General features: G+C 33.7%; 5 protein-coding genes and 1 long non-coding RNA gene across 6 annotated transcripts; 3 read left to right on the top strand and 3 right to left on the bottom strand.

Annotated features, from left to right (window-relative positions):
• Positions 1–22,025: 22,025 nt before the first annotated feature.
• LOC114418680 (abscisic acid 8'-hydroxylase CYP707A2-like) lies at positions 22,026–24,908 on the top strand. Its single transcript, XM_028384151.1, has 7 exons — positions 22,026–22,333; positions 22,422–22,737; positions 22,920–23,309; positions 23,616–23,790; positions 23,902–24,008; positions 24,118–24,236; positions 24,397–24,908. Exons 1-7 carry the CDS (start codon positions 22,134–22,136, stop codon positions 24,491–24,493), a joined length of 1,404 nt encoding a protein of 467 aa, XP_028239952.1. The 5' UTR covers positions 22,026–22,133; the 3' UTR covers positions 24,494–24,908.
• An 8,866-nt stretch (positions 24,909–33,774) lies between these two features.
• LOC114391953 (AP-4 complex subunit epsilon-like) lies at positions 33,775–42,317 on the bottom strand (the record flags this gene model as incomplete). The annotated part of the gene is made up of 10 exons (XM_028353009.1): positions 33,775–35,410; positions 36,729–36,872; positions 37,807–37,884; positions 38,965–39,081; positions 39,195–39,251; positions 39,354–39,485; positions 39,582–39,779; positions 40,683–40,793; positions 40,900–41,115; positions 41,418–42,317. Coding segments are annotated over 10 exons (3,054 nt in total), but the record flags the coding sequence as incomplete, so codon positions are not given.
• A 4,889-nt stretch (positions 42,318–47,206) lies between these two features.
• LOC114418672 (decapping 5-like protein) lies at positions 47,207–53,866 on the top strand. The gene is made up of 7 exons (XM_028384139.1): positions 47,207–47,660; positions 49,370–49,470; positions 50,505–50,579; positions 50,686–51,612; positions 52,929–53,111; positions 53,264–53,374; positions 53,457–53,866. Exons 1-7 carry the CDS (start codon positions 47,507–47,509, stop codon positions 53,598–53,600), a joined length of 1,695 nt encoding a protein of 564 aa, XP_028239940.1. The 5' UTR covers positions 47,207–47,506; the 3' UTR covers positions 53,601–53,866.
• A 1,467-nt stretch (positions 53,867–55,333) lies between these two features.
• Positions 55,334–57,340, bottom strand: LOC114418657. Its single transcript, XM_028384121.1, has 3 exons — positions 56,885–57,340; positions 56,573–56,775; positions 55,334–55,952 (listed from the first exon to the last, which is right to left on the bottom strand). Exons 1-3 carry the CDS (start codon positions 57,005–57,007, stop codon positions 55,703–55,705), a joined length of 576 nt encoding a protein of 191 aa, XP_028239922.1. The 5' UTR covers positions 57,008–57,340; the 3' UTR covers positions 55,334–55,702.
• Positions 57,341–57,682: 342 nt separating this feature from the next.
• LOC114418667 lies at positions 57,683–58,744 on the top strand. The gene is made up of 2 exons (XR_003668078.1): positions 57,683–57,841; positions 58,132–58,744. It is a non-coding gene; the product is annotated as an uncharacterized LOC114418667 (long non-coding RNA).
• A 990-nt stretch (positions 58,745–59,734) lies between these two features.
• LOC114418651 (long-chain-alcohol oxidase FAO4A-like) lies at positions 59,735–67,488 on the bottom strand. Its single transcript, XM_028384108.1, has 3 exons — positions 67,097–67,488; positions 65,935–66,204; positions 59,735–61,719 (listed from the first exon to the last, which is right to left on the bottom strand). Exons 1-3 carry the CDS (start codon positions 67,415–67,417, stop codon positions 59,881–59,883), a joined length of 2,430 nt encoding a protein of 809 aa, XP_028239909.1. The 5' UTR covers positions 67,418–67,488; the 3' UTR covers positions 59,735–59,880.
• Between the last annotated feature and the right edge of the window lie 4,601 nt (positions 67,489–72,089).

The following is a 72,089-nucleotide window of genomic DNA, read 5'->3' as shown; positions in this document are numbered from 1 at the left end:
TAGATCTCCCTAGTTTGTTCTCTTCTGCTTTATCTCACTTCATGTACTCCCCTATAGTATTAGCAATGCACACCGCCACCGTCTTCGTTCTTTGGCTGATTAGGAGATCATAAATCCTAACCCAAAAGGGGCACTTAGAAAGGTCCACCATATTTGGATTCTTATAATTCTTTATCTTCTCAATGATCACCAAATTACGGTTAAAATTCCATAGGGCCATTTTAAGGATGAGTTCCATATCTTTCTTTTGAAAAAAACCTAAAAGAGTATAGGTTTTTGTCGATGTCTCTAACCTCAATACCCCCATTTGCCGTGAAAGCCTGCACTATTGTGTTTTTGAAAGCTTTCATGTTTTCACCGATCCTTGCAAAATGACCTTTCCAACTAACCAATAATCCTCCACCGTCTCAATTCCACCTCGTTTCTCCTCCTCTACTTTTGGTAACACGACAATCTCCTCTTCTCCTCCATCAACCTCCTCTCGCCTTCCTTCCATATTCCTCTACTCTATTTGCAACCCATAGCTCCTTACTCCTCTCCAATAACACACCAAGCAAGGGTACAAAACCCCAAAAAAAGATCACTAACTAGTAGTGCAAGATCAAAGAGAAAACTTTGGGAAGCCCTGACGACTCTTTTTAGGGTTTTAATAGAAACCCTAGCAGATCATGCAGGGAGATATGTGAGTGGTGCTTTGTATCTTGTGAAGTTCAATAAGAATTCTTAATTTAATGGTTTGATTGTTAAAATATAATAAATAAATAGAAAGAATTATTATTGAGTAGAGTAATTCTTATTGGAGTAAATTAATATCACCGTAAAAATAAATAGATATGAAACATATTTGGTAAGGAAATTAAACTATTTTTATGTAAGAGTGAGAAAAATAATTCTAAACTACGCAATTATATTATACTTGAATGGTGATTCATTTTTTAGAATCACATAATGGCTTTATTAAAAACTTACATAATGCTCAATGAATATAGTTTAGTCGGCAACACACTTTGAGTTTGTGGTAGAGGATTTGAGTTTGATTATCATATAATACATCATTGGAGATAGGTAAAAAACTTTAAGTGTGAGTAAGTTCCGGATCAAGGATTGGTCCTATAGTCGACTCAAACGACCGAAACTTATAGAAATACCTTAGAATCTCACTAAGAAGGCAAAGGCCTTAATTATGCCGGTTAAAAAAACTTGGAGGGACAATAATAGACTTTTCGCTAGAGAATTAAACTATTTTATAGTTGTTATGCACTGTTCTCATACATAGGTTGTGTTCATAAAATATTTAATTATATATTATGATTATAAATAAACAAAAGAAGAGTGAGGATGGTACTGTGGTGTCATCTAGTGTTAATTTATGGCTATTCCTCTTCATTTTCCAACCTTTTTCATGTCATGTAATTGTAAAGTATAAACTTGTGTGCATGCAGATGTGCCTACCAAAGCTGAACGATAGAGAAGAGACCAAATGGCCACGCCATGTTTAAATTTGATAAAATTAAAATAAGCAAACATCTCACTAGTATCATGTAACACCCTATTTTTCATAAATAAATTAAAAAAATATATTTAAAAATAAATAAAATTTTAAAAAAATGGTGAGATTTTTATATTTAAATAAATAAAGAGAAATAACTTTATTAAAATAATGGTTTTAAGGAAAATAAAAAGGACAATTGATTTATTAATAGAGTAAATAATAGGTTGAGAGTACTATAGCTATAAATAGAGACATGTTAGGTCAGTTTTCAGACTGACGATTCTCTACACTTTCTCTTCCTCTCAATTTCGTTTTCCCTTCTTCCTCCCCCAAAACCCTTTCTCTTCCCGCATACACTCAAACTTATTTCAGTAAAATAATGATCTTGGACTTGTCAATCGTTGGATCATTGTGAAATTTGAGCATCATGTTTGAAAATCATTTTCGAACATTCGCACCGTTGGAATTTGTGAAAATATGTCTGTGTTGAGAGAAATGTCCTTCGCATCGTAGCTTTTTCTTTTCCCGTAGATACCCAAAATCTATCCGAGTAAAACTACAATCCTGGACTCTTCAACCGTTGGATCTTTATGAAATTTGGACACCAGATTCGTATCCCACTTTCGAACATTCTCATCGTTGGGATTGGCAACATAATGTTTTTGCAAAGAGAAATTAGTTTCACACTTTGACAGTAAAATGAAGGCTTTAATCTTTTCTCCTTCTCTATAGCGCTTGGAAATCCTAACAGAGCAAACAGAGGAAAAGGTTAAGGAATCTTAGGAAACTGCTAGAGACGCCGCTATCACTACTGGACTACACACGTGAGTCTGCTTAGAGGTAAGGGATGAGTTAGTCATAATTGGGGAGTAGTGAGAACATGTGTAGGGATTCTTAGAGTATCATTTGGAATGAGTTTTTTGGATGTTTCTGCAAATTTTGATTCTATCTTTACAGTTATAACTGTGAATTATACATGTCTGACAGACCAATTGATGTCCCAATGAGAAATTATTGTAAAATTAATGTGTTCTCGTGTTGAGTGTGAACCCTAAAAATTGAGTGTTTTTTTTATTAACATGAATTGTACTCTAAATAATATTCTCTTTAATTGTTTATTTTATACAAATTATTGTCTTTGTTTTGTATTTTCCCACGATGATGATCAACACACACACACACACACACACACACACACACACACACACACACACATATATATATATATATATATATATATATATATATATATATATATATATTGTAATAATAAAATAATAAATTAAAGAAAATTGTAAAGTTAATACCTAGTAGTAGTTTCTTTTGATGTAAGAGAAGAGGACCGGAACTATAAGTACTATCGGCGGATTCAGAAACAGGAAGTAAAGGAAGCGTTGAAAAGAATGAGTAACGGTAAGGCGGTGGGGCCAGACAACATACCTATTGAAGTGTGGAAAACTCTTGGAGATAGAGGTCTTGAGTGGCTCACCAAACTCTTTAATGAAATTATGAGGTCAAAACGCATGCCGGAGGAATGGAGGAGAAGCACGTTAGTGCCAATCTATAAGAACAAGGGGGATATACAAAATTGTGCAAATTATAGGGGAATCAAGCTCATGAGTCATACCATGAAATTATGGGAAAGAGTGATCGAACGAAGATTAAGAAAGGAGACTCAAGTTACTGAGAATCAATTTGGTTTCATGCCGGGAAGGTCGACCATGGAAGCGATTTATTTATTACGACGGGTGATGGAGCAATATCGCATGAACCAACAAGACTTGCACTTGATTTTTATTGACTTGGAGAAAGCGTATGATAGAGTGCCTAGAGAGATTTTGTGGAAAGCTCTAGAGAAGAAAGGGGTTAGGGTTGCATATATTCGAGCTATCCAAGATATGTATGATAGGGTATCGACTAGTGTTAGGACACAGGGTGGAGAGTCAGACGATTTTCCCATCACAATTGGTTTGCATCAAGGGTCAACCCTTAGCCCCTACCTTTTTACCTTAATTCTGGATGTCCTCACGGAACAAATCTAAGAGATAGCGCCGAGATGCATGCTTTTTGCAGATGACATAGTCCTCCTTGGAGAGTCGAGGGAGGAGTTGAATGAGAGGTTGGAAACTTGGAGACGAGCTCTAGAAACACATGGCTTTCGCCTAAGCAGAAGCAAATCGGAGTATATGGAATGTAAGTTCAACAAAAGAAGGAGGGTTTCTAACTCAGAGGTGAAAATAGGAGACCATATTATCCCTCAAGTCACACGGTTTAAATATCTTGGGTCTGTAATACAGGATGATGGAGAAATTGAAGGGGATGTGAATCATCGCATTCAAGCAGGATGGATGAAATGGAGAAAAGCATCGGGGGTGTTATGTGATGCAAAGGTACCGATCAAGCTAAAGGGGAAGTTTTATCGGACTGCGGTAAGACCGGCGATATTGTACGGAACAGAATGTTGGGCAGTCAAGAGCCAACATGAGAATAAAGTAGGTGTAGCGGAGATGAGGATGTTGCGGTGGATGTGTGGTAAGACTCGACAGGATAAAATTAGAAACGAAGCTATTAGAGAGAGGGTTGGAGTAGCGCCTATTGTAGAGAAGAAGGTGGAAAATAGACTTAGGTGGTTTGGGCATGTAGAGAGAAGACCGGTAGACTCTGTAGTGAGGAGAGTAGACCAGATGGAGAGAAGGCAAACAATTCGAGGCAGAGGAAGACCCAAAAAGACTATAAGAGAGGTTATCAAAAAGGATCTCGAACTTAATGATTTGGATAGAAGTATGGTACTTGATAGAACATTATGGCGGAAGTTGATCCATGTAGCCGACCCCACCTAGTGGGATAAGGCGTTGTTGTTGTTGTTGTTATTGTTGTTGTTGTTGTAGAAATTCTTTTTGATTGAAAATAATGTAGTTTGATTTAGTATGTGTGTATATATATATGTTTTGTGTGATGCAAATATCATTATTGTGTGATGTGCATATGAGTTATGAGACGTGATAAATTATTATAATGAGATTATAATATTGTTGTTGAGATTGAACATAAGTGCAAAGTTGCACATATGTTAATTTTTGAGATACACGTAAATATGTGATGGTGGACTGTGACATCATGAGATGTCAAATTGTGTACATGAAATTTGGTTGTGAATAAGTGTGTGGTTAACACTTGATGTGACAATACTTGTGTTGTGAGTTGTGAATTGTATAATAACCCGACTCGTGTTTACCTTGGGAAAAGTGTTTATGCCCAGTGTTAAAGGAAAAATGTAGGATTCCTAGTGAGGAACCTCAAGTGTTAAATTGTAGCGCAATGTATTAAAAGTGTTTGAAACACGAGTGTAAGGTTGTGAGTATTGTATAATTCATGAGCATTATTTGCGTGCAAAAAATTATTTTAGGGATTAGACCTGAATCAGGAAGGTGAGACCCTAACGGATTCTTTAGAGTCTAGGCCTTGGGAGTAAAGACACTCAGTTTGTGTGCTCTTTTAAGCCTATGTTGATCGAAATTGACTTCTCTGCTATCCCTTTTCAAGTTGTCCCCATGCTTTCCCTTCAAAACGACATCGTTTTGAAGGGAAAGCACAGGGACAGCTTGAAAAGGGACAGCAGAGAAGCCAAATCCATGTTGATCCCATATGATTGGAGCATTCTCGTAAAACAGAGTGACACTAACTAGTCACCTTATGATTTTACTTAGTAAGAATGACTTGACATATCCATTGTGTGGTGTGTCTTGTTATGTACTCCTAAGCGCACTAGGGTGATTTTTCATTGACATGATACCTCATTGCATATAGGCTCGAGTCTTAGTATAATTGTTGCATAACGTTTGCTAATTGTTTATTATGAAATTGATGACTATTATTACGTCTTGAACCGAGTGTGTGATTCATGTGTAATATGATTAGTGATTGGAAAATGAATTTTAAATGATAAAGTGATGAAGTGACGTGAGTTGTATTAAGTTGATCTATGTTATAAAATACTTCTATAATTTATTTGGATTACGTCTTTGTTTATTTGTATTTTTTTAGAAATGTGATAACTCACTCCCTGTGTGCTATTTGTGTTTGGATCCTATGATGATCTTGAACCTTGAGTTCGTGGGAGAAGATGACTAGATGGATGACTTTAAAGAACTCATACTAGAGGATGTTGGGACACAATGTTCTGATAAGATGTGACATTGAGGATGAGTTTTTATTTTAATTGCATGATGTTATTTTATTTTACTTTACTTCACTTATTTAACAAAATTTTTTTTGTAAACTTTGACGGTCTTGCTCCGAGCCGAATATGTATTTTTATAAGTTTTATTTGACAATATTAAAGCAAATGTGAGTCTTTTACTCTTTTGAAATACATTTTTATTTCTTTTATTATTAGTACATATTTGTGTAGGGTAAAGGATGTCATATATCATACGATAAACTTTTAACACGAAATATTGTGAGTGGTTAAAACAAATTATTTTAGGTTTGGTTTGGCTGGCATATTTTATGTTATTGAGAACTTTTTAACCGTTTCAATCTCAGCTATAAAATTAATTTTGAATTTCTTCATCATCATCATAATATATTATTGTTATTATTATTATTATCATCATCCATGTTTTTTGAATTTATTGGTAAAACATTAATTTTTTTAATTTCTAATTTATCTATGAATATATTTTTATGATTTATTTTTTATTATTTAAACATGATTTTACCATAACATAATATTTTTGTATTTAATACGGGGACGAGAAGATGGATATATGTTCCAGATGTGTGTGAATACTCTAACACGTATTCTTGTTGATTTTTTTAGGGAAATTTCTTTTTTCCTTTCTGGTTCCCACTAAGATAATCAAGAAATGAAGTATACTAATTGTATATATATTCAAAATCACATTGGAAAAATTTAGAAAGTTTAATTAAACGATGTACCCTTACAAAAGCAGGTTATATTTAAACACTAGCGCGCCTGTACGTGTACCTGCATCTTTAATTGAAATTGATCATATGAGATGGAGAATTAGATATACTTCTAGAAGTTTTTGTTTCCGATGCGATAAGTTATGCATTGTATATTGTCCAAATCTACATGACAAATTGACAAGTTGAATCTTTTTCTAGAGAAATGGGGTAGGTATAGCTACAATTGTACAGAGATCTTTAGGTAGCTTCTTCGATCACCAATACTCCAACTAACAGTAGAAAATGGAGTTGCAGATTTATCGTTCAGTGAAGAAAATGCATCTCTTTTTCGACGATTTGGGGGGCAGGGGGGACGTAGCTAACATGTATTTGCATCTAAAATTATGTGACGATATATAATTATTTATTTATTATTTTCAACTTCTTTCTACTCTGTTATTTAAACTTACACGATATTTTTTTAAAGAAGAAATAGAATAAATTTGAATAAGTAAATATATGATCCTGAACTAACAGTTCTATAGTTCTTAAATATGCCAGATGTAGTAGTAGAATATTCGATGCCACTACTAGTTTTTCATGTAACAAACTTAATTTTCACTTTACAAAAAAAAAAAAAAAACTTAATTTTGAGAAACATGATCTCATAGACACTAGGACAATATTTTTTTTTATTTTGTTTACTTTCGATCTTCTAAACTGGTTAAAAAAATGTGAAATAAGTTGACGTAAGGAGTTTTTTTTTTAATTTTTAAATAATAATGTGAAATAAGTCGACGTAAAGAGTTTTTTTTTTTAATTTTTAAATAATAGTTTCAGAATTGGTGTGATCAATAAGGATTTCTTTATCAATTATAATCACAACTTAAAGTAGAAAATATTCTGCATCATTATTCTCAAACACCATTTACAAGAGACAGAGATTTTGAAAAATTATAAAAGAGAGAAAGAATATTATCTCGTGAAGGAGTGATGGAGGTGCATCTCATGAGGCTAGTGTTTAAATGAAAGGCAAGCACACTAATAAAAAACACATATTCAAATAAACGAAAAGGAGAGATATAATGAAGAAACATAGACAGAAGCCATACTTATAAATATGAAGATCGAGGGTATATTAGTCTAATTATCCTTCCCAAGACATCTTTTTCTTATTTAATATTAGGATATTTATCATTAATAATGAAATATTTTTTATTCTAAGTAAGTTTTAATTTATACATCTTAGCTTGTTCAAATTTGAAAAAAACTATGCTATGCCTGTTTAATTTTTTATATGAAAAATGTTTAAATTTTAAAATATTAATCTTCACATGTGAATACTAGCAGATGATGTTCAAATTTAGGAATTAGTTGATTTTGAAGAATTAAAATATTATATATATTATAATTATGCCATTGATGTTGTATCTTTTGTTTGGATTATTAATTAATTTTATACTTAAATGAAGTATAGATAGTAAGTATGGATATGAATATATAGCTATCGAATAGGTGCAAAAGATAGGGATTAAAGTTATCACTCTCATACAAATATTTTTATTTTTTTTTCAAATGTGGATACAAAGACATATATTGTATATATGGTAAATTATCCATACTCTATCCCTTTTCTTCTCTAAAGTAGAAAGTGGCATTTGAAAGATTGGTTCCAACTTGTGTAGCCCAAATCAATGCTAAAGTGATATCCATCATTGATGCCATGGACAACATTAAATTTTCGATTCTATTCTAACTTTTTCTTGTTGTGTGAATGAATTTTTCATGTTATATAACGATAAAAAAAATCTTTAAAACTTAATTATCAAATTTTAATTAAAATTTTACAGTTGATAAAAATAAAATAAAAATTAATTAATTGTATTAAATTAAATTTTAAATATAAATAAAAATTTCACCAAAAATCTCAAAATTCCTCTCAATCAAATTAATTTGTCCTTGTCTGCTGCAAAAAAAGATGTGAATGAATTTCAGATGTAAAAATTGAGAGAGGTTGAGAGACAGAGAAAAACTAGAGCATGTCGCATGTCAGCAGGGATGGGTTTACATTAAGTAGTGCCGGACAAGTGGGGAAAGAAGGATATCCTAGGAGGGTTGACTATTTATGATACTAATTAATACCCCCAAAATATGAGAAAAGTCAAATGCATTTTAAATTGACTGATGAATTATTCAATGTGGTCTCTTAACTTGAGAATCACTTGTGTCAACCTTTTAATAAACAATTTTATTAACCATTTAGGATAATATTTAATAAATTAATACATAAAGCTTATTACGGTAAAATTAATATACCGATAATATTAAATTTTTTAAATTAAAATTTCCTATGTTTCAATAACCAGAAAGTCTTAGATTACTTGAGAGATGATGGTAAGGACAATTCATAAGAATACTTCTTTCTTAATCTGTCAATGTGTCTTTTAACAAGATCAAAATCGTGATGAGCTTCTTAAATATATTTGTGGATTTGAGGTTAAAATATCAACGCTAGAAAAAGAACTTAGGTCACTCTTGTTTATTTCGACAACTTAATATTATTAAGGAGTTGAGGAGGATAGTTTATAAGCATATTTCTCCTTCAACCCAATGAGGCACCTTTGGATGGTGACCCTAATGATGCATGTAGACTTAATGTCAGAAATGTTAACAAAATTAATTAAAAAGAAATTCGTCTTTTGTTAAAGAAAAATATAAATATTGGACTCCTTTGTCATATTTTTTTAATCAAATAATACTTTCTTTTTATAAAATAATTACTTTTTTTAGTTTTTCATATGTTTGTTTTATCTTTTCAAAATAATTAGAGACCGATAATATAAAATTAAAATAAAAAGTCACTGTAAATAACATTCATATTATTGATTTGAATTAAACTAAACTTATATTTATTAAACAAATTCTTAGGTTCAAGAACATTCATATCATTGGTTTGAATGAAACTAGATTCACATCTATTAAACAAACTCTCGGGTTCAAACCTTGAATTTGAACTTTGTAAATAAAAAATAACATAATTGAAAATATTTTTTTTTATTAAAGATAACCAATTAAATTTTTAGAAATGAGTTATTAATTAAGCTTTACATATCAATGCCATGACAAAAAAAAAACTTATAAATTGCTTCATTTAAAAAAAGTAATTTTGATGATGGTAAGAAAATGAAGTAAAAAAAATTATGGTAAGCAAACATTAATAGCTTCTTCTACCGTTTTAAAAGGCAAAAATAATCACTCTAAAAAATTTAAAATTTAATTTTAGTCATTCTTAAATTTTTTTTGCCCACTTTTTATCTCTCTAGTTTTAAAATGTCAATTTTTTTGTCTAAAATGCATCTATATATCACTTCTTCAAACAAAAAATGGCGAATTTAAAATTTAGAAAGAAGAAAAACGAACATTTCAAGAATTAGAAAGACAGGAAACACAAAAATAAAATAAAAACTTATGGACAAAAAAACTTGTACGTACGTACCTGCACGCTGAGATATTTATGGTTGCTAACTTATCGATCTTCCCATGTCACCTCCCGTTATTTCTGAATTGTATGCATGCTTACGTGAGCGATAAGACCACGCCCATCAATTTATATATATATATATATATATATATATATATATATATATATATATATATATATATATATATATATATATATATATATATATATATATATATATAAAATTCGATTCACTCTTTTAAACCTATTATATTTTAAAAGACAAAACAGAACATTATTATAAAAGTTATGTGCTGTAATTACAATGATGAATATTCTGCTCAATTTAGTTTTGATGATTTATGTTAAAACTAAAATTTATCCTACTATCATCCCGATATACCTTATTTAATTATATGTTAGATGATATAACAATAAAAACTACTTATTTAATCATACATAAAAATATACTACCTCCGTCTTGTCTTGTTCTTTTTATAAGAAATAAGTGATAACATATTTTACATTATAAAGTATTTTTTATAAAAGGATGGAGGTAGTGTGACTAAAACTATATATGAAAAAACATTAAAAAAACATATATCCAGATAATATGGTCCTTCAAGCCTGTGTTCTGATTAAACGTGCATATGCTAATCGTGAATATGAATTTGTGGTGTACGTTCTCTTTTGCTCCAAAACTAAAGGAAAGATGCATTGTCTGTTTTCTGAATTCTGAAATTCGTTTTCCAATGCTCTTTTTCTCAATATGTGAGGAAATGTGCATTTGTATATCCATGCACTCTGCACAATTACATACGAGAAATAAAGTAAAGTTGGCATCATCCTTATCCCTTCTACTCCTTAATTTCTCCACTTACGTGGCTTTCATTGTCACACATATAAACATGTATTTAACGAGTCTTGTATATGCCAGCAAGAGTTCAGAGTATAGCTAACCTCGTGTTTCCCACTTGCGAGTGTTCTATGCGTGTGGGAAGGGAAGAGAATGAATTTTTTTTATAAGAAAAATAGTAAAAACAATGAGAAGATGAACTCTAAATTCGTGAATAATTATGAATTATTAGTTAAATTAATTTAATGAATTATATATTAAAATAGGACATCGATATATATTTTTTATCCGTATGATAATTATTATAAGATAATTTCATAAGAGACGAATCCCGATAACATTCAAAATATATTAAAATAGAATTATATTACTTCATTGTCACCCTTACTAGAGTTCACCTGCAATCAACAGATTTTATTGATGGACGTATATATATAGAAGAGATTCTAGGATATATACTAATTTATTCAAAGTCAAACAATCAATGATAAGATCAATCGAAGATGTTCATTCCCATGCTCTTGTGTTTGTTAATATACAGCATCATGTGACGTTCAAGTTATATATATCACCATGCCCGATTAAAAATTCTCCAGTTCACGCATTGAATTCAAATTATTTTGCTTGAACTTTCCAAGTTTTTCAAAAAAGTTAAAGAGTTGACATATTGCGTTAATTTGTAATATTATTGTTGATGTTATCATGCGTGTGATCAGACGCAAAACTACAATTTTGGAATGCCTAATTACTCTTGGTTTGTCATTCTATATATTAATTTGACATTGACACGTAGCGGGTGATCAATTCCACCACATGCATGTATCATGTGCTGCATGCAAACGTGTCAAAAATCCATCTGTAATACATAGGTTTTCAAAATCTATGTGAGGATATGTTATACCTGCTTGACATGATGATTATGTTATAAGTTTTTTATTATAATTTTTAATTGATCAAAATAATAGTCAACGAATCAACAAATAAAAGGTTTTAAGTAGAAAATTTAGAGCTTAATATATTTTTTGGTGTTGAGATCTTAATTTATTAGGAAAAAAACAAACATTCGTAATTTCAAATAATTTTTTAACAATAACTCAGCAAAATGGCATATAATAAAAATGTTACATCTTAGTTTAATCTAAAAAGGGAGGTGTTGAAATAGGAAAGTTTAATTAGTTTTTGTAATCAATAGTTTTGAAAAATCTGTCATTGATTTATAACTACGACAGCTTCACATCACTCCTCGTATTTATTTAACACAACTAAGTCAAAATTGTTTAATGGAACACATGAGCATGGTTTAGTGGATTAAATAAAATTTTATTTTCTTTAAATGTTGCAGAGCCAAAGTTCTAAATTGCTTTTGATATTAAATTAATAACCCAATAAGGCCTTGATAGTTTGACTTTGAAAATTGCTATTCTACACTGCCCTCTTTCAACAACCTGAGTACGAATGTGTGTATATGTAGTTATTATATATTTTGTAATTACCAAAATTTGGAACTGACACATGTCAGGATGGATGTGGTCGAAGTGGATTCCTGAACTTTACATGTTGACTTTGAAAAAAGCCTTTATCAAGAGGACATGAAGGGAAACTTGCAAAATAAAAGACTCCGACGTTTAAGTAAGTATATAAGTTAGGAGAATAAGAGAGAGTATGAAAACACGAGCATGCAAGCAGGTGTGCATGTGTGTTCGGGATGTGTTGAGAGTTCGATGGAACCTGATATTTATAGGAGTGGGATGGAACTGTGAGTCCTTATTTATAAGAAGGTGGAAAATCTCAAGGTCCAGTTGAAGGAGTTAGAGTCCATGATGGAGGAGTCTGAGCAGTGGGCCTCTAGGAAAAGGAAGGCCAACAAGGAGCTTGAGGAGGAGTTGCTCGTTTACAAGCAGGAAGCCATGGAGCACCATGAAAAGTGTTTCAACAAGGCCATTAGGCAGGTTGGGTTCTTCGTCAAAGAACTTGAATGGGGTTTTTTGACCCATTCAAGGATGTGAAGGACGATGTTCTACTTGACGAGCAAGAAATTACTGCGGAGGAAGAGGCTGCTAGTGAAGAGGAGTTGGGCTTTGAGGAGAAAGGCGATAATGCCACTGTTTAGGTTGCCTTTTGTTTATTTTCCTCTTTTCTTTATTGTTTGAATTTGGTTGTGTGGGCCTTGTAATTATGACAATTTTTCTTCAATGCATAAGCTTTCCTTCGATGAGGAATTTTGTACTGTGTATCTATGTCTTGTTTCTATGCCTTTGTCTATGCAACGCTCCACACTTGTGGTAGTATAAATAGGTTGTCGTGATGATAAGTGTGTAATCTTTGACGGCTTAGGAAGCAAGACCTTGTTGATGTAAAGGTAGGTAGGACCGTGGTGGTCTTGTAAAAAGTAGATGATATGAAGTCATCCCAAGTTTAATTTCAACCTGGTTAAAGGTCTTGTCACCCCTCTGGTGGCGTTTCTTTCTACTTTGCGGAACTTCTCCCCTGATGCTTGTGAGGAGTATGTTTGACTTGCCCCTCGTTGAAGGTCTTGCCAACCAATTTGGGGGTAGGTCGCTTGATCTATGGATTTTCTCCTCTAATGGTTATGAGGAGTAAGTATGACTTCTACCTGATTGAAGGTCTTGCCAAATAGTCTGGTCATAGTTCATTTTGTTGAACTTGGACCTTTGACGGTGGTCGTCATAGTTGCTGTGAGTGAGCAGACCAAGGGGATGCCTTGGGTTTTCTAGGAGTGCGTACCAAGGGCAGACCTTGGGTTTTTGTTGTTCATGCAAACTTGTATTCCTACATAGGTAAAAATTAGGAATAAAAAAGATCATCAAGGGCGATCCTTGCGTACCTTGAGTTCCTATGGAGATGAAACTTAGCAACAGAAAGGGCTCACTAAGGGTGAACCTTTGGTTTATCGAGCCTTGAGGGGGACGTGTTTGCCCTGGATTTTGACAAGCCTGTATAGCTATGTCAAGGTTTACCAAGGATAGGCCTTGGATTTTGTGAACTGTGAGGCCCACCAAATGCAGAGCTTGGGTTTGACGAGCCTTGTGTGTGGAGCGTGTGTGTCGTGATCTTGCATACATGTTGTTCGGGGAGTCGTACTGGAGTCATAGTGTCGTGCTCTTGCATACGTGTCACTCATGGAGTGACACATACTAGAGACATGGTGGTGTGCTCTTGCATACGTGTCACTCGCTGTAGGTGGCACGTACTAGAGACTTAATGATGTGTTTTTGCATACATGTTACTCGTTGTAGGTGACACGTACTGGAGATGTAATGACGTGTTGTTGCATACATGTGTTATAGGTGACACGTACTAGAGATGTAATGGTGTGTTCTTGCATACATGTCACTCGTTATGGGTGACACATACTGGAGACATGATGAAGTGCTCTTGCATACATGTCATTTGCTGTGGGTGACACATACTAGAGATGTCATGCTAGAACGAGGGCTCACCAAGGGGGTTCCTTGGGTTTTAAGAGCCTTGGAGCTATGACTATGGATGTTCTTGTCTTGAAAAGGAAGGGGTGTAGAATTTATACTCAATTTATTTGATTGAGTACAAATTCCCTTTGTTATCCTAAATGTGCCTTGTTAAAACCTCTAAAGCCAAAACACAAATTCTTCTATTTTTGGGAAAAAATACTTGAGTAGGAAAAATAGTACAACATTTGGGTTTGCATTAGGTCAACTAAAGTAGAACTTTAGGTGGGTGGCATTCCATGTTCTTGGAATTACTTTGTCATCCAGTTCTTATAGTTTGTATGCTTCGTTGTCTAGGCTTGTTGTGACCATGAATAGGCTTTCCCAATTGAGACCAAGCTTTCCCACTTGGGGATCTTTTCTGGCTTCACCTCAGACTCGCCATACGAGGTCACCAGGTTGAAAGGCTTATGGTTGAACCTTTGTATTGTATCTTCTTGCTGCTCAGAGATTGGTGGCTTTTTCCCTTACCCTTGCGATGTCTTGGACTTCGTCTGTTGTTTCGAGTTTTGCCCTCATATTTTCTTCATTCTATTATTGCTCAAATAGTAGTCTCCTTGTCGATGGTTCCCTGACTTCAACGGGGATCATGGCATTTGTGCCATATGTAAGTCAGTAAGAAATCTTGTTGGTTGCTATATGGGGTGAACAGTGGTAAGCCTAGAGTATACTGGGGATTTCCTCTTTCCATAGACCCTTATACTTTTCGAGTCAAGTACGCAAGGCCCTAAGGATGACTCTGTTAGCTGCCTCTGCCTGACCGTTGGTCTGAGGATGTTCGATAGAGGTGACTAGGTACTTGATGCCTAGCCTTGTCAGGAAGTCTTCGTAAGTCTGAGCTTTGAATTGAGTATCATTGTCAATGACAATGGTGTATGAGAGTTCATACTTGCATATGAGGTGTTTCCATGTGAGTTTCTCCACTTCACTAGTCGTAATTTCCCATAGTGGTCTTGCTTATATCCATATGGTGAAGTAGTCGATGGCGACTAGTGAGTATTTGACTGCTCCTAAGGCCTTTGGCAGTGGTCCCAATATGTTCATTCCCCACATGGCGAAAGGCCAAGGGTAGCTTAGACTGTGGAGATTGTTAGGAGGGATGCATGGAATGTCTGCAAACTCTTGACATCGTTTGCATCTCTTTGTGAAGTCAAGGGCGTCTGCCCTGAGTGCTGGCCAGTAGTAGCTAGCACGCACCACCTTTGTTACAAGGAAGCGTCCTCTTGTATGGAGACCGCAAATTCCTTCACGGAGTTTTCTCATGACATAATCTGTCTGTTGGTTGTTTAAGCATTTGAGTAGGGGTGTTGTCAACCTTCTTTTGAATAGTTCGCGATCAAGGATGACGTCGTAGTTGGCCTTCTGTTTCAGGCATCAGGCTTCATTCTCATTTGACGGCAATACCTCCTGGATTAGGCAATTCCTGTAGGGGGGTCATCCAATCCGGTTCCTCTTTTTCTCCATCCATAACTTCTTTAGTGTCTATGGTGGGAGTTTGGAGTGTTTCCTGGATGATAGTCTTGAGGTGTCCAGCTTTTTAGTGCTAGCTAACTTGGATAGCAGGTCTGCTCTGGTGTTTCTCTCCCTCGATATGTAGTACATTTCGAAATTGTCAATGAGAGCTTTGGCAATGCGATAATGCTTGAGCAACATTGTCTCCTTGGTCTTTTATCTATTGGCAATCTGTCCCTAGACAAGCTACAAGTCTGTGTAGCATCGTAGCTTCTTGGCCTCGACTCTTGTTGCTAGTTTCAGATCTGAAATGAGTGACTCGTACTCTGCCTGGTTTTCTAAGGCTTTGAAGTTAAGTTTAAGGGTTTTATCTAAAGTGACCTTGTCAGGGCCTTCGAGGATGATTCCTACCCTGCTTCCCTTTATGTTGGACGCATCGTCCACATAGAGGTTCCACCAGTTTGGGTTGGTTTTATCATTTTCGACAAATTCTGCCAGAAAGTCAGCCATGAATTATGTCTCCATGGGGTCGCGTGGTTCGTAGTGAAGGTCGATTTTTGAAAGTTTGATGGACCATGTTATCATTCGTCTTGACTACCACTTGATGACTCTGGAAGTATGGCCTAAGGCGTCGAGCCGAGGTAATGAGTGCTAGCGTCACCTTTTCTATCATTTGATAGTGCTTCTCAGCGTCATGAAGTATCCGACTAGTGAAATAGATAGGTAGTTGATGCTTCCCTTTCTCTTGTATGAGGGCTGAGCTAACGACTTCATCAGCTACTGAAAGATATAGGAGTAGGGGTACTCCTGGCCTAGGCCGACTCAGGATCCGTAGTGTAGCAATGGTCTTCTTGAAGGCTAAGAAGTCTTGTTCACATGTTTCGTCCAGAAGAAAGGCTAATTTTTCTTGAGGAGTTTGTAGAATGGTTTCACATTTTCAACGAGCTTGGGGAGGAACCTGGACATGGATGCTAGTCTTCCATTCAGTTTTTGTACTTCTTAGAAAATAGTCAAATTGCAGATCGCCAAAATAGCAGTGCATTTATTAGGATCGGCTTCTATGCCCCGATGCGTGATCATAAAGCCCAAGAACTTACCTCCGTCGACCCTGAAAGTACATTTTCCTAGTTGAGGCACATGTCGTATTTGCAGAGCTCTTCGAAGACCTCTTCTAAGTCTGCCATGTGTTAGGCTATGCTCTGAGACTTGAGGACCATGTCGTCAACATAGACCTCGATGTTGCATTCGATCTGTAGTTTGAAGATCCGATCCATCAATCTCTAGTATGTAGTGCCTGCATTTTTTAGGCCAAAGGGCATGATCCTGGAACAAAAGTTGGCATCTTCGATGATAAATGTTGTTTTCTCCTTGTCTGGGGTGTGTATTCTGATCTGGTTGTATCGGGAGTAAGCATCCAAAAAGCTTAGCACCAGGAACTCGAACGCTCCATCGACTAGCCTGTCAATGTTGGATAGAGGGTATTCATCATTGGGGCACGCACTGCTCATATCAGTATAGTTTGTGCACTTCTTCTCTGATAAATTTGCGTCGTTCTTCTCCCATCTTCCTTTTCTTCTGTGATACCGGTTTGGCCTGAGACAGATGGCGAGCTTATGACAAATGATGCTAGGATGGATTCCCGGTATGTCAGATGGCTGCTAGGCGAACAAGTTTGTGTTTCTATGTAGGACATCAACGATGCGCCTATGCTTATGGCTAGTGAGCTCCCTACTGAGCTGCGTACACATCCCGGGTTTGGGTTCGAGCTGTAGCTTGACGAGCTCTTTGATGGGCTTTGGGCCTCTATTAGAAGTGTCATCGCACGGATCTATATCGAATTCATTGTCCAGGCTTGGTTGGTAGATGGTTATGGCTCGGATTGGAGACCCTTCGTCCATGCTCATAACCTGAGTACCTTCAGCCGTTGTGGGGTGAGGCTTGGCAGACTCCCTAGTGGGAGGATATGGTGTTACCTTCAAGCTCTATGCATAGCACTATCGTGTTTGCTTTTGATTTGCCTTGACAGTGACGATCTCTCCTGTCACGGTGGGAAACTTGATCTTAAGATGAGGAGTCAAGACGATGGCTCTAAGCTCTTTGAGTGTTTTCCTGCTAATCAAAGCTAAATATGATGTATCTCTATTAACAAGTAAATACCTAACTGTTAAGCTCTTAGAGAGATGTCCTTGACCGAAAGTGGTCTTGAGGTGGACGTAGCCTCTAGTCTCAACTCATTCTTCTGTGAAGCCAATGAGTGAATCAGTATGAGGCTGGATGGTGTTTGAGGAGACTTCGAGTCTCTGGAATGTTTTCCAATATAGGATGTCAGGGGATCTACCCTAGTCGATGAGGACCTTGGACACCATGAAGTTTGCGATGATGATGGAGACAACCATGGGGTCGTCTTGGTTGATGAGGTTGATACCCTTGAAGTCCCTATTTGTGAAAGTGATAGGAGGGAGATTTTGTTGTGATAGTGCGTTGACAAAATTGATGTCGATGTCCCGAATGGCGTGAAGATGGTGTTTTTGGGATTAACTGGACTGTCCTCCATAGGAAAATCCACCCACAATGGTGTTGATCACACCTCTGATTTGTTGGGCGAGTTCCTATTCTTGTGGAGGTTGTCGATCGCATCGCTACTACTGGTATCTCTATCTACCTTGATCTTTCCCTTTATCTCTTCTTCTATCTCTTTCGTGGTTCCTATACTGCTCCTCTTGGTGTCCTATGAGTCTTGCTCCTGCTTGGTGGTTATCCGGTCTTTTGATAAATTGGGCTAAGTACCCAGCCTATATAAGCTCTTATATCTTGTCCTTTAGGGCCCAACAGTCTTTCGTTATTATGACCAACACCGTGATGATACCTGCAGTATTTGGTCGTCTAACCCCAGCCTGAGAAGTTTCGTCGCGGGTAACCTAATAGGTACCTCCAAATTAAAAGCTTCCTCCATAATTGTAGTGCGATTGGTGTGTAACGCTCATACCTGGGCCCTTTTGGGAGAGGCTAACACTTGTCTGACTTATGCCTTTTTTCCGACTTTGTAAGTTGATCTTGGTGCTTCCTTCTCGCTTATCGCTTTTTTATCTGGCTTGTTTGACTTCGTTCCTGAATCTGGACATTTCTTCCATCTAGATGTAGCCATTGGCTTGTTTGTGCAACTCATCCATGTTACCAAGGGTTTTTTTGCACAGACTGTTCGCGAACTTGTCGGGCCATAGGGCGAGGAGCATGGAATGCAATGCTACCTCTGGGTTAAGATTTCGGATTTGGATAATGGTGTGCCCAATTTGTCCATGAATTTTTTGAGAGTCTCGTCGTCTACTTGTTGTAGACTGGCCAAGGTGGCCGAGGTCATGCGGTGAGATCTGCTAGTTGTGTATTGCACACTAAAGTGTTCGATGAGGGTGTCGAAGTTGTCTATGGATTTTGGTGGGAGTCCACCACACCAAGTCAATGTCGCCCCTTTGAGGGATGTTGGGAAGACACGACATAGAATCACATCGTCATTGGTATATAGATTCGCCTGGGTCAAGAAGGCATCTAGATGCTCATCTGGATCGGTGGTCCCATCATACCGCTCCAAGTTGAGTGGTTTCCAACCTAAGGGTATGTCAACTTCCATGATCTGGTTGACGAAGGGATGTCGACGAGTAGTCCGCCCTGTTGGACAGTGCATGTGAGAGAAATTTAAGCTATCTAGAGTGTCGACTATGCATTGGGGGTGTGATTCCCCTTGGGTTCGCTCAAGCAATGTGTGAGCGGAGTGCCCGCCACCCTGAGGATGTCTAACATGAGCCTCTAGCTGATCATAGTCATCCTTTAGCTTTCTCAACTCCTCCCCATGGTGTCGCTCCATCTCTGCAATGTGGTTTTGGAGTTGATGAAGAGTATCTATGTTTGTCATGATTGCTGGAGGAGGGGGATTTGAGCCTTTAAAAGGGGTTTCGCGTCTAAGGCCAGACCACATGATGACCATGGGTGAAAAAAGAAAGAAAGGCCTTAGGGTATGTTTTACCGCGGCCCCAAGGTGGGCGCCAAATGTACTTACCAAAATCCAGAGCTAGCACACATCAGGGTGGACATGGCCGAAGTGGGCTCCTAGACTTCGCACGTCGGCTTTGAGAAGGGCCTTTGTCAAAAGGACAAGAGGGGGGACCTACAAAATAAAGGACTCAAGCGCTCAAGTAAGTGTATGAGTTAGAAGAATAAGAGAGAGTATGAAAACACGAGTATGCAAGTAAGTGTGCATGTGTGTTCGAGATGTGTTGAGGGTTCGATGGAACCTGATATTTATAGGAATAGAATGGAGTTACGGGTCCTTATTTGTAAGGGATGTTATAGCATTTGCAGATAATTATCGGCTTGTAGATAATAGCCGGTAGCTTATAAATAATGTTAGAAATAATACATAGCTTAACGATAAAAACTAGTAGATAATTGTACCTTATAAATAATGTGTGATCTTGTAGATAATTGAATACCTGCTAAAAGATAAAGAGATAACAATATATTCAAATATTAAAAGGTTAGAGATAACATGTCAATTAGAGATGGATAGGTTTTATGATTTGTTTGTTTTAATAAATTTTTTAGAAGTTATGTTCTTTCTAACTTTTAAAGCGTTAAATAAAATTATATGAATTAATGCATATATCAATAGAAAAAAAAATAGTTGTTGGGTTTGTCTCTATTAATCAATTAATGCAGATGTTGTCTAACAGAAATTGAAATATTAATAATATGTTATACTAATAGATAATTTTGTAGGAATTTTTTTTGAAGGAATAATTTTTTGGGAATAAGAAAATTAGAAATTGGCATTTATTATCAGCATATTATATTATTAGTAGAATATATTATTATTTTCATTCCTTGTTTGCAACGAGACATTAGTTTCTTGCATTGTAATTGACTTGAAGGAAGTGATTAATTAATGGACATTGCTAAAATAAATTTATTTACTGTTTAACAATGCCACGCTAATATATATTCAACTTTAGAAATGCAACCCCACAAGAAGAACCCCCCCCCCCCCCCCCTAGAAATGCAATACAAAACTTTATAAAATATCTCACGTAACAATTTAATCATTTATGATAATTATATTATGAGAATAAATGATCAAGTGATCGTCTAATAATCCTTATTAATCTCGTTCCTCGTATGAAAAAAAGTTAAAGTTTTAAACAATGTGAGAGAGTCTATGTATTGTCTTCAAAATCAACAATGACAGAAACAGTAAAAATAAAAGGAACAAATGATTTACAAAAAGAAAAATAGAAATTTATGATTTGGGGACCATTAGAGTTGAAGACTTTTTTTTCTCTATTTCCTCCATTTTGAATGCATGGATGAGTTAGTTTAAGGTGGGGGGGCAGCCTCATTAATGTAAAGGCTCAACTTACACCATCAAACCTACTCAACACATAGTTGAAATGTCCAAACAATACATTTCCAATAGCCAGAAAATTCTATATCTTTTGTCTGAATTCGTCACCAACTGTTCATCTTGACCCAAACCTCAGACTAATTATAACACCGAATTGGATCTTGCTGTTTGTGTCCGAAAATGAGTAGCTACTTCTACTTTCGTGTCAACTAGAGAGGTTAGGCATAAAGTGGAGTGATGGAAGGTTAAAAGAAAACAAGTAAAATGAAAAATGAAACAACAAAGTATTATATTTTGATAGAAAATCACACTCCTTAAACATGTTATCAGAAATTTGATCAACTTTATGTATGAAAAACAGTAGTTAAAAAAATTACCTCCTTAAATGAATCTTTATATTTCAGGAAATTAATCTTTAACTATTACACCTTGAACAATCAAAAAAAGAAAATTGGGCAGGATCAAGAGTTGTCCAACATAATTGCATTAAAAACATAAAGAAATTAACAGAATCCACTTGAACGGAAATGGGAGTAACACAAGAAAAAAGGTTCTTTACTTCACTTTTGGCTTTTGTCATGCCTTAGGGTCGCTTGTGTGGTTATATCTATCTCTCTGTGATTAATTAATTAACCAAATTAAGGACCCCTTTTTATTATCTTTCTCTTGAACAGCCTCAGTCTCCTCTCCCTACAGAAACACCTATCCATCATACATGCACGGTCAACTAAACCCCAACTCTTATGTGTATCCGTATACACTCTTGTGACACGTGCTCTCTCTCTCTCTCTCTCTCTCTCTTATTGACAGAATTAAATTAGACTAAAAACTTGAATGAGCTGGAGGGAGATTCCGTGTGTGGAAATCGAGCTGTAATTGAAAGCCTCCCTTTCTTTTTCCCTCCTTCCCACCCTCTTCCTGCTTTATTTGCTTCCACTCTAGTAATTTAAGAGCCTATAAATACCTCAAATGTTCAACTTCTTTTGTCACACACCCTCTTCTTCTTCTTATTCTTTCTTTTTCTCCTTCTAATTCTTTGTTACCCTTCACCTATTACAAGCCACTCACACTAACACAAAAACATGGAACTAAGCACCATGTTTTGCTTGTGTGCTTCGTTTCTCTTCATTGTTCTCTTCAGGGCACTCATCAAACCTTATTATGTCTCCAAACGCCGTGACTTGCCACTCCCACCTGGCTCCATGGGTTGGCCTTACATAGGAGAAACCTTTCAAATGTATTCTCAAGATCCAAATGTCTTCTTTGCCTCAAAAATAAAAAGGTTCAATTCTTTCACTTTCTTCAACGACTTCATGATGGACAAACAAACAAATTTCACTTACACACATCATTTTTTTTTTGTTATCTAGGTTTGGCTCTATGTTCAAGTCCCACATTCTAGGTTGTCCCTGCGTGATGATTTCCAGCCCCGAGGCTGCAAAGTTTGTGCTCAACAAAGCTCAACTCTTCAAGCCAACATTCCCAGCAAGCAAAGAGAGGATGTTGGGAAAACAAGCTATCTTCTTTCACCAAGGAGAGTACCATGCTAACTTGAGAAGGCTTGTTCTTCGCACCTTCATGCCCGAAGCCATAAAAAACATCATACCTGACATTGAATCCATTGCCCAAGATTGCTTAAAGTCTTGGGAAGGCCGTCTGATCACCACTTTCCTTGAAATGAAAACGGTGAGCCCTCCAAAACAGAGCACAAAACAGAGCTCCTCTGCTTTCTTCTGTTCATTCTCCTTCAAAAACATAAACAATACCAATAATAAAAAAATTACCCATTTCTAATTCCTCGTTGGTTTTTTAAGAAAATAAAAAAAAAATGGGGTTTTTACGGTTTGCGATTTTGGGGTCTCCTGCAGTTCACCTTCAACGTTGCTCTGCTTTCAATTTTCGGGAAAGAAGAGATTCTGTACAGAGATGCTCTGAAACGGTGCTACTACACTCTGGAGCAAGGGTACAACTCAATGCCCATAAACGTTCCAGGGACACTGTTCCACAAGGCGATGAAGGCAAGGAAGGAACTTGCACAAATCGTGGCCCAAATAATCTCGAGCAGAAGGCAGAGGAAGCAGGATTTTCACAAGGACCTTTTGGGTTCATTCATGGATGAGAAATCAGGGCTCACCGATGAGCAGATAGCGGATAATGTAATTGGCGTCATATTCGCAGCTCGTGACACCACCGCCAGTGTGCTGACGTGGATCGTCAAGTACCTTGGTGAAAATCCCAGTGTCCTAGAAGCTGTTACTGTAAGTGTCTTCTGGGTCCTACCACCACCACCACCCTTGTTTTTTTCTTTGTCAATTTTTGAGGCCATAAAGATAGTAAAAAAGTAGTTCAAAAATAATTCTTTGGACGCCTTAAAACTGAAAGCAAGTATAGACGTGATAGGTAATATGACCGAAAAAAAAAAAAGACAAATAGAAAGAAATGAAAAGTGTCAATTGGGTCTATGCATTGTTCATACTTCATACATGCATATATCATTCTTCAAAGTTGTTTGGACCCTTAGCCTTGCCTTACACTTTCTTCTTTTTAATTTTTGGACTTCACAGGAGGAACAAGAGTGCATATTGAAGAGCAAGGAAGAAAGTGGAGAAGATAAGGGTCTAAATTGGGAAGATGCAAAAAAGATGCCAATAACTTCAAGGGTCATTCAGGAGACTCTAAGAGTTGCTTCAATTTTGTCTTTTACTTTCAGAGAAGCAGTAGAGGATGTTGAATACCAAGGTCAATTACCAAATCTGATATGATACCTTATTTTTAATTTTTAACACAAGGTCTCCTTTCCTTTTCTCACTTAAGCTCACAGATTCTATGTTGGTTATTGTTCTTCTTTAGGGTATCTTATTCCAAAAGGGTGGAAAGTGCTACCTCTATTTAGGAACATACACCACAGTCCAGACAACTTCAAGGAGCCAGAAAAATTTGATCCCTCAAGATTTGAGGTAATTATTGTGCTGAAACCATGTTTTACCTACCAACCTCAGTTTTCTTGCTATTCATGTGTGATACCAAGTCCAAGACCTTGACAGATTCTGTTTAATTATTTGCCAGGCTGCTCCAAAGCCCAACACTTTTATGCCATTTGGCAGTGGGATCCACATGTGTCCAGGGAATGAATTAGCCAAGTTGGAGATTTTGGTCCTCCTACATCATCTGACCACAAAGTACAGGTTGGTAAACCTTAATCATCAGTAACAACAGTGTCTCTCATTGCAATAACCCTTTTTTAGCCATAGGCTTTGAATAGAGACATTTTCCAAATTAGGGGGTTTAGAATGTTGTTTCTAACGTAGTGTTGCTTCTTTTCTTTTTTCTTTTTTTCTGGTGCAGGTGGTCTGTTGTGGGTGCAAAGAATGGGATTCAATATGGCCCTTTTGCTCTTCCCCAAAACGGCTTACCCATCACATTATTTCCCAAGAGCAAGTAGATAATCAATCACACATCCAATACAACCCTGGCTTCATAGTAGCTTTCTAAATATGGAAAGAATTGCTTCATAGCTCTCAAAATTGGTTTCCACAGATAATGATAAAGACACAGACCATATTGCAATTGGATAACCAAACAAAGGGAGATCAACTTTTCCCTTCTTTTTTGTCCAAGAGAAACCTAAAGGGGTAATCTTGACAAATAGCATACAAACAGGAATGTCAAGTGTATATAGAGGAGGTTTCACAGCCTGAGCAGATAGTATTAAGTTCTTTTCATTTTCTTATTTTTTTTATCTTTCAAATATGAGGAAAAGTCCTCATAAGATTGTATTGATGCATTCAACTAATTAGTTCTGTATCCATAAGAATGCCGCAAGGCCAAAATAAAGTGAAACATTGGTTCTGGGATGAGTTTCAAATGCCACAAAACTTTCAGGCAAATCTTAGGTAATATACTTTATAATCTTTAATAATAATAATAATAATAATAATAATTGGGAGAAAAGAACAGAGGAAAATTGAAAAAATGAAAGGTGTGGGAATGCCAATGAATCACGGCACCACAAAATGAAAAAATAAAATAAAATAAAATACGTGCGTCCCATCTTGCAAACATGCATTCAATTATTCAAATCTTGAATAACACGGATTTCTTGTACCTCATTTCAATCAAAGTCAAGTCCCCTAAGATCCGAACACATGTCGTTTTAATCATATAAGCATTATCCAGCAGGTACTCTCCTACGTAAGCCTTCTACCAATTAATTTCCTTTTTTCTCTCATAAAAGTCAAAACCATCTATTTTTCTCAGGTTGATTCGAGCAACCAGAGTAAGCTTGGTTTTGTTAAACTCTCGAATCAAGTAGTCGTTGCAGCATTTTGTGACATACTTCTAAGTACTACTAAATAGTATATATCCTTATAGAAATATACTTGGAATAAATACACAACGAGAAAAATTGTAGAAATGTGTGTTTTATTGTAGTATTGTAGAACAAATCCTACTTTGCTTCTGATTCTGATTTTGGTATTTAACGGTTACGTCGGTGCTACCATCCATCAATATCCACGTATAAAACATTGCAGTTCCTAATTTTGTCTATGTTTGTAACAAGACAAACAGCCCTTTACTATGGCTTCAGAATTTATGCAGTTAGTGTTTCCAAAGGTGCTCATGAGTCACGAGCATGTCATAGTTATGTAACTATCTAATTCCACACTAGCTGTTCTTGGTGAAGAAATTATCTAAATGTTGGGAAGCTAATTCGAGTTAATTCATATGCTGTTTCCAACCATAACTTTCGTGGCAATATCTATTGATTTAGTTATATTATATGGGTTTGATATTTGATGTTGAGAAAATAAAATGGTAGGGTATGTGGGCCTTGAACTTACACCGCTTAGCTGTTGATGTGGTTTCAAAGTTTCTGTACTCAAACCACGGCACTAACTACAATCAAAGTCATATTGGTTCGACTAAAATTAGATTTAATTTTTTTTAGGCAGGCTTAATTTTGTTAAATAGTAAAATTTTAAATTGAATCTTGTAGATATAAAATATACATTTAGAGAGGAAATTTTACTAAATATTTTTCACTTACAATATAATAGAAAACAGAATATTACACTGTAATAATACTTGTTCTTATTATAATGAGTGTGTTTGACAAAATATTTTAATTAGTTTTTAATTTTTTTTTTAGTTTAAAGGTTTGTTTGAGTGTTGGTTAAAGAATTTTTTAATAGTTTTTTTAAATACTACTTAAAGTAATATTTTATAGAACGTTAGTTTTTAATTTTTATTATATTTATTTCTTTTTTATTCTTGAACATTATTAGATTTAAAAAAAATATTTAAGATAAAATTTTATGCTTATTTACGTAATTTTGTATTTTTTTTAGTTAATTTTACTAGACATTTGTAATTCAATCATATAATTTTTCAATTTTATGCTAGTTTTCAGCTATATATAAAAATACGGGTAAGCTAACTCGAATGTGACTTAATGACAATAACTGATAGAATCCGAAATTTTCTAAAGACCACTAATCAAAGAATATAAAACTGAAGACTTTTAAAACATCGTGTAAAATATTTTTTCAACCAAAAAATAAAAGTTAATTTAAATAAACTTACATTTATAATAATTATTTTTACGTTAAGTCAGCATAAACATTAAACTCCAAGATATATATATATATATATATATATATATATATATATATAGAAATAAGAATTCAAACTTTTTTGAGAGGGAATATAGTACAAATATTTTAGTAGTAATTTTAAGTTTTCAAAATTATTATAAAATTAGTTAAAAAGAATAGTTTTATATTTAAAGTGAAAATTATTTGGTAATTTGAAAGTTTATTAAAGTTGCTTTGATTTAAAATTTATAAGATAATGTGTTCTTAGATCAAGATATTTAAAATAAAAAAAGGAAAATGAGAAATAAAACCTAAAAGTTTCTAAATTAACTATTTTAAAAGCTTCCATTTTAAAATTTTCTTCACTGAAAGGGTTGGTGGCGAAGCTACTTCTAGTGATCCAAAATGAATGTAACCGCACGTTGATGCAGAAAACTATTGAGTTTTTTGAGAATATGCATTAAAACAGTCAGTCAAATATTCATCATCTATATTTATTTTCAAACTTTGTCGATTGAGAAGAGATAGTTCCAAACAAAGCAAAAGATTTATATAATAAATACTACTATCAACGTCACTGTATTAAGTAAACATCTCACACATTGTCATTTTGGTATATGATTTTTATTAATTTGAGTATGTATCTTTTACATTTATTTAAGAAGTTAATTCCTCCTCATAAATATTTTTTTTCTTCATAAGCACGAATTAAAAATTCAATTCATAACTAGACTATGAAAACATTGATGCATGGGAAGCAGTATAAGTTGGAATGCAGGGAACAAAGTGGACTCTTGATTATAACTATATATTTTGATTTTTGGACTTTTGATTCGTAGGGTGTGCTTCATTTAAAGGAAGGAAACAGAGACAATCAAAATAAAAGATTTTTTAAAATTAAAATAGAATATAAAATATGTAAGTTCAATAAAAAAAAAGTATAATTTTTTCTTAATATTATTTTCATCTTAAAAACAAACATAGCCATAGTGAGTCATATGAGACATTTATGATGGAGGAACATCATAGGTTGGGATATTTATCACCTCAGGATAGAAATTAATACTCTCTGATGCGTAGCAGACGTCTTTTTACTAGCTGATGGGGTTACTTTCTATTTATATGGCTTGCATGTTAATATTTTGTAACCTAAGCTGTGGCAAGACTTTGTACGGGATGTTATGTTTCTTATGTAAATAGGTTTTGGCACCCTTTATGCCCTTCACATAAATACAATTCTCTTCTTTTTTTGCTGATTAAGAAAAAAATCTACCAATCATACTTTATCATATGTGGGTTATCTCAATCTATTAAAGTACACTAGCAATTAGCAAACACTTTTCAAGAGTCTTACCTCAGTCAACAAAGAAATATAATGTGAATTAGATAATTAAGGGGGGGAAATCATGAGTTTGATTTTCTTTATTAGCAAAAAATTAATATTTACTGATTAAAAAAATCTCAGTGAACAATGCAACTCAGATACGTCAACAATCTACTCCCTATAGGGCTATACACCATCCACATCCATTTAATTTGGACAGATGAAAATCATTACTTAGCATGAAGGTAATGGATCCAGGCAACCAACTCGAATTTAATGATAAAAGGCAAAAAGGAGAAACGGGTTGCCTAGCTATAATGTCATGATGTGGTCTAAACTCGAACCATATGTATGTCCTTTTCAATAGAAATATTCATCATCTTTTCAAGGACCGAAGAGATTGTGCATTATGACTTTGCAATTAGTTCTATAAGATCTTAGCCAAAAATGCTGACTCAGAGCTCTCTGCACTTTCACAACAAGAGCCCAAGTGTCCAACATGTGTTTTTTGACTTTGTTGTGAATTTAATTGCGAGATGTCGATAGATATGCTCAAGATACACTTCAAATCTATGACAGCTATCAAAATGATTCCTTGGTCAGTTTTTCCAGATCTTAGTTCTGCCATATCTGGGATATGGATGCAATACACTATATAGCACCATGTATTTGGTTCTTTAGACTATAGTTTTTAGATAAATGTTAAACGATGGGCAATGTATCAATATATATATTATTGTTGTGAGTTGAATGAATTCAAGTATCTATCTATCTGTTTGAGACCATAGTCCTTGAACTTTAGGTGAGGTTCTGGAGTTTCGGTGAGACGGTGTAGGAAGTCAATTCTAATAAAGTTTCAATTTTGGCGTTAAGTCCATTTTTTAATTAATCGAATGTCAAAGTATTAGAGAAGTACAACGAAAAATTCAAGAATGGAGGTTGAAGATTTTTTTACAATTATCTATCATTGATTTTAGTTGTCGATTTTATCATGAACTCGTAGTTTCATTACAAATATAAGAACATTATAGACATAAACTTTAATAGCAAAATAATATGGTAGTTCTAGTTGAAACTTGGAAAAATTGGAACAACAAAATAGTAGCATCGGGCTCAAGAAAGAAGGGAAGTAAATTTGCATTAAAAGAAATATTCATATTTATTGTTTTATCGTATCTCAAAAAATTATCATCCAAGAAAGATATTCATGAGAAATAAAAAATAAAAAAACCAATATATATCTACTAAGTTTGAACGCAGAACATCGAGGAACACAGTTGGCTACGGAAGGGGCCCCTTCTTGGAGGTCCATATCCACCACATGGGGCAGGCCTATTGGGTTAGTAAGTCCTTGTTAACAAGTTGTTTGAAATTTCAATTAGTTGAATATGAGTGTAAAAGTTAAGGTTGAAGAGTCTTACTTACATGATCAAGATTCACTATAATAATGATTCTAAATTAATTATATCAAAGAAGTGTCCACTCATGTGACCAAGTTCTAGACACGTGTGCTCTGAAATTTCTCTATAGATGAATAGCCAAGAAGTTTACATGTTGTGTTGAGCTAAGAAATATGAGCTCCATGAAGTTGTGCTGAGGTTGTTTAAGGTTTAGATGAGATCATTTTGAATAGTACTGTTTGTTTTGACTTATTTTTAAGTATGTTTTTAATTTTTATGAACTTATAAATGTAATTTATTCTTAAACTTATATACAAGAAATTAATTAGGTGATGTATTATTGACAATATAAAATAATTTTATAGAATCATTTAATCTAGGGTCGTGACAACTGCAAGGTAATGTAGGCCGTTATTTTAGGCCCCAAATTATTTAAGGCTTAAAGTATTCTATATACTGATAGTTATATATGAGAAAAAATGTTATATACCAGAAAAAATATTATATACTAATAGTGCAAAAAAATTACACAATCATATAATCACAAATTTTATACAGTGTCAAAAATATTATATAGTAATATTATATACTAATAGTGTAAAAAATATGATAACTTTGTTAACTTTTAAAATAATTATAACAGTATAAATCAATGCATATGCACGAAGTATACAGAAAATAAATTTGTATTCCACTAAAAAATATTAGTTATTTTTAAAAAAAATTATTCTTCTTCAAATATATACATTTTTTTAAATGTTATTTGGTAATATTTGTAATTATTGTTATTGTTGAAAGTTGATTTTCAAAATTAAAACTCCAAAAAATTTCTTTGATATTAACTATGTTAAAAGATAAATTAAATGTTTTTTATGATTTTATATATTGATAGTAGAAATTTAGAAACACTTCATTGAATAGTAATTTATTATATAACTTTGTATAGTAATTTTGTAAAATGAGATTGAACAAATTATATTAAATTAATCTTTAAATATACTTGCCTAAAGCCTTGAAACGTTTAAACATGACCTTGATTTAATCATAAATCATAAGTTTGTTAATTTTTACAATAATTAAGTTAAAATACATGATCATTAATATCTCTCTATATATATGATACCTCATTTTTATAAATTAAAATCTACTTAATATAACATTTTAAAAATATAGTAAGATATGAATAATTTGATTAGTTTGTTATTGTTATTTATTTTTTATAAAATTTGACACAAACAATCTTAATAATATGTAGATAAAATTTAATAGTTGAATTAATAAAAGTTACATTTTATATTAAGTTATTGATAGTGTAATAGTTGTGAAAATTACACCAATATAATTTAATTCTTCTTCATATAATAATGAGAGAGAAAAAAGACAAAAATAAGAAATATAATAGATGATGCTTAAAAATATCCCATTTTAGTCCCTGCTCTTACTCTTTTCAAATGACACTATTGTCTCAAACTATTATGTGACAATTAAGTTGAGATAATTTATGAAATCTAATTTGTTGAATGTAAACCGATGGCTAGCTATTCAATTCATACTGCTGTGTGTAACTTAGAAGCTTTGTATCTTATCTTGTACACAAAACTAGCACATATATACAACCGGGTGAAATCTGAGATCGAGAAAGAAGAGAAGTCTTTTTCCTCGTTTTGTTTTTGTTGTTGTCTCCTTCTTCTTAAAAGCTCTCTGCTCCTCTGGATTACAACAAGGACAAGAGCTAGGAGAAAATTAACGTTGCAAAGATGATGGTCCTAACCTAAGCTATGATGGTGGGCTGTGAAATGATGATCGAGTAGTGGAGCTCGTACTCTGTACTGAAGCAATAATGCTAAATATGACGTGGTGTAGCCGCAACAGTGATATTTGGAACATGTTGCACTCGCATGCACTTAATTGCCGCACGAGAGAAACCAAAAGTGGTGGAAGAAACAAGAGACACGTATATACTATATAATTTGATATTTGACAATGTACTTTTCTCGTGCTAATTAGGTTCCTTTCATCTACGAACTATTTTTCTAGTTATTGAAAACTTTGGATATATGATGAAAAAATCATAACCTTATGTTGTTCCCGTTATGCGCCGTTAAAGTTGAATCACAAATCACATATATATGCACAAATATCTAGCTACTAATGTTGTTCAAGTACTGATTGTTGAATGTTAGTTGTTAGAATTTTTGTAACAAGCACCACGTACAACATCTACATCATGCAATCGACATTCACATTTCCACAGAATTAATGTTGGCATTAGTGATACATCCGCGATAACATATATACTTCTATGGTGGTTAATATATAAGCAAAAGGAATGAGGTACATAATATTTTTTTTTAATTTCAAATGTTAGGAATCCGTCATATCATACATTGGGACGTTTAAAAAGGCAACCTATTAGTGCCACATAAGTAATAGGTTTACAAATGCAATATACCCAAGCAATATTAATATTGTTTGGCATGATAAAAAAGTTCTTTGCTTTTGGCTACATTTTAAACCTCAGAAATTGTTGTTGGAGCCATGAGAATAGATGGTCCTATGCATAGTGAGTCCTTTGTTAAGATTGCTTAATTTGTGAGAGTATTTGAACTTCGTAAAAAGCGTGGAAATGTGCACGAGAGGATGATTAACTTTGTATTGATCAGCAAGCATATGAAGCGTGCTAGACAGGGTTATACATCAAGGACTAAATCACCACTTTTTGCCCCGTGTTCTAAATCCATGCATGTGATCAATGCTATATATAAGGTTAAGAGATTTTCAAAGTCTCTGTAACATCTTATGCAGCAGACAAGACATGCTTCTTGTCTTCCTTGAGGAGTCACAATCCAGTGCGAATCATGTGATTATGCTTTCCTTAAAGAATGAAGAGAAAAATGTTCGGCCACTTCCCAACCTATGTCTCATAGCTGTGTTATCAAAATTTCTAATTTATTTTACATCCATTGAAGTATTTAATTTAAAGAGTTGGGTGAAGATTTGATCTTCTCCCTACCTTATCACTAAAAAAAAAAAATTGCCATTCACTAATAGGCAAAAGGCAAAAATAAAAAGTGTTAGAATTATTTTCATTAATATCTCTTTGTTTAACAAATCAAACTATTGGTAAAGGCAATATATTAAACTTATTAATACGTTGTATTAAATGCTAATAGAAATTCTCAATTTTTAATATTAACGGAGTATATATTAGTATGAGATATTGTATTATTAATATAATTATTAATATTCATATTATTAGTTTAATTTTCACTAAACAAAAACTATATCATCGAGGATTGATCCAACGCCAAACTATTTTTGTGTTTCTTCTGCCCTACTCAACTGCTTTCTCCGCTAACGTGAAGAAGAAAAAAGGCTCAATGGTAAAATTCATTTGAATTTCATTATTAAAGAGTTCCAAATGCACTCTAAAATGTGGAATTTGCACGTTAATGACATCTACCGTCGCATTGTTTTATATGGTTACTTATGTTTTTTAGTTCCAAAATGCCTAATACTTTTAGATCATGTACGGATAAAGTTACCAATAAAATTTTGAGAAGAAAAAATAAATTAAATTAAATTATACACTTCAATTTTTTAAAAAATTAAATAAGAAAACTTCTATAAAAATTAAGTACACTAGTTAATTTTAGTTTATAAAAAAGGAGAGAAAAGAAAACAAAATATACATTGACAATGAAAAATTTATTCACATGTTATTCAATCACAAACAGTCATATATAATAAATTTGTTAACCTTAACAATAATTATCCAAAAAATATACTAAAATTAAGTTTTAATTGATTAAGAATATAAATTATTTACAATAACCATGTATATTTATTAAACTCAAATCATTTTACCTTCTTCATCTAAACAATTCTTAAATCCACAACTTTGATTCAGAATCTAAAAGCCAAACTTACATATGCATTCTATTTAATTGGCCTTTTCGCTTCCGAGTGCATAAATTCCTAATACTATTATTAGAAAATTGATTAATTTAGTAGCTACATAATGCATGCTCATGTTAAATGAAGAGCTTTTTTTTATTCACTAATTAAGAGTTTAATTTGATTCACGTAAAACTTTTTTTTTTGGGGGGTGGATAAAACTCTATTATCACCTTTTAAACTCAATTGATAATTCAGTACCTACATAATAATGCATGCTCATGTATATTTACTAAATTCAATACATGTTACATCATCATTAAATCCTATTCTGTCATACCATTAAACTTTAGTTATCACAATTAACTTTTAAAGACGTGGCAACCATATAAAACTGAAACTGAATTAAAATCAACTGAATGATGTGAGCATGGATAACTATAAGTAAACAATACTCAAAAGTCTAAACATGACGAGAGCGAACGAACAAAGGAAACACAACTGGGCCAATCATGAACACAATGGTATTTCCATAAAGGAACAGATGAAGTGATAAACATATCCTCGTTATCACTCTAAAATTATTAGAAAAGCAAATGCCATTCACATCATCAAACTGATTGTTAACCGCAGTGTCAAACTTCTCATTGTTGAAAAAACATCTTATGGACATGGAAAACTGCACATAAATGTTTAAAACAAACAAAAAAATACAGCTTTGGTACAACAAAGATGGCCAGGAACTTCCTACGTGTAAATAACAATATGACCGAGTTGATGCGAGGAAACTCGTCCATTCTATTATAGCTACAAAAGCTATTCTGCAATGAGTTCAAGCTTTAACCTGGTTCTGCCATCATTCCAGGACATTGAATCACCCCATTCTAGGAGGCTGCATTTATCCATGCCTGACAATAACTTGTATTATTCAATTCAGCGTGTATATCAGACATTAAACTATTTCAGGCAACTCGATAAAGCAGCAAAGTCGCTAGGCAATCTATCTTCAAGCATCATGATCTAGAATTGGCTTAGAAAAAAGATTAGCCAAGCAAGTCACTGAACAAGTTAGGATTCTGACTCGAGGGATTCACACCCATCTGCCTCACTAAAGCATCCTTCTCCAAAGAATCTTTAGCATTTCGACCCATAATAGATTGTGGCAAAGACGTCACAATTGTTTCTCCACTAGTAGCTTTTGCTGCTGCATTTGACAATTCAGATAAAAGATTTACATCATACCCCCCACTCACGGGTATAGAATAACCACCACTGGCAGTAGTCTCGGCATAGAGTGACATAATATCAGGGGCATTTGTAGCAGCAGCTACATTATGATTTGTTGCAGACTTAGTGCTTGGGTCAAGAAGTCCTTCCAATTCCTTGAATGGGTCCACATAAGGAGGAGCTGTAGTGACAGTTGGCTCACCCAAGTCAAGCAAATCAGGAGGAGGTGGTTGATGAATTGTTTTTTCCACAGCTACGTCATTGGGTACAACCGCAGCCTTTGATCCCTGAGATCCGTCTGCAGCACTAGCACTAGATTTTGAAACCTTATGACTTGTAGATGATCTTTTCTCAGGTTTAGTTGAACCACCAAACAAAGAAGCAGCAAGCTTTTGCTTTTCTGGAGTAATCTCAACCTGTGTCTTTCTTGAATCATAACTATCACGCACTTTTGAATTGACAGTTGTAGCACCATCCACCTGAGTTGCCCCATTCGTTGGTTTTTGGGAAGTAGAATACGAGACAGAGGCAGATGATGTTGAAGACGAATACATTGGTTTACCCCATTTCTTCTGAACACCATCAAGCCGTAGCTTAAGCTCTGATGATCCAGCCTCAGATGTTGATCCCACTGATGAGATATGGTGGGTCTCCCTGGAAGACAAAACCTCGGGTACTGGAACAATGTCTGCTGAGGATGCAAATGAAACTGGAGTAACTTTTGGTTGCATTGGAGCCTTCGGAACTTCATATGCCTCAAATCTTAGACCATGCTGCAAAGTTTCATGATGATCTTGGCTTCTGAAATTGTTCATATTCCCCATTCCAGTGCGCACATCCTCAGGAATATAGGATTTAGCACCCCTTTCTAAAGACTGCTGAACATACCCATTGAGGAAAGAAAGATTCTTATCAACCTGCATAATAGATTCAACGTGTCAATACTCTTGCAGCAGAAAAATAATATGTAACATGGATTATTCCCAAGCACAACACTTGCTATCATTTAGTGAAATGAATTTGTAAACTAGAAAACAAAATTGCTATGCAGTGCATATATATCAAAAAATGGTTGCAAATTTTCGTTTTGGCACAAAGTAATTGAGAGATTAACCAACGATCATAAAGAAACCAGAATAAATATCTGGGAAGAACAGAAGCTCAAAACTCAATTTTTGTTAAAAAGAAATCAAAATTGCATTTGTGTTTGTAAACAAGACAAATCACACTAAGCAAAGCAATGATAAAGCAGCTACGAGAAATTTGCATAACAATATATTTTAATCCCAACAACCCTAATGCATCCAGTCCCTCAAAAATTATATTTTGGATTATTAAGTAGCATTTCAATTTCCTATCAGTAATTATGCAAACATAAACCAAATCTAACCAACAATATCATCCTTCCCCTTGAAAAAGAAATAAAATGAAAATCACATCATATTAGGATTTAGGAGACTAAAAAACAGACAAATTCCTCTAATACTTCACGGAAGGAAAAAGTATAATGTTATTGTGAAGCTGTTTCCTGAAATTGAAGGCTTCAATAGTTGGATTTGACAAAAAAAACAACTACGTTTTCTATAAGTAACAACTGATAAAATCAAAGGCTTGGATTGCAACCATTGAATAACTTAAATTTCAGATCAGGCGTTAAAGATTCTATCTATATATGTAAATTAGGATCTGTTCTATAGACATATAATTGAGACAGAAATATATAAGAGCACAGTGAAAATGATCAAGACATTAAGAAAATGAGCAATTCAGACACTGTTCCAAAAACTAAGTCTTGAACTGTAGAAAGTTATATTTTAGCAGATTGGTTGATTTTTCTTATGATGTTTGCAGATGGATGGTATTTAATTAATGAATTAAGAATAAACTAGGCATTTTTCAAGTCACATAGAGGAAGCCACCTATCAATCATAGAATAGCCATAAATTGTTGTTGCAGTTACTGAAAAACATGACTTGTAGAAAAAAGCATGAAAATCTTATCAAGAAACACTACACTAATGGATGCTGAAATTTGGTTCATTTAGAAGGCTTTCCTTGACTACTTTTTGTTTCATGCACTAAACACCCAAATAAGTGAAATTTCATTCATGAAAAAGGCATTCCTTGATTGTTTTTGTTTCATGCATTAAACGCCATAAAAGTGTGTAAATCATTATAGATGAACACAGATAAAATATCATAATACTAGGAGAGAAGATTTTATATTAGCAATAACCTCAATGTCTTCACAACTTGCATCTCGTGGCATTATTGTTTCAACAGCTTGTACATCCAAACCTATAAGAGCTTGCAATTCATAAGCACGTTGCTGCAAATCTGTAGAGTGTGATGCCAATGATTCTTCAATCAACGATTGGCACTGCAAGTAGACAAGAAAGAGTTACTATTCATACCAATAAAGACATGAATCATATTTAGCATAAACTAGTAAACTATGACAGGAATTTCATTTTTTTTAGAACATCCTACCCATATGCAAAATGGCATTTGAAACTAATCTATCATTTACAATAGTGAAAATTATTAGATTGAAATGGTGATATAAGATGCTGACTAAATGATCCTTTTTATATAATTTGGTCAAGTACTAGTGTATCATTACAACTAAAAGCCTGATCACACTAATACAATAAGTACTAACTCTAATTAAATATGGAAACAAACCAGGAAATATAAATAAATCAGGAAACAACTCCTTAGATTGCTTCCTTAATTAGATGGTTCATTGATTTCATAATACACTCAACATATTACAAATAATTCAGAAGATATGCCAAGATATTCTAAATATTTTCAAGATAGTCTGAGATATTCTAACATTTTTAATCAGATAGTCAACAGTTGAGCCAGAGAATCTCATTGTCACTGGCTGCTTTTAGCATTGGAAAATGTGCTTGGAATTCATAAAAATATATAACTCAAGAAAGAAATGTTTAAAGGGAATTTATAGAAAAAATAAATTTTTAAGATTTAATGCTCATATTCCTCATGATCAAACTTTTTTATGTTAGATTATCAACCAAAAAAATTACAAACCATAGAAAATAAAATTTTATGGGTCAAAATAGATATGAAACAACATCATTCATGCAATTGGAAAATGCCTAAGAAGGACTTCTAGAAGACTATTTTATTGAGGTAGGACTCTTTTGTATGATGAGAAAGATGGGCTAACATAGCATACATTACAAGGGATAGTCTTTATATAGCCCTCAAAATTCAATCATTCATTACTATCACAGAAAGCCCATGAGGTAGAAAAGATTTTTGACCTAAAGTCTTTCAGCATATACCTCAGATAGGATATCCACTTTCCTCCCAGCTGCTACTTCAAATGCATAAATTTTCAACAGTGCTGAAATTGCATAAGCCTTCACAAAAGCAAAAAATTAGTTCTAATTTGAAATTGTGAAAGCAAACATATTGAAATTAGAGCAATACATAGGATGGATACAATAGAACTAATGATAAAAAATAGTTGAATGATGTAACAATGTTTACCCAGAAAACATACCATCATCAACATATAAACTAATGCTAGAAACATAAAAACAAAACACCTAGCATATATATGTAATTAAAATGGCGGAAAGCCAAAAATCCACTATATCATATAGCAAAAGTCACATAGCTGTTGAAAACTTGAAATATAGGATATATTTCAATTGTATATGTACCAAAAATTAAGGGTATGCAAATAAAATAATGCATAAAAATTGGCATAATATTAACTCAAAAGTTCAATAGGCCAAAGACTAGCAAGAGATGACAGGAGGATGCAGAGGGTGAATAAACACTGATGGAGGAGTAGAAGAGTCCTTCCTTGATCCTTACATAAAGCTGTGAACAGAGGTCTGCGTATGGGAGAAGTTTAACAGGTTTTATGTGAGTAGGGAGAGTGGAGACACTGGGACTGAGTGGAAAAAAAGTCAAATGCAGTCCCACATCAATTTCTCAAAACTGAGACGCCCACGATAAATGTGGCAAACCACATAGCCATTTTTGTGGAAGGCACACCGGAATGGAATTGCAATTGCAGATTCAAGGGATTCCACAATGCAATAACGCTATAGCCACTATTTAACAAAACTGTTGACGAGACTGAATTAGTTGGAATAAATATATATATATATATGTGTGTGTGTGTGTGTGTGTGTGTGTGTATAGAGAGAGAGAGGATCTATAGGGTAGAAGAAGTAGAGCAAAGCAAAGAGAAAAATCCTAGCAACTGTAACGTGATTTGACTAATTTCTTAATAACGCAGGGATGCATTTTCTAAATAGAAAGAAAAGTTACATCAAGCTTCAAACATAAGTAGATTTATTATGCCTAATCTCAAATCAATACCACATTACTGTGTCAATATTAAAAGCAACCAAAGTCTCCCTAAATTATGTGTTTTAACCTTTTCCCCTTTCCTTATTAGGGAAGTGTTGGCTTCTAATAAATACCTTAACATTTTCATCATTGGAATATGCCTCTGCAATGTCACATAACTTCCCACTGATATAAGAAGCAGAATACTTTCCATCTGCTGTTCCGTATTCCCCCAGAACCCAACAGATGACCTGCAAATTGCAATCAGTACTTAAAGAGTTAAAGTTATTCTAACAAACACATTTAATTTCTTCAGAGTAAAACGAGAAGGTAAAATCCAAAGCATAAGTGGGATATAAAGTACTTGAAGAAACACTGATGGAAGCTTTGGCTCTCCAATAATGCGCAAATATGACTCGGCCTACATGAAACAGCATCCATTCAGTAACATATTTATGCATATGTTCAGTTTCATCATGGTGGACATATCAAACAAACCAGTGTAATGATCAAAATAACATACAGCAGATGATCTCAACTGACTATCTGCAGCATCATCGTCCTCTCCAAATCCTTCAGCAATCAACCGCATCAAATTATGTGCCACCTTAATATTAACAAGATCTCCAGCATGCTCAAAAACTTTATTCATGGTCTGCATAACCATAATACCAGATATTATTAGTTATCAATGAATGTATGCATCAAAAAAATGTAAAATCAATAATATTGAGGCAACTATTTCAATTACCTGTATAAACCAATGATTACTTGGTGCAAATTGCTCAGCAAGTTCCACACATCGAGATGCTATATAAGTTTTATAATGGTCATCACTTATGCTAATCATGTAATCAATCATTCTGTCAACAATCACTTCCACATTGGAGGACTTGGTCATTTTGTATAACAGTTCGAAAGTTTTTCGTTTCAGACTATCATCTGGGTCCTGCATCACATACACCAAATTTTAATCAGAATTCCAAAATTGAGCATGATCATAAGAAACTATGCAGAACTTCGTAAACAACAGGGGGCATTGTGATTTTATGTGATAAACATAATATGGGAGTATTCACAATTATATGGACAACATTATGCCCCATTTCTTGCCAAAAAAAATATTAAGCATACAAAATTGAATAGATCATGAATATATCCCATTCCAGGGACCAATTATAATAATTATCTGGTTCTCAAAAATCAGTTCTAATTGCTAGTTTAGTAAACTAACAAAACAAAATCTGATTGGTTTCATACATAAATGAACCAAAAAATCTAGATGTCCCCCTTAGACAATCATGGATAGTGACAGCTTTGTAAACTCTGGGTGGACCCATTTAACAGATTTGAACGCGATAATTGATATACCATTACTTAAACCAGCATTGAACTTACAAAATCACCAACCGCTTTAATCTGATGGAAGAAGATATTTAGATTTGTTCAAAGAAGAAACTTAATTAAAATTGAATTGTGAAACCATACTTTAAAAGTCTATATGCATGTCACTGTATCTATAACAACTGGTGTGAGAGTCACAATAGTGTTATGGTTTAATTAATTTTTCTTACACACTGACAAGCATAATTTTATCCTTTTGCTATAATTTGTCGGCTACTCTTCACAAGCAATTCCTACAACATGCCATTCATGGTCAATGGTCTAGGGTACCAGCATGAAAATAACAAAATTTCAGAAACACTAAACATCATATGGTTTGAACTTGCAGACTAAAAATGGAAACATGAAGTGAAACAAACATCGAATGGTGTGATCTACACCAAAGCTAAATCATCTCAACTTTATCAAAATTCACAACAGATTGATCTTTATGAGCAACATTCCTCACCTCCAAGCAGTCAATGACGGCCAGTTGGTGTTGTTCTGCAATATGTGGACTTAACTTTATCAACCGACCAAGGGCATCAATGCCCATGTACTTCAGATTATGACTGTCACTCTGCCCACATAACAATTAACAACATGCATGTGAGCAAAATAACCAAATCCACTAACAATGTCACGTATCATGTAAACTCAAAACACATTTCAGTATTTAACCAAACCTTCAAAAATTTCGCAATTACATCCGCAGCAGCCTCTAACAACTTAGGATTGGGATATATAGAAGCCACACAGCATATGCACTGATAGAGAACAGCATTCCCTATGTTCGTCATTGAATCACTCCTCCTAATTATATCCTCAAGCACAGTGTACATGTGTCCACTAGCCTGCTTGTCCCCACTTCCCAGTAATGCAAGTATTTTCAGCAACTTAATCTTCACGAGTAGCAAAATGTAAGCAAAAGGAACGAATAACATGCAAAAACAAAACGGCCCTATTTGGATTAACTTCTCCATAAGCACTTATATATAACTTCTCCAAAAGTTGAGGTACATAATTTTAGTTTAGGCGAGAAGTTCAATACATTTCTTCTAAAGTGTTTATGTAGAAATTTATCTAAGCAAATGCACTTAAATCTAACTTCCTCAATTCATTTTAGCTTCTTATTTTCTTATACTAGAGTGTTCACGAAGAAATTTATCCAAACAGGACCATTAATGTTGAATTTTAATAGAACCTGAATGAAAGGTGCAGGCATTTGGTGATAATCATAAGTCTTCGGCAACCTATGCTCTGCAACTTGCTTAAGAATATTAACAAAGCTAACGACAAGGTCCTTATAAGAGTGAACATCATCGGAAACGAGATTAAAAAGCGGGCACAGAGAAGCGCCCATTACTCCGGGATCATTATCGCACAACCGCTTACGGAAATTGGAAAGCAAATGCGAAACGGAGGACGGAGATTTCAGGTAAAACCGGTGCAGCGACATAACGGCCTTCTTCCTAACGGCGTCCTTGGAGTGGTTAAGCAGATCCACAACACGTGGCAGCACGGCGGGGATGGTCTCCTCGTTGATGAGTCTACAAACGGCGTTAAGCGCGGCGCAAACGACGAGGTAGTTATCGGAGGCAAGATCCTTCTGGATTGTGTTGACGATGAGGATGATGAGGTCGTGGTCGTCGCTGAGGAAGAGCGTGACGGCGAGGTAGCCGGTGCGTTTGAGGAGGAGGGCGTCGTGGTGAGTCATCTTCACGGCGTGGATGTAGCCGAACGACGCGTCGTGGCCGAGCATCTCGACGTAGAGGAGGCGGATGATGTACTCCTTGATCTTGCGTTTTGGTGTGTCGGCGTCGTTGAGGAGGCGTTTTAGGGTTTCGATCTCACGGAGGACGATGCGGTCCTCCTCGGCCTTGGATCGGGCCTCGCCGATGGACTTGATGAGGTCCAGAAACTCCTTCGAGTGGCCATGGTGAGAGCCCATTGTCAGCTCCCTCCCCACCAGCGTCTTCAGCTGCTCCACCTTTGATTGATGGAAGGAAAGGAACAATGTGTGAGAAGAAGAAGAAGAAGAAGAAGAGAGAGAGAAGAAGCCTGCAACAGCAACACACACGGCGTCGTTTTGAGCTTCCCGGTGTCAGAGAATGAGAGTGATCTGAAGAGTGTTGTCGGCTTCGGTGAATACAAACTACAGGTGGGTCCCTCACTCGTAAAACCACGTTTGGAGTAGTCATTATCACTGATTTCATCGTGATTTTGTATTTTTTTACCGCCAAATTCAATACACTAGTACTCATTCCCGGCACGTGGAATTAATTTTTTTATATATTATACCCTCCCAGTTTCAAAATAATTATAATCCCAAATTATTTTATATACATTTAAAAATAATAACAAATAGATAAAAAATAATATTTTATAAAATTAACCTTTATTTTATTACTAATATATTTATAAATTTTATAATTCATTATTAATATTATAAATGATATATGTGAAAAAAAATTATTACTTTAAAAATCTAATGTAATTATTATTTTAAAATAATATTTTTCTTTACATGATAATTACGATAATTATAATGAAATGTAAAATCAAGTTAATCTACCCTATTTGTAATTAATATGCTCTGATTGAATAGGAACAGATAAGGTGTATTAACCAGAAAAAAAAAAAGTGCAGCGAGAAAAAGTATAATACACCTAAAAATATAAAATGAAAAATTGCACGATTTTCACGAGGGATAAGAACAACTGAACAAACCAAACCAACTAAATACAGATAGGGTGGATTAACATGAATGAACCAAACCAACTCGTCTACAGAATGGACCACTTTTCTTCACCTACTCTTGTGAAATGACAAGTTTACAATAATTTACTAAGGAGTAGTTTACAAATACAATTAATTAGGAAATTAATAAATAATTAAATTTTATAAAAAAATTGTTATAAAAACATGTTACTCCCTCTGTCCTATAATAAATATCATATAATAAGAAAAAATCATTTTAAAATATTTGTCATTTTAATATAACATTAATTAATTTTTTATTTATATTCCCTATAATATTAATGATATGAATTAAAAAATAAAAAATGAATTAACAATAATAAATTTAATTTTTTAAAATAATAAATTAATGATAATAAAGTTAGTTTTGTAAAATTGTTATTTATTTATTTATTTTTCTATATAAAATAATTTAAGATCACGATTATAATGATAAGTAGGGAGTAATAACATTGAGCATTATATGTTTGGTAATAACTTTTAGTTTTATTTTTTTTATACTAAATGATTGTATTCAATAATTTAATATCGAAAAAAAAAATCTCCACTACGGAGATCATTTATCATTTCCTATTATTTTCTAATTGTAATAGAAGGATTGAATGAAATAATTAATCTATAATGACTTTAATTTATGTTGCCATAATAAACAAAATATACAAAAAAAAAATTATAGCACTAACTTAAAAATGCATTACATGATTTTTTTAAGAGTTTAATTTTAAATCCTATATTTTTAGCAATCAAATCCAGCTCAAATCTTGGTGAGTCCGGTTAGCTCATAGGTCACGACTCATATTAAAAGCTTTAACTTGAAGCACAAATATAAAAAGTTATACTCGTTGCATGGCAAAACTCCAAAAAAAAAAAATAATAAAAGTGTATCTTAGGAACTGATACAAGTCAAATTAGGCAATGCATTTATTTAATATATAATTTTAGTGTCACCCAACATTCATTTTTAGAAAACAAATAAAGTCCTCAATGTATACTTTTGAACTTTGCTATAAAAGCCTAATAAGTTAACAAAAAACTAAAAGTCGCAGCACTATTAAAGAAGAAAACAACATATTCTAAATTTTACTGAGCTTCATTTATTTTCTCAATCTTTCTTTATAGCATTGTACTTTGAGCATTTAGGTTATCTTATAAATCTTATTTGAACTCCTAAGATAATAGCTTAGAGTTACCTGTTTTACGCTAAACTTTTGAGAACCCTAAAAGTTTAAAGAGTATTGGTTAATGAATAAATACTTGGTTCAATTTCATGGAGAGGCAACTCCAAAAGACTCTTGTAACAATCTAACTAAGATTCTTGTATTCTTGTAAACTTGTGTTTATAGTGGAACTCACAGTGGCTTGCTAATGATTTAATGTATTCTCCAGGTGCAAAACATCCCAATATATTTTTTGCATGTGTTCTTTATTTCTTTCTGCTAGGAAATTAGATCTATCACATAACCTTCATTTTAACTTAGATTTTGTAAATCAAGTTTTCTTTTTTATATGAGACAATTGTCTAATTTTAATACATGTTTAAAAAAGATTTATGAAAAGTTTTTAAGTAACCCATTTCAAGTTTTCAACCTCTTTCATGTGTTTTCCTATGTAATTAAATATATGAACAACTCCTTCTTTGGTGTAACATGAGATGTATCACCATTGTCTATTATCTACATACTCTTATCTAATACAAGATTAATTGGATTGTAATCACACAAAATGGCAAAAGCATTACCAACGGCACTAATAACATCACGATCATCATCCTAATCCTTCTCTTTTTGTTTGTCACTGTTATCCTTTTTTCAAAAGAAAATAATTTTTTTTATTGTTTCTTATTTTATGATTATGACACTTCATATTCTTGGACTTAGACCTATTTTTGTTTTTTCTCTCTAACACATCTACTTCCTTTTTATTCTTTAACTTTTTCCTATTTAGAGGGACAAACACCTCAAATTGAAACAAAAACAAAAAAACAAAAACAATGTTTCCTTTTTCATCTTTTCATTAAGAGCATCACTCTTTGCCATTTGTGAATAATCAACACCATGAGGGGCTTAATTTGTAATTAGGCATGGCAAGTGGACCCATCCCCACGAGGGTTGACTCGAACTCACCTCAACTTTGACGGTGAAAAATCGAGTTAATCGGGGTTAGATTTTTTCCAATTGAGAAAGTCGAGTTGAAGGATGGGGTCAGGTATGCTGGTCCTTGTCCCCACGGTCACTGCTATTATGGTATAATAAATATTTTAAATTACTATTATAACCTTATAATTTTAATGGATTAATGTTTGTTTTATGCATAAAATTATTGTTTTCCTTATAATTGAGTACAATTTTTACTTAATTCATGTTGAGCTCAAAAAATAAATGAAAGCAAATAATTTTTACTTAATCCGTTGCTATGCACTTTGAATTTCAATCTTGGTAAATAATGTGTCATAATCACTATTTCTTCAAACTATCCAAAAATAAATGAGATCATGCAATTTTTACTTGAAATTTAAATTTAGCATACTGTAATAGATTTAGCCTAATTACCAAAAAAAATTGTCCTATTTTATCTATTTCTATGAATAAAATAGAAGAAGATAGGATCAAGGCGCGGGGAAACCTAACCCCCAAGTGGGGCCGAGGATGAGTCTAATTTTTAGACCTCGATGGGGACAGGAAGGACTTAGGGAGTCGGGCCTATTGCCATGCCTGTTTGTAACCAATCACCATAGTTTAAAAAATTCATAATCAAGCTTGATGTTCACCTTTACAATTAATCAATCAACCATTGGGATTCGTTCAAGTGATCTAAAACAAAAGTTCTTTTCTTATATTTTGACTTTAGTCAAGAAAACAATAAATACAATTTATTATTCATTAACTTATAGGCATATAATGAGTCAATCTGCGCCCATTATGTTTTTGCACATGTTTGAAATGACTATAAACATTTATCAAATAAAACCACATATTTTTTTTTATGTTTAAGATCCCATTTTTTTTTATCAAGCTTGAAATTTAGTTGATGAGTAGCAAACACATGAATACACATATCTTTTACAAATAGCAAACCCTTAGTTTCACCCTTTCCATAAGTAATAATCAATGTCATTCAACTAGACCATCCTATTTGTATTTGCCTCCAACATTCAAGTTAAACATATCCAAAGTCAAAGAGTTATGATGTCATTCTAATGAAAGGAAAACACAAAGGCAATGAGCAACGAAGCTCTCACACTTACAAGAAATTGTGAAAAACATTCTAATATGGAAAAATTTGAATAGCACACATAAGTTAAGAGACCTCAAGATTTTAACATAGAACCCTTCAATGTTATAGGTAAAAACTATGGGTACAAATCACACAATCAAACCCCATTTATGATGAAAAAAGGTGTACAGGAGAGTTTTAAAAACTATACAAGTTGTGCTCAACGACCAATTAAACAACTAAAGCAAGAATGTATAAAAATAAAGATGAAAGAGCTATAAAATTTGTATGCAATGTCAGCATAATATCTACCATCACAACAATAAATTAACAATCCAATTGTTCAATTTGAAGAACAAGATGTCCCAAATTTGCTAAACAATATTTTGGCCTAATCTATTTATTAACAAAATAGCAAATGCAATTTCACAATGATTACCTTGTGAAATTGTAAAAGTGGTGCTCCTTCCTCCCATCTCTCAAATATTGTACTTATCTATTCAAACTGGAATATATCTCAATACTCTAATTTGTCCCTTCCTCACTTAAACAAATGAAATACAAATTTATTTTGGATTTTATTTTCACATAAAAAAGAGCCCACACCAAACAAATGCATCATAACATATTCAAATAATTAAACAAGAATTGTATTCTATTATATATTATATACTATTTCACTTCAATCTCATCTCTTTTCGTCCATTTAAAGTTAAAATATAACGATATGTTAATTAAACCATTTTATTACACTTGACCATTTATTAGAAAAATCTATATTGAAATCATAGCATGCACATTCTTAGTTTTTTTTAAAAAAAATAAATCAATACACACATACATAATAATTTTTTTTGTTCAACCATTATAAAAGGACTTTTAACTTTCTGGTGAAACCTAATCTTTTCAATTGATCATAAAATTAATCGTATTTAAAACTCATTGTTGCTTCCCAAAAATATATTTTTGGGGAAAAGACGTACATCCTGTTAATTGTATATTTAGTAAACTTTTATTTGGAGGTACACCGCGGGAAGGAAAGCCCGCTTTTTATCGCCTAGCAAGGAGTTCTTCTTCGTGTTTGCGACCCATAAACATAGCTCAACTTTTCACAAACGCAACACCCGCGCGAGGGACAACCATTTAAGTTTAAGCCTCCGATCGATCGAGCGAGCGAGCGAGCGAGGGAAAGATAAACCCTAATGTTCGAATCGTAACACCTCCCAATTCTCCCTTCATTTTCCCTCCACCGTTATTTTCTATTTCATTTTCCCTCCACCTGCTTCCGCTTCGATTTCCGTACCATCGCTTCCACACCTTATGGCGACCGAATCCGGCGCGAACGGTCCTTCGTCCAGTTCCGCGGAATCTTTCATTGGTTGCTTCATAAGCTTGATTTCCAAGTGCGAGATTCGCTACGAAGGCGTTCTCTATTTCCTTAACATTCAAGATTCCACCATCGGCTTGAAGAACGGTACGTTTGTTCGCCGTTTACGTAAATGTGTAACGGAACCCACCGTATGTTTCCATTTTGCGATTTTCGACGGTACCGCGGTTCATTGTTTGATTAATTTGGATGGTTTAGAGCTTCGTTTTCTGACTCTGGAATTGATAGGAATAGGATGAAAAATGTTTTCATTGATGGTTTGATAATTAGAGCAAGTTTAACGTCTGTTTCATGATGGAATGTTAGGTTTAGCTTAGAGGTAGGATGATATTTGGATTGGAAAAAGGATAAATATATGGTTGGAGCGGTCGTGGTGGCTATTCTGCTTGTTTGAAATGAAATGTCTCAGAAGATATCAATGGATTTACTTTTTTGAGCTGAAAGTTTTAGCCAAGAGGAATGCCATTCAGTCATTGAGTATGTTTGGGTTGATAATGGAATTAGAACCCAAGATAATGCACAATCTGCTGCTCCAGACTCCAGAAACGGAGCGTGCTGCAGGTGAATGGTGATACAAGGTTTTAAATTGTGGCCTCGAGAAATTGTGAACAAATGTGGCTGATGTGACTACAATTGTGGTCGCAACACTCCAAAAACCTTAGTATTGCAGCCAAAACTGCGGTCGTGGACCGTATTTAAAAACCTTGGTGATACTATTTGGAAATACATATAATAAATTTTGGTTAGGTTATTAGTACCGGCTTTATGCCTAAAATGCTGATGATGGATGGAGATTGCAGAATTAATAGGTTGATGATGACATGATTTTTCCTTCTTTTTTGATATATAATTTTGAACCGTGAGACACTGTCATTGTCCTAGTTCCTAGGGCAGAAATGTACAGCACAATCATGCTAACTCATATCGTTCTTCCTTTTGACAATTTGGCCTTTGTCTGAATCCTATGACATTTTAGACTGCTGATATCCATCAATTTATTGTCTGCACTCTACACCTTCTTTTGTAGGGTACACATGCAGCATTTCCACCTCTATTCGTTTTGTAAATGTTGGAAAGTTGCCTTAATTGCAGTCACCCTTAGCCCATTTTTGTTGTGGCCTCTTTGAGGACTGCCTTAACTGCAGCCTCATGGATGGTGTTTAGTCCCACATCAACTAGAGATATGGCTTAAATAGAGCTTATAAAGAGTGAGCTGTCCTCACCTTACAAGTTGGTTTTGTGAGGTTGAGTTAGAAGGACAGGGAGGGACCTATGTTGATTTCTTTACGTTATGGAAAACATGGTTTCTTTTTCTGATAAACTATTCTTAAACATGGCCTCTTCCAATTCACTCATTCCACTGATGATGATTAATTTTTGTCCTAGTCATGACTCATGAAAAAAACAACTATATTTGCTAAAAGATGCATGTATCGCTGCCTTATGGGCAATTGGGTATTTGTACATATTGCAGCATTTTTTTTTTCAAATGAAATAAACAGCAGAGTTATGAGCTATTGATATTTGATAGTATGTATTGATTTAAAATTCATTTATGTAGGTAAGCTATGGTATGAGTATCCTTGTCTGCGTGGAGTAATTTGTTGTTTGAAATATATATGCTTACACATTATTTATGCGTGGAATTAAAATTGATATTGGCTAATTAGTTTGTAACCCTAAGATGAGTTTATTATGTGGCAATCTGAGTCTTAGTCCCATTCTCCTGAACGTTGTAATTGTTTAATGTGAAAGTTTCTTTCTAACATGGAAATCCTTGCACTATGAGATTGCAGTTAGATCCTATGGAACAGAGGGGAGAAAAAAAGATGGTCCACAAGTTCCTTCAAGTGATAAGGTTTATGAATACATTCTTTTCCGAGGAAATGATATTAAGGTAATTATAGTTTTGTTATTTAACTGATATATGGTATGTGAAATATTGCTGTGATTTGGTATGTTTCTGATTATTGCTATGAAGTATCTCACCCCACCTAGTTGAATACGGCTTGGTTGGTGTTGTTGTATAACTGTTATATATCTTGTTTTCAGGATTCAGGGTTCTAGTATATCAGTATAATTTATGAATGATCTGCTATTGGGGTTTTAATGTCTTTCCTTATCATTTATTCATCAGCAAGTTTTCATTAAACATAATCTTTCTCATAATAGAAGACATTTCTGTTGATGTGCATTGGTTTCAATTGCAATATTGATCAAACTCATAGGTTTTGGTGTAGTTGATAGATTTTGGGGGCTTGTGAGAATTGTGATCTTTCTTTTCAACAAATTTTCCTCTTTAGGTTGATCGTGTTTTGGTCAGTGATGACTGATGTGCCATATAATAAAACCCTCACCAACAAGATTGTTTTTTCTTTTCCTCTCATTTGTTCTCATTAAGTGTATACCTGCCTGATTTCAAATTAATGGCTTATTTGGCATCCTTGTTCTCCATTAGTTGTGAGAGGGGGTGGTTGATGACTTTATGGCTATTTAAAAGCTTGTCGGAGAAATTAAAATGAAGTTTGATTGATCAAATCTCTCTTTCGAGTTTTGCTAGAACAAATAAATTCTACCAGTGGATGATGATTAAGTTCTATATGGAGTGCAGTGTCTCTATGTGAAGTTTTTGCTTGACATATAATTTCTACCACAACAGATGAATATTAAGTTCTAAATGTAGTGATGTTTTGAGAACTTCAGAATGAACAAATGTAATCTGAAAGTCTAGAACAACCAAGAGTAGACAAATGGAATGCACTCCAGAAAATAGTAATCTTAAGCTACTGACTTATTCTGTCTCTACCTAATGTAACATGAATCCGTATCAATAGCAATGAAACTACCATTTGGTCACAAGAACTTGTCCTTTATCCATGCCAGATATACTTTTCTAAGCTGTGCATGTTCTTATGAATTTCACCATTTCAGAATTTGCAGATCAAATCACCCACCCCATCTTCCAAATCAGAAGAGCAGGTTTTTAGTGATCCAGCTGTTATTCAGGTACCTGTGTTTAAGGACAGCACAAAAATAAATTGTATTTTGAACTCATCTACTTATCAATGACTGTACTATTTCTTTTAAATCATTTATCTCTTTTCTTTCTCAGTCAGAATATTCTGGGTTGCGAAGTTCTCCAGTGGGTGAGCTGCCAAGTTCTCCAGTGGCTGGGTTGCTAAGTTCTCCAGTGGCCTCAGTTGGTGGCAGAAGTTTGACAGAATCAATTCAAAGGCAAGATAGCCCTGCAATATCCAGTAAAGCCTTTCCTTCTGGGTTGCCTTCTCATCAGTCTGTAACTCAGCTGGGACCTTCAAATTTATCTGATGCTACTCAAGTTGCTAGTCATCCATCTTTTTCTGCAGCAATGTATTGGCAAGGTCCCAGTGGGATATCTAGCAGTAGTTATCATTCTCTGCTACAGTCTAGTTCTCTTCACCCCACATCACTGGCAGCATCCTTAGTTGTGCAGAATCAGATGCAAAATGCAGAAACTCAGGTACCTATAAACGGGGGATGGACAGGTTTATCAGAGTATGGTCTACCTGTATCTTCTGCCATGACTTCTCTTGTAAATCAGACTCATTCACCTTCTCTTACCTCTTTAAAAAATTCTGATTCTCTTGATATTCCATCCCTTTTGTCTACTAAGACACCTGTGTCATATTCTCCATCCATGACTTTTGATGGATCAAACATGCCTCAGTTTTCTTCAACACTCCAAGACATAAATTCTATTCAAGCTCAAATATCTGGAAACATTTGTCCTGACCCAAGGCCAATTCATCCTCAACATTCTGTCCATCGTTCTGCTCCTTCATATGTAGATTCTACTTCAGGTTCCTTGCCAACAGCAACTTCTTTGTTAACCCCGGATCAATTTGCCTATCCTAGAGAACAGTTATTGTCTTTATCACATTTAAACCCTACTCAGAAGGACATGGGTTCTCTGACTCTAACATCCTCTGGTTCCTCTGCATTAATTCCTTCTCCAGCATCTCAGGCACCATTGCTTCCACTACCAACTTCAGTGCAAAAGGTTAGAAAATTTGCTTATATGCTCTTTATGGGGGTGGTGCAGGATATTTTTGTATGGCTTATTGTTGGTCTGTTTTTAAAATCACAATTGCATGCACGTTGTCGTACAAAATGTGTTTCTTATTACCAACTGGAGCATAAGGAATAATTTAAATTTTATCAGGAATGGCTCAACCTTGCTTTTCTGTTCATTTGTAATTATAATGTTGTTTGGAATCTGGATTGAATTGCAGATCTTAAGGGATGTGGATGGAAAATGTAATAGATAAGGAAATTCTTACCTCAAACCTGCAATTCTGCTTTTATAAGGGATGGGAAATAAAATGGAAATTTCGTAAAGAGATTGTTGAAATTTCATGTCTTGCTCATAACCAAATTGACAAATAAAACATCGCGTTGCCTATTGGGTCGTGCTTGTAAAACTTTACAAAACTATGATGTTGTTCACTCACTTCTCTGGTTGTAAGTTAACATGTAATTTGCTTAATATTACAAGTTGCACTTTTCTCAAGTAGTGTTAAATTTTAAGTAGTCTGATTGATTTGTGAAGATTGTTTCCTAGAATATATAGAAGAATATATCTATTGTTTTCAGAGTCGTATCTGGAAACTGCACTTTTTCTTCCAAATTAGGCATAAAAATAGGTATTTAAGTCAAATTTTTGTGGGTTTCATTTGCATGCATCTTAGTCTGTTGGGGTTTTGCATGTGCCAATTACTAATCAAGACAACAAATCAACAAACTTTGGTATTGACTACTGTTCATTTTACCATTTTTTGACCTACTTTGTTATTTTTCACTGTACCATTTGAAAGTTGATGTTATTTTACCAATTTGGATAAATTTGATTACCTAACCTAAAAAGGGTGGCTTTATGCATGAGGCTCCCACCATTGTGGAGTCTGAGGAGGGTCAAATGTACATAGCCTCGTAACTTGTGAGTTGTGAATAGAGGGGCTGTTTTCCCAACTAGAAGCATGTGATTACCAGATCACATGTTAGCAAACTATGGCAGATAACTAGTATATTTAAATATAATAATTATTATTACAGGGACAAATATTTAAATTTAATATAATTAATTATATACTAAGGGCAAGCCTTGTCACAGCCATAAGATTGCTGCCTTCTGAACTGGAGCTCACAGGGGGTAAAACTGCATATACCTGTCCTCTACAAACCCCACTAAGTGTCATGCATTGGCTCCCTTTTTGGTATAGTTATATATATATATATATATATATATATATATATATATATATATATATTTATATACATGTAAATATGATAGTATTGGTGTGTTGTTGATTTTTGCAGCCTCCATACACAGCTCCACAATACACTGAGGAGTTTGATTTTGAGGCCATGAATGAAAAGTTCAAAAAAGATGAAGTATGGGGTTCTCTTGGAAAGACAACTACAAAAATAGAGGGAGTGGCGAATAATGCTTCTCTCAGTTTGGGTGACAGAGAATGTCATGGGGTGATACCAAACCCTAAGGTAGGACTCATAATGTTTCCATTTGATAAGAATTTGCTTCCTTTTTGAAAGGGAAAGAGTAAACACAAGTTGTGGAGCATGTAGTTTTTGGCACAGTAAAGAAAATTTTGTTTGAACTAGAATGAATCTTATATTCTTGCCTTTCCTTGCAGACTGCATACAAGAAAGATGACTTTTTTGATACAATTTCTTGCAACTCTTTGACTCATGGATCAAGGAATGGACAAAATCGTTTCTCTGAGAGAATGAAACAGGATACTGAGGTCAGCAAACACATTAAGAATATGAAATTATCCTTAAACTACAATGTAATATTGATGTATTGTTTGTCTGTTTCCTTTTCAGACATTTGGCAATTTCCAGCAGAGGCCTAATTTTACTAATGGTGGTTATGGTGCTGGACGGGGTGCTAATTTCAGGGGCTCAAATAATTGGGGAAGGGGTTATGGCTACAATGGGAGAGGGCGTGGTCCAAACTTTCCTTTCTAGTGGTGTCCAGATTTTCTGTTTTACTCCTGTCTTCCAAAGCTCCCCGCCAATTTTGCCAATGTTTGCTGTGTTATCTTTTGGCTTTATGTCAATGATGTTAACATGCTTTTGGAACTTTGATGCCTGGATGCTAGAATGTCAAACTTACAAATGACTGCCATGTTCATGTTTTTTTTGGGCTCATGAGCTGGTCTTTTTGACGTTTCAAGTAATTACTGTCCATAATTCTCTATAGCAATCAGTGCCAGATGAACTCCTTACTGTTATAATGGATCAATTTTCTCGCCCCCTGTCCCTTTATTAAAGAAAATGACATCTTTTGAGACGTACATAGCCGTTGTCATCAAGTCCTAGTGATTTTTATCGAGGATAAGATTCATAATGTATGGAATTATGATAATGATGATAACTTTTAAAATGCTGATAATTATTTCTACAGTACAATATAGCCAAAAGACTTATGTTTTTTGGGTTCATATCACATGTATTTTCTTCCCATATTTTGGTTCCTAATCAGACTTATGTTGCCTGATTGAGGAACCATATTTATGGTGTCTAACTCTGTATTTAGTACCTCTGGTACTTTTCTAATATATATATAGTTTTATCTTTGCTGATAAAAAAAAAACAATATATATCCCATGTCCCATAGTGGTGCTGCTTTTGTTGGGAATCAAAATAAGAAGTTTCCTGAACTTCATATATATTTTCTAGCGTATAGTGGGCAGGACTATGTTTGTATGTGCCACTTTTCTATATCTTTAGGAATTCTTTTAGATTCAATTGATTTTATCATGGATTACATTTAGGTAAAAGCTATTTTCTAGCATTATTTTTACATCTCCCAATCACCTGCAATGGTGTTGATGATGAAAAGGGAGGGGACCAACGGAGGTGATTGAGAGAATGTGTGATGTATGTGTAGATGATAACATTGTCATTTATATTATTGATAATGATAATGTTATTTTGTCTAATCTAATCTATGTAAGCACCGATCTTTGCTGCAATAAGTCAAGCTGGCGTTTGCGACAAGGGCGGCTAGATTTTCTATTAATCTCTTTTATTGAAAAAAGGGCAACATTGTACGTGTCTCGCACTCTCGCTTGATCTTCAGTCTTCTTAACAAGAAAAACAGTAAGGACTTTTTGGAATGGGGTGCTGATGGATGACCCACATCCTGTCATGGATTTTTCTCATTTTACTGCCACGAGTTCAGTAAATCACCGTTTCTCTAAAAGTGTATTGTTAAAATAGTCTTTACAATTAAGGAAATTATAAACAAGTTTTTGAAAGTGTATCTCATTAGTCACAATAATCTATTTTTTTTTAAAAATATAACTAAGTAATATTAACATATGTTATGGGACTAAAATCACAGTAAATGATTAAATATAGAAACTTAGATAAAACTAATAGAAATTTTAAGGGTTTATTTGACTTTTTGATTTTGTTTTCAGAAACTAATGTAACATCGTAATTCACTTTTAGATATAAACTAGTGATTTAATACTCATAATCTGAAATCATATTAAATTGCTATATAATCAACATGCTCCCCGATAGCATCTTATACTAAGCGGCCAGGAGAGTGCTAAACTTCTCTTTATTCCTAGAGCTTCCACCTATGGTTTGTGAGAAGTGTGATTTTTTAAAGCTGGCAATCGTTAGGCTGTGATGAATTCCGTAGAATTGTTTAGAATTAAATAAAACAATGGCTGCAACTCGTAGAATTGTTTAAAAATTAAATAACACTATTTCTGCAACTGAGCAGTTGAGAACTATGAGTACAAAATAAAATACAAAACAATTATTGATTATGCGGGTGGATCCAAAATGAGTTCCTATATGAGGCAGTTACTACCTCGGAGAGAATGTGTACAAAAGAAAATGTCTCTTACGTATAATGTAAGTAGAAAAAAATAGTTATTCCTCAGCACATTATGACAAAACAGATTGTATTGTAGGCTTGAATCTTTCCCTATGCCAACTTGTGAGGCCTCTTTTAGGAGTAGTTGATGTTATAGCTTTCTTGATTTGCATCAAAACTCCCACTCTGCATTCTACTTTATGATTTCAATGTATAAAATTATTCTTTAATCTCAAGTGTCACCCCGTTCCGTTTGTGCGTGTATTTTGTTACCCTGATCTGCTTCTTCATTGGTCTTCATTGTTAACAAAGCTGAACCCATTAACGATTCTACTGAAACTAGGATCAATATGGCTGAACCAACGTAAATCCCTCCTTTGACAAGGTAGCACTCACCATTCAACCACCCTTCCCCATAGGCCTGCCTTCTGCTCATGCTTGTGGCAACGATTAATAAAATAACTGCAATTCCAAAGCTTAGCCTGCCAAACATGACCAATACCAATGTTAGACCTACATTTAGTAATGTTCCAAAATCCAAAGGCAAAACTATAATAATCCCAACATTTTTCTTTGGGTGATCCTGACAATGTGCCATTAACCATATTCTTAAGGGACAAGGTAATCTGTTAATCATGTCACCCCATATTGGGGTAATCTCTGTTATGATATTTGAAGAACAGACCAGCTGTCTATGACTATGTTAATTCCTCATTTCCACCCCTCCCCTACTTTTCTAGCTATGCAGTCTCCGTCCTAAAAATGATTCAAACTTGCCAACCTGTGGCCAATAATGGCAAACCACATGGCACACAGTTTCTGAAAATGATAGACTTGATTTAATTGCCAAAATCAATACAAACCTGAAGAAAGAAAATTCGGGTTTAACAACTAGATTGGATGGTGGTCTGTCCACTTTCTATGATGTGGTTACAAAAATCAAACTTGTTTTTAGAGCAAATATGTCAATTCCATTGGGTAAATGATGACAATGTAGAAGCCAATAAGTAAGCAAGCAAACTGTTCTGTTTCCTTAATCTGGGATTGTTGAATGTGATGTGCTAACAACTAACAACAGATATGCAAAAGATTGTTAACTTACCAAGAGATCAAAAGCAGAATCCTGGCAACGAAAGGGATCTCACACTTTGCGTTTCTTTTCCCTCCTGAACAATAAGTCTTGAATAATATAGAATTCCCAACAATTTGGGACAAAACCAAACAAACCAAAGATGCAATACCCAATCCAAATGCTGGACTTGATGGTAAATGACATAGTTTCCCATTCCATCTGAGATCCCCCTTCTACAAAACAAACAAAGCATCATAATTCAGAAAAAAAAGAAGCAAAAATCTCCTAACTGCAAAAGTCTTAATAAATTCAAGTGTAGACAAGCAACAACACATTATACACCTTGTTCCTCTTAGTCTCGGAGGCTATGCACAAGGTGAAGGAAACTAAGCCAAGAGAGTGGGAGACAACGATGAAGAAGATTAATGTGAATGTGAGTTTGCATTTAGGAGGACTTTCCATCATGATGGGGTGGTTGTTTCTGTGAAGACACCAGAGAAGAGAGAAAAGGGAAGGAATAACTCTTGGAAGCTACTCAAATAGAAACATGACTTGGTGCCTTGTTTGAGTTCCTTCCTTTGTAGTAGTAGTAGTTGAGACTTCCTTCCCAATATGTCTATCATTGTTTTGAAGGAGATACCATTCCTAACTGCATGTATCCTGAATTGGGAAAAACCAGCTAAACCTTTTCCATTTGTTTTTAGCTGGTCAACCGCTTGCTGAAATGGCAATAGAGATAGACACCGAAAATTGCACAAAATATTATTATTATATACTGTAACATGTACACAACAACAATTATCTGTCTAGAATGGTCAATTTTCACAATGGTGATGCTAAGGACTAACAAGGAGGTTTCCTATTTTTCTCTACTTTATCTATATTAAAATATTAATAATTAGTAAATGTATATAATTGCCCTCAAAATGAAGTACTATATAATTACATGCCACTTTTGTAGATAGGCTTCTCTTCTCTTCTAGTCTTCTATTTCTATCGGTTTATGCGGTGAAGGTTCTCTTTATGCCACTTCTCAAGACAAAAGAAAAGTCTATATTCCCACCACGTTTAAACCCAAATGACAGATAGAAGTCTCTTATCTCTTTGAGGTGTTATGTGGGGCCACATTGACATGAATTGGAAAACTAATTAAAAATTAAAACCAAGGTGCCAAAGTTGTTACCTTTGCTAATTGTAATTGGCATTGATTACCCTCTTCTGATTTTGAGGCTCTTTCTTTGACGTTTCCTCAAATATTCACTCTTTTAAAGGCCCAGATTCGATTCCTGTGAAGACATCGTGAGTTCCATTTCAATTTGACTTGGATTTGTTTAATTGTTGAAACCCTATTCCCAATTTAAAGTGCGTGTGGATTCGCAGCGTTAAAAATTATAGCTTTCTTCGCTTTTGAGACTTGCATTTAAAATTTCAATAAACCTTGCAAATGGGTTCTGGAGGAATATTAATTTATGCCTTTTCTTTCCTTCCATGTTAATCTGGGTCACGCTGTGCTTTTCTTCCTCCTGCACCTTCCCAGAAAGAAAGAAAACGAACTCAAAAATGTTTTTCTTGTTTGATGACGATTGCAGGGGTATCAAGTTATCAAATGGTGCTACTTAGATTCTAATTTGTGAGAGTCTTAATCAAGTTTCAATGGTACTGGCCCCTCACGAATCTCCAATCCTATCCTATCATTCACCAAAAAACAGATAGGATTACTTTTTCTGAGTGCTGCCTAGTTAGGATTGCTTACCTTATTTGTTTATTGAAATTTGAAGGTAAAAAAAAAAAAAAGTAGTTCCACATTGCAACTGGTTGGTAATTAACGAACTTTTTTATTTTTTATTTTCTTCAAACTTTGCAAAATGGCTGAGGTTGGAGATTATATATTTGCATTGTAGAGTGTCTTTAAACATTTTGTTGAGGTTTTGTGGGTTTAGCTGTTACCACATTAAAGAATATCTTATCCTAGTTAGCTGCTGATATCCCTTCACATGAACATTTGTTTGGGAACTTTGCCTTGTTTGATCTGAAGTGCTTTCATGATACCATTTCCTTTTTTAATAAAATGTCTGGCACAATGCCAGATATCCATGAAAGATAATTGGAGAATCAGACTTCATGTAAACCAAATGACAATGTTGTGTAAAGACAACAATATTACTAACTAGTCTAAGAGGGGAGGAATATTGTTGTGCATTATCCGTTTAATGTTGAGTCAGCTGATATGATGTTTGCTTTCTTTTGATAGTGATTCTGTTATTTTGTGAAAGAGATGCTATTGAGAATATGTGATGTTGTCACTTTATGATGAGAATAGGAGCCTGACTATCATGCCTCTCTACTTTTTCTGGCTGTTGTTGGTTCTGTGCTGCAATAATTCAGCGTTGCTTTTAGGTCTGACTGGATATGCATGAAAAATAAGTATTGATCTGAAGGCTCTTTCCTAGATTTTGAGGACTGTAGGATAAAATTTTTGGAAAAAAGATTATATATCTTGATGACGACAGCTTCTAGCTTCCTGCCAGTGTCTGCAGATTATGAGTAATTCTTGCTTACTCCAGTTATATTACCCTTCAAAACCTAAATTTTATTTTGAAGTTATGATGGCAAAGATTCAATTTCTAAAACACTGCTCATATTTTCACTTGCTCATGGTATTGTTTGTAGAGTTTGTAAATTTCATGCAGGTTAAAGTGGGCAGTCTTGGAAAGGATTTGCTTTCTCTGTAAATAGATGATAAAAGTTGATTTCATATTTTTAACAAGCTTTAAACCAAAGCAATAGGCTTTGCTATAAATTAATGATATGATGGACCAGGTTGTTATTAGTGTCAGAGAAAATTCTTGATGCCCCTTTTGTGCATGTTACATTGTTATCTGATAAGTAGGAGTCAAAAATATAATTAGTGTTATATGAGGACATGATGAAGATCGTTTGGATCACCTTTCCATTCATGGGGAGGAAGTACTAGCTGTACTTAAGGTGAGTGTTAAAGCCTTATAGGTTTCAACCAGAATACAGCAATGGCCATGGAAAAGACTGGAATGTTGTTACTGAGTTATAGAACTGCTCTTCTAAAAGGATGTGACTCCTCTAAAGTGTGGAGTGCACTTTACCGGATAAAATACATAATAGCCATTGATTTAAAAACCAGCAGTTGAGATTATAAGAAAATATATGCACAAAATATAAAATAAACCATGAAGTTGTTAAAATTTCAACCATTGCTTTTCTCACCAAACAATTATTATTTGAACAAAGTTTTCTGCCCAATGCCATGAATATTCAGTACCATTGGAGCAACAGAAGCAGCAAAAGATTTTATTTTATTTTTCTCATTTAGTTCTTTTCCTTCTAAGTACTTCAACAACAGATTGTGCTGTGCAATAAGCAATAGCTTGAACAGTAACCATTGGATTCACACCCAATGCTGTTGGGAAGACACTTGTATCTGCCACATAAAGGCCCTCCACTTCCCATGTCTCCCCTGTCTGATTCACCGCTGATTGCTTTGGATTAGAACCCATCCGGCAACTCCCCATTTGATGTGCCGAGCACAATGGTGTTGTAAGGTCTGTCAATGACCTTGAACTTTCCTCTTTAACAAATTTCTCAAACTCATGATATCTTACCTGCTTTACATTTAAGGTCCTTCCCTTATTATGATGTGTCCCAATTTCTTCAGCACCAGCTGCTGCCAGAATTCTCAGCACCTTCTCAATTCCTTTCTTTAAATTCTCTTCATCTACACCTGCCGGCTTATAACTGATACGATCTGGGGCTTTTACAGTCCCTGATCCTTGATCCCTTGCCAGTGCAAATATATGAGCTGTTCTTGAAAACTTTCGCATTCGGTCTCTTATATCGATTCCAGAAGTCCATGGTGTGACAATTGAGAACATACCAGGATGCAATGAAGGTGTTTGGATCACTGCACCATATCCAGATTGTTCAAACTCTGCAACAACAGTTGACATTGCTGTCATTATCCCTCCTTCATAGCTCTTCTTATATGCCTCTGGCCACACCTCAGATTCAGGTGCATCTGGGAAGTATCCCCAAGCCATCGCCACTGGATGAAGATGCAAGTTCCTCCCTATGTTCTGATTCCTCAAGCCACTTTTTTTAAGCAATGCTGGAGTACTCAGTGCTCCACATGCTACAATTGTGACCTTGGACTCCACCACACAAATGTCTTTAGTCCCTTTATATTCAAATTCAAAAGCCACTCCACGCGCAATCTTTCTATCCCTCCCTTCCTTTTTCTTGTGCAAGACTTTTATTGCCTCACAACCTGGAAGAATTGCTCCATTGCCAGATTTCACCAAGTCCACTAACCATGTTTCTGAGGTACCCTTCTTCCTCCCATCCTTACAACCCATGCAACACCAGCCACAGTAGTGATCTGCCGCAGAATTCCTAGGAATGTTACTAACAGGATACCCCATTTCTTGACACCCTTTTCTTAGTATTGCATTGTTGAATCCTTCATCTTCAATCTCAGATTGAACTTCCATCTTCTCACAAACAGCATTCAAGGCTTCTCTATACAGTTCACTCTCAAACAGCTCTAGACCATGTTTATCACTCCACTCCTTGCACACATGCTGAGGGGTTTTAATGCACGCAGACCAGTTGATTGCTGACCCTCCACCAACAGTGGATCCTGATAGAATGAACACACCCATATCATCACTTGCAACCAGACCACCATTGAGGTACATTTGATCCATGGTTGGTCCTTCAAGAAGAGAAAGATTGTTCCTAGCAGAATAACCTCCTTTCTCCAACACCAACACTTTGTAACCAGCTTTTGCAAGAACACCAGCTATCACTCCACCTCCTGAGCCAGAACCAACCACCACTGCATCACATTGTATCACCAAAGAAGGAGATGATAAGTTTGCAGCAGCTTTATGCTTCTGACGGATGACCGATACAGGGAATCCGAGTCGTTTTAGAGCATCTGCAGTGATGTCTCGTGGGTAATTGAGATGGACTAGACCTTTGTAAAGTGGTCCTATCACCTCTTCAGCATCTTCATCTTCCTTATCCTCTTGTCCTCCTTTAGATGTTCCATCTAAAAAGTGGCTCTTCAACCGAGCTTTGAATTCTGGATCAGGTCCGCAGTATCCAATTGCTTTCCATGCAACGTTGTCTTCTGATTCATCTATCTGAAAGTATGTGTCATCTCATAATGAGTACAAGGTTCCAAGCAACCAGAAAATCTTACAAAGTTGAGTCATAAAATTGTACAAGAAATTGAAACTAAGGAGTGCTTTAAATATATATTGATACAAAAATGTTTTCATGTTGTGCTGGGGAGTATTAATTTAAGTGTAGAAATCATACCCTATAACACTATTACAGATTGTTTGAAATGGGTTGAATCGTTAGGAGGAATTATTTGGGTCAGAAGCCCAAAAGAAATGCTTTGAACATAAACCCTTTGCCACCCCCCCACCCCTCCTCCTGAACACACTCACTCCCACGCAAGCATTTGGAGTACTGAACATATTGGATTGACAAATTTTGGGCCAATCTCGGGATCTATTCTTTGTCTTGTCTTGTTAACAAAAGTAGATAAAGATTGGTGCGTTATGGAAAAGAGTTCCTTATAGAAAAGAAAACTAGGTCCAATTTTCACAATCGAAAGAAGAGGCATGTTGAACTAATAAGTGTTGTTACGGGTTTTGCTCATAGAATTAAAGCCTTTTCGTCTCTGGTAGCAGAAACACTAGCTCTCAGAGAAGTTACAGTCCTGACACCAAACTGCAAAATTCGTGTACTGTACAATTTCTCCTTAAATTTATGTGGATGACTTCTGTAAATTTCTGCATCATGTTTGGGATATTCAAATTACTAAGGCAAAATATTGACAAAAATATATTTTTTAAGAGTCAGAATCTAATTATGAATCCATTGAAACATTTAGGAGAAATATAATAAAATGAGAATATTACTGGGAAAAGAATAATGATTTATTGGTTAACAGATATTTTAAGGTAAACTAGAAGACCCAAAGGGACATACTATGATATATTTCCTCCATTTCATATTAATTGTTGTTGTCTTGTTTTAGATTTATCAAGAGAAACTAACAAATAAATGAAAGAAAATATTAATTTTACAAAATTAACACTATCACTATTAATTTATTTTTAATTTTTATTGTCCTTATCATTAATGTTATAAAATATATAAATAAAAAAGAATAATTAATGTTACATTAAGAAAACTAAATAATAAATATTTTGAGATCAATTTTTTTATATGATAATTATTTTAGATCGAAAAGTTCATAATCACTTATTCCTAAACCCTAAAGTTCATAATCACTTATTCCTATTCACCTTATTTCTCTCATTTCTACTTTTATCCATTTAATTTCTCACTCATTTCTCTCCTTCTGATAAAAAAAAAAACACCCAATGATTAATTTGGCTGGACTGTTGTGTTCCCTACCCAGGTAGGGTAAAATGGGAGTGAGTTTAATGCAATTGGACTATCATAACTACCATGCCCTAAGGTTTGGGATCCAAATCTTAGTTAAATTTGGTACCAGTTTGATGTGGGACAATGAAGTGTTAATTGTTATTAATGTGAGATCCCCACGTCCAGCTCTCCAACCTTCCTCTCCTCTCCTAGTACACATCAGTCACTTCCAAGGATGCTGCTATTCCCTTCTTCTGAGTTTTATTTTATGTGACGATTATTACTATTATTTTGGGTGTTGGAATGGACATATATCTAGTCACTACTTTACTTAATTTAAGACAATAAAAAAGCCTTTACTTGATCTATATCATTAGTGTAATAGTTTGAAAAAAATAAAAATCCTACAAACTTAAGTTTTCTTTGAAAATATAAGATTGATTGGGTTGTTAAAAAAATGAAAGAAAATTACTGATTTAATCCCTCTGTTAACAAAAATTATCTAACTAACAATATAATTAACATTTGCCCATAAAAATAAAGTTTTCTTCAATAAAATTCTAATAATAAAACCCCATAATTCTTAATTATTTGTTTATATAATTTCCCACGGGCATGGATTCGTGTATGTGTAATGTACTAATGTGTGCGTGTTCTTTTTTAATTCATTTGTATGTAAGCGTGTGCCTAACGTCAGCTAGGAATCAAATTTTAAGCAAAATGCAAAAGTAAAAATAACATCTTTCAAAGGTCGAATAATTAAATGCCGTGAATGAAATTTTTTATTTATAAAAAGTATTTAAAAAATATATCATCAAGAATTTTTTTTATCAGCAAAAAAACACAATTTGACGTTTTGAATGAGTGACCTATAATTTAATAATCGAAAATAAGCAATATAAATATTATTTTCAATAAACAGCTCTTCTATTATAATTTTTTAAGTAACTTATATTTTTAAAAGCAAATATCTTAATATTATTATAATAAAGATATTTCAAAGTGTAAAGCTCCAATATTAATTTTACTTGGTTTCCCTTCCCCGTTAGCTAGGTAGGCCACCATTGGCCTAAAGTTTAAGGACTAGATAGATGAACCCGTGATTTGGTGGAAAATCTGTCACGTGCAATTTGGTGAATTAAGAACCCTTTGATGTAACACAAAACGCTGTTACAAATGGATAGATTGATAGGATCGTCACCTCACCAACCTTCTCCAACTAAATGCAATGGATTATCACATTCAAGTTTCAACTACTCCTACTTTTAACTTGCACCATAACAACACATTTTCGATTTTGTTCGACACAAAGTCAAACCGGAAACATTAATATTGTTAGCTCTCATGCAATTCCAAAGAAGGTAAATTTTAAATAATATCATTTAATTGTTCATGATATTATGTCTAATAAGAACAATATACAAATAATCTCAATTTTTCTCATATGTAACCCAAAAAATAATCTTAAAAGTAAAATTTTATAAAGATCAGAATAAGGAAGAGAAAATAACATGTATTATCAATTAAGAAATAATACCATTTTTAAAATTTTTTTTTATCAAAGTATTGTCATTTCTTAAAATATCTTCAAGGCAAACATGGCCAGAAGTGAAAATGGGCAAAAACCAAAGATAATTATAAAAGTTGGTGACAGTATCATAGTATTTGGAAGGCAGTTGGCCACACCAGCCTTGTAAAATGGTCCAAACATGCATATACTTCTACCGATATATATATACATAAAATGTTGGCCAAAATATTATAATTATGCCATTAATATATTTTGTTTTTATCATACATGCTTATATGTGTACCTATGCTGGCTATGCAAGGCATTGAGAGAATGAAATAAGACATCTCACTAAAAATATTAAGTTAATAGTATGTACTTAATAGGTTTAAATTTCATTTATTTCTTTAGAGTGAAGTAACTATAAAGTTATTGTCCCTATTTTTTCACTCTAAAGATCTGAAGAGTATTTACCCACCTTCAAATATTTAATATGGAAAAGTATGAAGTGAACGGGAAAGAACAAATATTTAATCTGAAGTACCTGGGCATGTTTATGAAAAAATATGAAGAGAACTTTGTAGAAAGTATTAGGACTTGTTTTACTAAATTAGTAAAGTTTATTTCTAAAATTACTAAATAAGTTTCATTTTAAAAAATACTAATTATTGATAGGAGGGTACTTTATAAGTATGACTTCTATGTCTGTATTAGTTAACGATTACCCGAAATTACTGTCATAAACTATTTGCTTAAAACAAAAAAAAGTCGTACTCATAAAGTGTGGCTTATTTCATAGTAATAATTTTTTCAAAAACTATACTAATTTAATAATTTTAAAACTAAATTATATTGCTAAAAACCAAGTATTTATTAAAATTTAAAATCACAGAAAGATACATTAGGTGCCGCCCATTTATATATGGACCCAAATGAATAAAAATAATTAATTCACCTTTATAAACTAGTTAGTATGTTACTATTAGAGAAATGGCAATAATAAGAAAGCAAGCAACTGAAAGCACTTTCTTTTAAATAGAAAAAAAAATGGGACCGGGAGACAAAGCAGCGGAAGACATTAAATGCTTTATATGTGTCAATTAAGGCATGGTGTGCTCCAGGTTGGTAGAGTTAAAAAATGAGGAATGTTAGTTTTATACACATTTTTCGATACTTAGTTTTGTTAAGGTTAAAATTTATTAAAAAAAATATAAAATTAAGAGAGAATTATAAGAATACATGGTTAGTTTGAGTGAAACTAGTTAAGTTTGAATTTCTTAAACAAAATCTTAAGTTCATATTTTGTGGGAGGAAAAAATATGGTGTTTTTTTTTTAAAAAATGTTTAATATTTATTATGATTTTTAATAAATTTTAACTAAGATTAAAAAAAAATGCTACTAGCTAAACATTTCATTTTTGAAAAAAATGAGGGAGCTTAATACCTGAGTAAAGAAGATTAGGAGAGTGAGAAGTTTGATGGTCCTGAAGAGCATTCTAAAGTGACGAAGGTAACTGAGAGACCATGAACGCATAATCTGTTGGCGTTTCTGAAGTGGCAAATCAGGATAGGTGTGGATGAAGGGGAATTGGGTAGAGAAGCATCCCATGCCACAGAAAATTAATGTCCCAAACCACGTAGACAACAGCCATAACACAAACTTCAGTAACCCTGTCAAGGGGTGCTTCAATTTCTCACTTATCATGCACCCAAACTGCACATCATCACAAAGCAACCAAAACATTTTATATAAATATGAGTAATATCTATGTTTAGAAAAATATATAGCTAAAAGCTACTTAACGATAACATTAGATTAAATCGAATTAATTAGCTATCAAAAAATATAATAACTTGAAATATGTGATGTTTCAAATTAAATTCTTTCTCCTAGTTTTTTTTTTCCTAGAAATTTTGTAAATGTATGTTTTAAAATGGCATATCGTAATAACTAGAATTTAAGTTATACTCTGCCATACTGCAGTAGCATTTGTGATGCCATAATGTATTAAAGCTAGTTATAACTGCAGTTGCAAAATATGATTTAAAATAACATAAAATATAATAGAAAAAAGTGATTTAGAGAGAAAATAAACTGTCATTATTAATGCATTTTACATTAAACAATTCATCAAAAAATATATGCATAAAAATGGAGAAATATACTATATCATTATATATTTCAAAATGGCATATCATAATAACTAGAATATAAATTCGAGTCTGCCATTCTCCTGAATTCGTGATGTTTGACATAACACATGTATTGAAGTTATAACTGCAGTTGCAAATTATGAACCGGAAAACATAAAAAAAAAACCTGGAGAAAAAATAAACTCATCATCAATGATTTTCCATTAAGAAATACAAAAAAATTATATGCATGGAAAACGGAGAAATATAATGCAAAATTATCATTATCTATATATCATTTTTGCAGGATATTTCTCCATTCTTTTGAGTGCCTGTGTGTGTGTGTGTATATATATATATATATATATATATATATATATTGTGAGAGAGAGAGAGAGAGATTAGGGCTTTAGGATATATGATATAGAAAATTTAAGGGAAAAAGAAGAGAATTTGTAGGTAGCTAGCCGTACACGTTCAGGTGTTCCGGTCATGGAAGCTGAAATCTGATAGAATTTAGTGACAGATTCATCGGAAGTGTCAACAAAGTGGTCGACAGAAGGTAAGATAGTGTCACAGAGAGCATAGAGAGATTTCATTTGCCTTGGAGAGAGAGTGTTGGTGAGAGGTTGTAATTTTTTCTCTCTCTCTCCATTGCTTAGAAGAAGTCTCTGTGTGTCAATGCTACCAAGCTCAACCACAGTGTGATCTTTTTTCCCATCCATTCCCAACCCCAACCTAAAGCTACCCTTTCTAGAGCTACTACCATTTCTTCCTATAGTTCTGTCCTCCATATGCTAATTAAGTTTTTCTTAACTTTGTTTCAAAATATATCAAAGCTAGACCACAGGTTTATGCACACTGTGGTTTCCAAACCTTTGGAGTTTATATATATAACACCCGTTTGAGAGACTGCCACCCCAACCGTTTTTCTTAAAGGAAAGGAAGAAAATCAAACACATAATTAATGAGTATTTTTCCTCCCACGGAACGATTCCTAAAGGTACACATTTGAAATTTTGCTAAATTTTTTAGATGGAATAATATAATAGGTAAAAATATATAGCAAGAAGAATAGTGATTTCCATTCCTTCCAAGAAACAAAAACCACTACGTACTGCTTTTATATAGTTCAAAGATCATATTGATCAAAATTATAGTTTGATGACTAAAATAAAATTTCATTCAAAGTACACCGTCTGAAAAACATTTTATCCTAATATATAAATATTTTTTCCTATCATTCTTGAAAGTAATTAATTCTTTTTGACACATGGTCAGATAAGGAAAAATTTGAACCTCTTAGAGCTGTTTGGATTATCTGATAGGATGGAGAAAGAGAAAATAATTTTAAAAATGACAGGTCTAGTTTCACTCAAATTTTTTTATTTCTTTTCTCATTTCTTCTCTATTTCTCTTTCATCAAACATTTTTATTTCTCACTATTTTTAGTCATCATTTTATTTTCATTCATCTTAATTATTTTTCTCATCTTTACCAAACAAATCATTAGTATTGTAAAAGACCAGTTTATTTTACCAGCTATACTCAATCCTTGTTGGTTATATATAAATACCTGCATCATGTTTTATTTTTAAAAAAATGATCATTGGAGAAGATAATATGAAAAAAACAGGGAATTAATTGTTTTTCTCTACTTCCATGACCTCTTCAACTAGTTGTTCTCCATTCTTTCTTTTTTCTTCTTTCTCTCTCCTTTCTCCTCTCTCATCTCTCTCTCTTATGTACTAAAAAATAGTTGAAGTATGGATTGATTATTATTGTCGTCTCAAATATTTAAGCTTGATTCGAGGTTTGAGATGAGTTAGCGATGGTTCTTCCTTTATATATATGTGGCTAAGTTGCAATAGAGATGAGTTGAATACTTACAAAGACATTCTAACATTTTTTTTTTGAGGCACAGATACTCTAAAACTTAAATCAACAAAAAAAAAATTAACAGAGAAGCATATATAGGTAATAAATGCTTGCATGACACTATTGATAAGTTGGTTGTATTTATAAAATCCTGTAGTCGAGATGGGTTGGATTGCATGTGTAGCATAAGATCCAAGACTTCCTTGGAAGGAAAGTTTCACCTGTTTGGTATAAAATGCTACTCAGTTTACTCCAGGCTTTGGTGTGTCTTCCTTTTAAAGAAAGCATTAAAGTCACATTTGTGTGTGAATTGCTTATGATGGAATTTGGCAATGTACCAATTAGTGGTTTGAACTAGTTAAGGTGGTCTATTTTAATGGGTTATTGGAAATTAATTAGGAGTAATTCAGTTCGAAATACTAAACATGAAAAAAGCTTAATTATGTTTTTATTATTCTAAATAACAATTTTTTTATCTGTTTTTTTAGGAAAAGTTTATAACTTAGTTCTTATAATATTTCTTTTTCTAGATATTTCTTTTGGTTAGTTTCGTTTGTTTTGTCCATTAAATGTTTAAATATAATATAAGATGAAATAAACAACTTGTAATTGTAATATTTTGATGGACCAAATATATGAAAATTTTGTGATATTTACAGGAACCATATGAGTAGAAAAATGGCTTTTAATTACCAAACAAGAAATATACTAGTAGAAGGAATATATGAGAAAGGGGAAAAATACGAGGATTGATTTTAGGTTTTAAAAATAAGAGACTAAATGAGAAAATTGTTATATTTAAATAAATAAAATAATATTTAAGCAAAAAAATTAGTGTTGATACGTGGTTAATTTTACTACATTATTATATTTATGTTATCTTTCAATGTTCATTTTAATACATTCTAAAAATATACGGCTGAATAAAAATGCTTAAAAGTTTTTTGCCATTATGTTATGGTGCGATGATGTTTTGTTGGTAATTAATCTCTAGTTAGAAACCTAATTAATTATCTTTTGTGAATTTTTTTTCTTTATTATATATATATATATATATATATATATATATATATATATATATATATATATTATTTACAAAACTTAAATTCGAAGCAACAAGGTTTTAAATAATAAATGTTAAATAAATTTTATATTTCTTTATTCTAATAAAATAAATACTATGTTTTCTAGTTTAAAGTTTCTATTCTTATTTTCTTGACAAGTTCTGTAGCCAACTACTTGTAAGCATTTGCCATAATATTAAAAAAATAAAATGCACGCTGTAAGCATTTTAAAAGACGAAAATAAGTTGGTAAGCTTTTATTTTCAATTATTGCTATATATTGGAAAATATTCTTTAAGGATGAGAGAGAAAGGAACACGTGGTGATGATACCAAATAAAATTCATAATAAATCTTAATAAAAGAAATGAAAAGGGAAAAAGAAGAAATAATGTTTTGAAATAAATGCAACTGATAACGGTACGTATTAACTCCCTCATCTGCCACCATTTAATTTGGGCTATTTGATTTTGATTACGTTTCTTAAAAAACAAATAAAAAAATATTGCCAAAATTGATGTAGTGAATCATTTCCGTGCTGTGGCTTTGACGAAGAATCCAATACGGCTGGCCCAAGGAAACATATGATTGGTTATAGAATAATGAACATTAGTTAACTTATCATATTATATGCTCCACTAATTTGAATTGCATACCCCGGTTGATATGCTTAATACATTAATATCTTTTTCATCAATATATCACTCCTCAATATTCACTTATTTATGATCGCATTCACGATCCAACTGCAATTACCAAATTTCGTGGAGGCTTAGCTTGTATTATGTATACCATTCGGTTCTAATTAACTACATAATTCTTCTTTGTACATGCACCAAAAAAAATAAATTAAAAATGTATCCAAAAAAAAATTCGTCTTTGTATTAAACTCTTTCTCTTAAGAATCATTGTGTTTTTTTTCTAGATAAAATACTACTTGTAATCCACTATTTTTCGCTCGTGACATGTAATAGTCATTAACTCAAGAAAATTTTACATACAAAATAAATTAAATATAATTTTTTCTACTAAATAGATTATTTCCCACACATAAAACCTTATACTAATATGTTAACTTTATGAGTTTCTTTGGAATCAATGTTAATTCAGCTTATAAGAATTGAGATATGTCGTTTCAGATTTTTTTTTTATGATATCAAAGACTTGGTTTTGATTGTTGCTTTAACGATTAATGAATAATCTATGATGATGAGCAATTTGTATGTATTATTATTTCAAGCACTTGTTAAAACCAGTAACAAATGCTTGTTTTGAAATAGGGTAATCTCTATTTCGCTCAAAAGGTTTTTTTAAATTATAAGGGATTATAATTTTAAATAAATAAAGTATAATGAAATTAATAGGCCTGAAAGAGTACTGATCCTAATTAAGATTTTTTTTGCTGGCGATAAGCTATGCTGTCAAGCATTTGGTAAGCTGTTATACAAATCATGAATTTTTCGGCATCTACGTGAAGAACCATGTAAGATAACGTACAGTGCCCGTAGAGATATTATACTGCATTTGCAAATTAAAATCATGGAAAGTAACTTGACTTTAGAAACTGGCCAACCTAATTAAACTTGTCATTATATGATGATTTGATCTCAATTTCTTGAAATAAAGAATTTTATTTTCTGGATTCAACTAACATATATGATTTGGTGGAATTTCCGTCGTGTTTCTAGTGGACTATGCCCGTGTTTTAATGTTTTAGTTTTGCTTATTGATAATGACTCTAATTTAGGGTAGATTAAAGTGAAAAGACGAGAGAGAGGAATTTTTTTAAGAAAACAAAATAATACGGGTAATGAGTTATGTGATTTGAAAAGATTGAGGAGAAAATGAAGTAATTTTATTATTATTATATTATTGGTACAAAATCTTTCTAATTTTCATCAAAGAATATCAACCATTAATTTTTAGTTGAATTTCTCTCTTTTCTCTAATTGTAATTTTTTCATCCACAATACTTGAATTAAAATTTTATTTAAGAGATTAAATTCAATATACTTAAACCAACAATTTGTTGGTAATGAAGTAAAAATAATGAAAGAGAAATTGCGTGTATCTTGAGTATCTTCGTTTCCTTTTAGCCTTAATATTCTCCGCCCCCTCCCCCTTCTATTGCTTCTTGGTCTTGATCGATCGCTCCCATCTATTTCAAGACCAACTCCTACCATCTTAATTTAATGAAGACCTATTTTGTTAATTAATGATTGCGTCCTTGGGATGAAGCGTACTAAGCATTAGAATGTGAGGCTATATATATATATGATTGTCACAGTTGTTAAGCTTTCACGTGTTCTCCATTGCAAGTTTTCCGCCACTTGAAATTGTGAAGCCAAAGCTCAACATTTTGAATTTTCACTACTCTCACATTGCACGATTAACACTTGCAAATTTTTTTGTCACTTGAAGTTGCATTCTTTCTTTTGCACATTTTCTGCCATTTATTTTTTAATTGGTTTGTCCTTCAATACAACTCATTCCTTTTTCATCTGTGCTGCTTTATTGAATTAGTAA

This window comes from Glycine soja, chromosome 1, assembly GCF_004193775.1.
Source record: "Glycine soja cultivar W05 chromosome 1, ASM419377v2, whole genome shotgun sequence".
NCBI lineage: Eukaryota > Viridiplantae > Streptophyta > Magnoliopsida > Fabales > Fabaceae > Glycine > Glycine soja.
The sequence above is the reverse complement of the archived record's forward strand: the minus strand, read 5'-3'. Positions and strand labels throughout refer to the sequence as shown.

What these genes read in the sequence shown, in the direction of transcription:
- LOC114418680 (XM_028384151.1), top strand. Translation starts at nt 22,134, where the DNA reads ATGGAACTAAGCACCATGTTTTGCTTGTGTGCTTCGTTTCTCTTCATT. An exon ending in CTTTCCTTGAAATGAAAACG is followed by an intron (nt 22,738 to 22,919) that starts GTGAGCCCTCCA and finishes GGTCTCCTGCAG; the next exon opens with TTCACCTTCAACGTTGCTCT. An exon ending in AGAGGATGTTGAATACCAAG is followed by an intron (nt 23,791 to 23,901) that starts GTCAATTACCAA and finishes GTTCTTCTTTAG; the next exon opens with GGTATCTTATTCCAAAAGGG.
- LOC114418651 (XM_028384108.1), bottom strand. Translation starts at nt 67,417, where the DNA reads ATGGAGGACAGAACTATAGGAAGAAATGGTAGTAGCTCTAGAAAGGGT. An exon ending in TGACCGGAACACCTGAACGT is followed by an intron (nt 66,205 to 67,096) that starts GTACGGCTAGCT and finishes GATGATGTGCAG; the next exon opens with TTTGGGTGCATGATAAGTGA. An exon ending in TCCTAATCTTCTTTACTCAG is followed by an intron (nt 61,720 to 65,934) that starts GTATTAAGCTCC and finishes ACATACTTTCAG; the next exon opens with ATAGATGAATCAGAAGACAA.
- LOC114418657 (XM_028384121.1), bottom strand. Translation starts at nt 57,007, where the DNA reads ATGATGGAAAGTCCTCCTAAATGCAAACTCACATTCACATTAATCTTC. An exon ending in CCGAGACTAAGAGGAACAAG is followed by an intron (nt 56,776 to 56,884) that starts GTGTATAATGTG and finishes TTTGTTTTGTAG; the next exon opens with AAGGGGGATCTCAGATGGAA. An exon ending in ATTCTGCTTTTGATCTCTTG is followed by an intron (nt 55,953 to 56,572) that starts GTAAGTTAACAA and finishes CATGTTTGGCAG; the next exon opens with GCTAAGCTTTGGAATTGCAG.
- LOC114418672 (XM_028384139.1), top strand. Translation starts at nt 47,507, where the DNA reads ATGGCGACCGAATCCGGCGCGAACGGTCCTTCGTCCAGTTCCGCGGAA. An exon ending in TACCAACTTCAGTGCAAAAG is followed by an intron (nt 51,613 to 52,928) that starts GTTAGAAAATTT and finishes TGATTTTTGCAG; the next exon opens with CCTCCATACACAGCTCCACA. An exon ending in GGGTGATACCAAACCCTAAG is followed by an intron (nt 53,112 to 53,263) that starts GTAGGACTCATA and finishes CTTTCCTTGCAG; the next exon opens with ACTGCATACAAGAAAGATGA.